The 70701-nt window shown below is 37.1% G+C and overlaps 8 protein-coding genes and 1 pseudogene across 15 annotated transcripts; 5 read left to right on the forward strand and 4 right to left on the reverse strand.

Moving 5' to 3' along the window:
- The first annotated feature begins 5092 nt into the window (after positions 1 to 5092).
- LOC125205224 (serpin-ZX-like) lies at positions 5093 to 7401 on the forward strand. The gene is made up of 2 exons (XM_048104050.1): positions 5093 to 5492; positions 6614 to 7401. Exons 1-2 carry the CDS (start codon positions 5093 to 5095, stop codon positions 7399 to 7401), a joined length of 1188 nt encoding a protein of 395 aa, XP_047960007.1.
- Positions 7402 to 8063: 662 nt separating this feature from the next.
- Positions 8064 to 9565, forward strand: LOC125205225 (annotated as a pseudogene).
- A 2845-nt stretch (positions 9566 to 12410) lies between these two features.
- On the forward strand, positions 12411 to 14378 carry LOC125205067 (serpin-ZX-like). Its single transcript, XM_048103871.1, has 2 exons — positions 12411 to 12823; positions 13444 to 14378. The coding sequence occupies exons 1-2, from the start codon at positions 12428 to 12430 to the stop codon at positions 14242 to 14244; spliced, it is 1197 nt and encodes a 398-aa protein (XP_047959828.1). The 5' UTR covers positions 12411 to 12427; the 3' UTR covers positions 14245 to 14378.
- Positions 14379 to 17972: 3594 nt separating this feature from the next.
- Positions 17973 to 19751, forward strand: LOC125205068 (SKP1-like protein 1A). The gene is made up of 2 exons (XM_048103872.1): positions 17973 to 18395; positions 19363 to 19751. The coding sequence occupies exons 1-2, from the start codon at positions 18060 to 18062 to the stop codon at positions 19534 to 19536; spliced, it is 510 nt and encodes a 169-aa protein (XP_047959829.1). The 5' UTR covers positions 17973 to 18059; the 3' UTR covers positions 19537 to 19751.
- A 710-nt stretch (positions 19752 to 20461) lies between these two features.
- Positions 20462 to 23123, reverse strand: LOC125205069 (protein Abitram-like). 8 transcript variants are annotated; one of them, XM_048103875.1, is made up of 7 exons: positions 22856 to 23117; positions 22663 to 22711; positions 22440 to 22565; positions 22153 to 22243; positions 21320 to 21390; positions 21165 to 21241; positions 20462 to 20808 (listed from the first exon to the last, which is right to left on the reverse strand). In XM_048103875.1, the coding sequence occupies exons 3-7, from the start codon at positions 22517 to 22519 to the stop codon at positions 20699 to 20701; spliced, it is 429 nt and encodes a 142-aa protein (XP_047959832.1). In that variant the 5' UTR covers positions 22520 to 22565; positions 22663 to 22711; positions 22856 to 23117; the 3' UTR covers positions 20462 to 20698. The 8 variants fall into 8 exon arrangements, 4 of the variants coding, with proteins under 4 accessions (XP_047959832.1, XP_047959834.1, XP_047959830.1 ...); XM_048103877.1 differs by having other exon boundaries at positions 22153 to 22231; positions 22856 to 23116; XR_007173706.1 differs by lacking the exons at positions 22153 to 22243; positions 22663 to 22711 and having other exon boundaries at positions 20462 to 20812; positions 20923 to 21241; positions 22856 to 23123.
- Positions 23124 to 23864: 741 nt separating this feature from the next.
- LOC125208052 (peroxidase 64-like) lies at positions 23865 to 25287 on the reverse strand. The gene is made up of 4 exons (XM_048107600.1): positions 25059 to 25287; positions 24797 to 24985; positions 24545 to 24707; positions 23865 to 24422 (listed from the first exon to the last, which is right to left on the reverse strand). The coding sequence occupies exons 1-4, from the start codon at positions 25260 to 25262 to the stop codon at positions 24025 to 24027; spliced, it is 954 nt and encodes a 317-aa protein (XP_047963557.1). The 5' UTR covers positions 25263 to 25287; the 3' UTR covers positions 23865 to 24024.
- Positions 25288 to 35376: 10089 nt separating this feature from the next.
- LOC125205226 (probable LRR receptor-like serine/threonine-protein kinase At3g47570) lies at positions 35377 to 37907 on the reverse strand. The gene is made up of 2 exons (XM_048104051.1): positions 35945 to 37907; positions 35377 to 35795 (listed from the first exon to the last, which is right to left on the reverse strand). The coding sequence occupies exons 1-2, from the start codon at positions 37905 to 37907 to the stop codon at positions 35437 to 35439; spliced, it is 2322 nt and encodes a 773-aa protein (XP_047960008.1). The 3' UTR covers positions 35377 to 35436.
- Positions 37908 to 37935: 28 nt separating this feature from the next.
- LOC125205227 (probable LRR receptor-like serine/threonine-protein kinase At3g47570) lies at positions 37936 to 55068 on the reverse strand. The gene is made up of 5 exons (XM_048104052.1): positions 54303 to 55068; positions 53441 to 53659; positions 53294 to 53365; positions 39355 to 39469; positions 37936 to 37948 (listed from the first exon to the last, which is right to left on the reverse strand). The coding sequence occupies exons 1-5, from the start codon at positions 55066 to 55068 to the stop codon at positions 37945 to 37947; spliced, it is 1176 nt and encodes a 391-aa protein (XP_047960009.1). The 3' UTR covers positions 37936 to 37944.
- Positions 55069 to 65667: 10599 nt separating this feature from the next.
- LOC125208546 (glucan endo-1,3-beta-glucosidase-like) lies at positions 65668 to 68485 on the forward strand. The gene is made up of 3 exons (XM_048108180.1): positions 65668 to 65780; positions 66465 to 67081; positions 67939 to 68485. The coding sequence occupies exons 1-3, from the start codon at positions 65702 to 65704 to the stop codon at positions 68335 to 68337; spliced, it is 1095 nt and encodes a 364-aa protein (XP_047964137.1). The 5' UTR covers positions 65668 to 65701; the 3' UTR covers positions 68338 to 68485.
- The last annotated feature ends 2216 nt before the right edge of the window (positions 68486 to 70701 follow it).

Raw genomic sequence — 70701 nt, forward strand, 5'->3', positions numbered from 1 at the left:
CTTTCTTATGGACTTAGGTGTGGTTACGAATCTGCCCAAGAGCATCACCATTTATTGTGACAATTCTGGTGCTGTGGCAAATTCGAAGGAACCAAGAGCTCACAAAGCGAGCAAACATATTGAGATGAAGTATCATATCATTAAAAATATAGTGCAGAGAGGAGACATACAAGTGGACAAGATTGCGTCAGAGAACAACCTGGCAGATCCTTTTACTAAGGCATTGGCGGTCAAACCGTTCGAGCGCCATGTAGAAGGAATGGGAGTTCGACTCGCTCGAGACCTCAACTCGCTTTCAGTATAAGTGGGAGAATTAGACGTAGTGCACATTTTTTTGTATACTCGAAAGCTGTTTTGAGTATAAGTGGGAGATTGTTAGAGTTTGTATACTAGAAATCACCTTTCGAGTGATTGAATACTGTTAAAACTCTTGTTTTATTTTCCAAATGAATAAACAGATTATTTTTGTCATAATGTTGTTATTTTCCAAATGAATAAACAGATTATTTTTGTCACAACCTAGATAAGCTTAGACTACCTATCGTGAAAGGTTGCAATGTCAGTCCGATTATTTCTAAGCCTTACTGAAATAAGATGACATTGGTGTGGTATAGCACTAAATGGATCTAACAGCGAGACAGTCTTTATTCTATCTACTGAAAGACGAGGTCTCGTAAATTATTTCTCAATCAATGTACGTTAGCATTGAGCATACGGTATTGATTATGCACTACTTTGACTTACCAAATGGTGCGGGTTTTTCGCAACCCAATAAGCCTGGTATATTGGGTAGTGGTGATTAATACCTAGCGGTGCTAGGATTGCTATTATGTTGAATTGTGCGCGAGGTGAGTCTCGTTTGATAACATCCTCAAGAGAAGCTTGAAATAAAGTTTTATTATTCGGAACCTAGCTAGTTGGAGTTTAATTACTCTATGAATAATAAATAAGATTTTCTTGCTGAGTCCTCTCTTGGAATAAATAAGATATTAATTAATTAAGTCCATAGCAGACAATAATTAATTAATGGATGTTTCTATCTTAAGCGCGGGAAATAAATATAAAGTAATGGAAACCCGAAGTACTTATAATTTCGGATTTGGATGGGGAGTGCAGTATTACTTCTGTAGTGGCTGCTCGTAATATTCCAATTTTAAGCTTATATTAAATTGGGTTTAATTTAATTAGTAAAAAGCTAATTGGAGGAGCCCATATCCAAAGCCTTCCATAGATCCCTGTCTGGGCCCAATATGTGACTTATTATAAATAGGAGAATAAAGGAGACAGAAAATACACTTAATTATTTTCTTAAATTTTGGGCCCCCCTACTGCTGTAGTGGTCGAATTTTTCTCTCCTCCGAGGGAAAGGATTTCTGTCTTCTCCATTTAAGTCCTAGTGCACTGGTGAGATCAGCCCACCCTGATATCAGTTCACAGTTCGGGAACCAGTCAGAAGATCCGTGGTTTTGTACTAAAGATCTTCACGTGGAGAAGAAGCTAGCCATCTTCGATTCTTTGGAGAATCATCAAGGTATAATGGCTGAACCTTAGAAAAGCATGTTTTAGGTTTCAATTAATTTAAAGCATGTTATTATTTGAGTTATGAGCATGATATGTGAGATAATTACGCAAATAGAATTTGTCTAAATAATCCGCTAAATAGATCTGAATTATCTGTAATTGATTTATGTGTGCGCTTCCGCTGCCAGTTCCTTCATTTTGTAGCCATTTTCCCCTTCCACCTTCAATATCTCAGTTAGACAACCTTGAAGAGTAGGGAAAACATTGTTTGAGTGTTTGTGCACTAAGTTCATCAAAAGAGCTTTGCACATTCCTCAACAAATCATCCACACCCTTAGTCAATTTGTCATCTTGTATAGACTGGATGGCTCTTAAAAAACCTAAATCCAACACATTACAGTCAGGGGAATTAGCTGGTTGGCAAATGATATGGAATTTGAATCCATCTGTGTTTGCAACTATGTGAAATTCTGCATCATTTTAGTTTATGTGAGGCTTGGCATTGTCTTGTTGAATGAATATCTCCTTACTTATATTCTCTGACTATTTAGCCTTGATTGCTGGTATGATCTGCACATATGTGTGATGTGTTACAATGGGATGGAAAAAATGGAAACAAAAACAGTGTACCTTTTGATTAGCCATTCTCTCATGGATGTCTTGTTCACTGATTGAATGAGCTTTGTCTCTAAGGTGCCTCTTGGTCTGTTCTTGAAACATCTCTTTGTCTAGCTCTTTAGTAGTGATTGGGAAAATAGGACTTCTCTATTTTCTGAAAAGTATGGTCTACACACAGCACACATAACCATCACCTTTGTGATGAACCGCTTTGACTTACATGATATATATGGCTCTTCCTCATCTGACAGCAGGTAGTATCTATTCATACTCTTAGTCATGAAAAATCACTTCTCATCAATGTGCACTACACTGTGCATTGTGTGATATTTGAGCATACCATTGGACACCACTGGTTGAACATGAGTGAGACCCAATTCTATTCTTGCCAATTTGTTTGTGGCAGTAAGTAGTGGCTTCACAGCATTTGCGTGTGGCCTGAGATGATTTGCTTTCTCCATCCTGCCTACTGTACTCTTGGTTAACTCAAGCTTGGCAGCCATCTTACAGATGGTAGATCTTTCAAAGACTAAAAGAGCTCTTACCTTGTTAACATCAAGCTGAATTTCATCTTTGCGCTTGAAGCCTTTAACACGGTCACTTATGTTGACAGGTACTCCACTCTGAATCTGTTTTTTGGCCTCTGCCCCAGTATCTATGCATGTCTTCCTGCTCACTCCAAACTCCTTTGCTGCCTTTTCAATACATCTATATGGTACTTTAACTAAATGGCTCGATTGTAGCAGACTTTGAACTATCAGATTTTTGGTGGTCACTGCTATGATGTGCGAGTCTCTGTCTCCGTATGCAGGCTCCATAGCCCAGTGATGAAAATTTTCTAAGGGCAATTGTTCAAAAACTCTCCTTTAGTTGTGTAGGTAGTCCTTTTATAGATGATGGTAGTTGAAATTTCCCTCCTAAATTATGTTGTACTCCCTCATAAAATTTGATTTAAGTTTTCTGGGATTTGGGATTTCCCTCCAAAATCCAGATTTGTAATGTGATTATACCCCAGTTTTAGTATTTTATGCAGCAGACTATTTATGAAAAATGGAAGCATTACGCGTAGCATTTGGGCAGAATTTGGGAGTATTTTGGGCAGCAGATTTGGGAGTATTTTGGATGATTAAAACATTAATTACAACAAAAAATGGAAGAAATTTTTTAAACTATACTCCAACAATCATAAATTCAATATTTCAACAAAAAAAAGCAGAAAAAATCAAAGTGGGATCCCTTTTCACTACATACCTTCATTTAAATCAAAGTCAAACAACATTTCTTAAAATCCATGTTAGGTCAAATTGTTCCAAATTACTATTTATTAAAGAGTTAAAAAATGGAGAAATAATAAAGTAAGAGTGAGAATAATGTTCGGAATAATTTTCTCTTTATTTTCATAATGTGTTGGCTTGATTGAATAAATTCAATGGCGATTTGCATTTTGCATTTTTCTACTAGGTTTCAACTTTCAAAATTATATACGGCATCTCTCTCATTGATTCGAATTCTATTAATTTGTTGTTATTGAGAGTGTCAAATTATCAACATTCTTGAAAATATAACCTAAATTACCTAATTGTTGTCGTCTACATAGGTGTTGTTCGGTTGAGAACATTAAGTAGTACCGAGGTACAATATGAGATGGGGTAAGATAGGTTTATCTTGAATTAAATTAGTATTAAGTTTTATTTTGTGTTCGGTTAATAAGATTATGTCCAAGATAGATTTAACAAAGTGTTTGTTTGATAATACTATTAAGAACAAGACTAACGTGTATTAATTTTCAGTTAATTTTTATAACTATAAATACATTTCAAATTAATTAATACTCCCTCCGTCTCCGATTAGGAGTCACACTTTTCCATTTCGGTCCGTCCCTAATTAAGAGTCACACTTCATTTTTACCATATATAGTAAGTAGGTTCCACATTCTACTAACTTAATTCACTCACATTTTATTATAAAACTAATATAAAAAAATGGGTCTCACATTCCACTAACTTTTTCAACTAACTTTTTTTATATTTCTTAAAACTCGTGTCCAGTCAAAGTGTGACTCTTAATCGGGGACGGATGGAGTAACTAATAGTAATTGATTACTTATTTAATTCATTCAAATATTAACAATACTTTATTTATTTTTTATAATGTGATAAGTAATCAAGCATTAGTCTCATTTCTCAGTAATAAAATCTCACTAATGAAAAACAATCCCATTATTGTCTTTGAACATCTATAAACTGATTAGAATTTCCCAAAAACCAAGTGTAATAATTACAAATTCTCTAGTAGCTCAATTCTCTCTCCACTAGTATACTACTAATGCGTGCATTTTTTGCATATAATATTAATCAGATTTGTAACTATAAATTACACACACATAAACACGCTGATATAGATAGATACAGTTGGTGATTGGACCGATTCAGTGAAACGATCTTCGTTCTTAGCTCTTCTACCATATTACAATCATTCATCTCTGCTGTCGAAGATACATCACGGCGACGGGCCTAGATAACTTTGTCTCGGGCCGAGTCGTAGACAAAAATAGAACCGAACAGCAGATTAGAGGAGATGAAGATAAAGAAGTCATGGGCTATCTCGCCAACCGAACGGGGCCTAGATTATTACCATATGTGATTCTGTATAATAAAATTAATCCATATATAAATTATTACCTCACAACTATCAATATAAAGTATGTGCATTGGATTTATTCTCAAATTTACCAAATTTGAGTAATTTTTTTCCATAATTCAATTACTATTACACGTATATGATTATTGTTAATTTTTGTAATGAAATTATTTCCTATTTGAAATAGATTTCACCCAAAATTAGGAAAGATACATCAAAACCCTAGCTTTGTATATCATCTATAAATAAAGGCCTAACAGTAATGTTTTTGTAGGTTAAAACAATAAGAATAATTCTCATCCTTCTTGCGGCAATGTCTTCCCTCAACAACTATCCCATGAAAAAAGAAAGCGATAGTTACCTTCGGCTGGCGAAGCACGTGATCGCCGCCGACGGAAAAGGCGAAAACATCATTCTCTCGCCTCTCTCAATCCATATGGTTCTTTCCATGACCGCCGCCGGTTCAAGCGGCTCCACACGCGACCAGCTTCTCACTTATCTCAAATCAGAGCGCGTGGAACACCTTAATTCTTTGTACACGCAGATTGCCGCCACAATTTTGGACGATGGCAGTCATGTCGGTGGGCCCCTCTTGTCCACCAATAATGGCCTCTGGGTCGATCGGAGTCTCACTTTTAAGCCTGCTTTTCGAGATATTGTCCACAATTCATACAAGGCAGCTGCCCAACTTGTTGATTTTCAAAATCAAGTAGGTTTTGCTTAAGCCGCTTGCAGTATGAGGAATTTTAACATATTTTTCTAGATAAATGTCTTCTTGGTTTGTGATCTCCGCAGAATTTTTAAGCTGAGTGGCAATATACTTGAAATTCTTGAGAGTTAATATTATGTTTTGCTGGGGAGTCTTGAAATTCTTGAGAGTTAATATTATGCAATTTTCATGCATGTTTTGTTAGTATAAACATATGGTACGTGGACCACATGTTTGGTATAGGATAGTTACAACACTTTAATTTGAGCATAGGTTGTTTTCTTAGTTTTTTTTTGCTTCCATGGAGGTCTATGGTTTCTGATTGTTACTAGTACAACCTCCGTCCCACAGAGCTTTTCCCGGTTTCATCCGGCACAGATTTTAAGAAATTATTTGACTTTGTATTAGAAAAAGATATGTAGTGGAATAAGGGTCCCACATTTGAAGAGATTGAGGGTGTATTTAATGTTTATTTTTGGAAAGATTCTAATTGGGACAAACTTTGTGTGACGGACGAAAATGGTAAAATGGGACACTCCTTTGTCCCGGCCTAATCGAGACGTTTCTATTTTGGCACATGAATTTAGGTAGTGGTGTTTACTAATTAAATTAATAATAGTAAAGTAAGAGAGAGAGTAAAGTCAAAGTGAGAGAGAGAAAGAAAGAAAAATAAAAGTAAGAGAGAGAGTAAAGTAAGAGAGAGAAAGAAAGAAAAAAAAAGTAAGAGAGAGAATAAAGTAAGAGACAGGAAAAAGTAAGAAAGAGAAATAAAGAATAAAGTAGGAGAGATAAGAGGAAAAAGTATGAGAGAGGAGTGTGTTGATTGTTGTCAGAAAAGGAAACGTCTCACTTAGATTGGGACGTACCAAAAAGGAAAACGTTGCACTTAGGCTGGGACGGAGGGAGTAGAACGAAGGGAGTACGTACTATTTATAGTGAATGTTAAAGTCATAAAAGGTTGAAATATGTTATTATGTCAAGATTTGGGGAAAATGGGTTGTGTTGCATCAGGAATTGATAACGAATGTGTATGGAGAACAATGAGATCGTCTAGTGTCCTTATATATCTTGTCAATGAATTTTGCTAAATATTAAAGCCGTGTATCTTAATATTTTTAAAGCCAGAAGAGACTAGAAAAGAAGTGAATGCATGGTGCGAAAAGGAAACGAAAGGTCTCATCAAAGAAATACTCCCACCAGATTCAGTCACGTTCAACAGCAGACTCATCTTGGCAAACGCAGTCTACTTCAAAGGAAAATGGACTGACACATTCAATGCAAATCTAACAAGAGATGGCAACTTCTACCTCTTAAACGGCAGCTCTGTTCGCGCCCCCTTCATGACCAGCAGGGATATGCAGTTCTTCCTCGCTTTCAAAGGCTTCAAAGTTCTAAGGCTATGTTACCAGCAAGGACGCGACAAGCGCGAATTCTCCATGTACATCTATCTTCCAGATGCCAAAGACGGCCTGCCATCTCTGACCGAGAGAATTTGCTCCGAGCCCGGGTTCATAGACCGCCATCGCCCTTCCTATGCCGTGACTCTTGATAAATTCCGCATACCTAAGTTTAAGATAGGTTTCGAGATTGAGGCTTCAAGCGTTATGAAGGAATTGGGAGTGGTGGATCTTTTCAAGATGGGTGGTCTGACTGAGATGGTGGAGAATGGAGAGGCTCTGATGGTTAACAAACTACAGCATAAGGCGTTTGTGGAGGTGAACGAGGAGGGCACAGAGGCGGCGGCTGTGACAGAAGCACATATAGCGTTGGGGTGCTCGATGTATAGGCCGCCGCCGAAGCGGTTCGTGGCTGACCATCCTTTCCTCTTCACTATAAGAGAGGATATAAGTGGGGTTGTGCTCTTCGTCGGCCAGCTACTTAACCCGCTTGCTAATGCTTCATCTCAAGATTAGGCTCACAAATTATATTAGTACTTTCATTTCAATGTCATTTATTGTTTTTTGAACTATTTTGGTATTGGATATGTTGTAAATCAGTTTTTCCGGTTTTACTAAGTGATGTTTATTGTTTTTTGAATCATTATATTCCTGGAAAGGATCGTGTTATATTGCTAACTTTTTAAGTTGATAACTATGCTAACTCATTAATAAAGTGTATTAAAAATGTTTGACATTAAAATGTCAAGATATAACGTCAACATAATATATTGAAATGTTAACAAAATTATGTGTTAGACATTTTAATATCATAGTGTTCATATTTTTAATACACTGCGTTGATGAGTTAAAAAATTAGCAACTTAAAAAAGTTCGCAATTGATCACACCCCTGGATACGGTACATGATATAATTACCTAGAATTCTCGCAATGATCAATTATAAAGTAGTATGTACAATTGGATTTATGCTCAAATTTACCAAATTGATAGTACTATTAATTTCTTCCATAATTAATTTGTTGTTACGCTTATGGTTTTTTTTAAATTTGTATAATGAAATTATTGCTTATCTGAGACATAAGCCCCTCAAAATTTTAAAAATATAACAAACCTCATCTATAACTAAAGGGATTTCTAGGTTAAGAACATTTCTCTCCTTCTTGGCGGCTGACGACAATGTCTCCTCTCAAAGAAACCGAGAGTTACCTTCGGCTGGCGAAGCGCGTGATTGCGGCCGACGGCCAAGGCAAAAACCTCATTCTCTCCCCTCTCTCAATCCATATGGTGCTTGCCATGACCGCCGCCGGCTCAAGCGGCTCCACACGCAACCAGCTTCTCACTTATCTCAAATCAAAGCGCGTGGAACACCTCAATTCTTTGTACTCGCAGATTGCTGACACAGTTCTCGTCGATGGCAGCCACGCCGGTGGGCCCCTCTTGTCAACCAAGAACGGCCTTTGGGTCGATCAGAGCCTCACTTTCAAGCCTGCATTTCGAGATATTGTCCACAATTCTTATAAGGCTGTTGCCCAACTTGTTGATTTTCAGAATCAGGTATGTTTTTTTCTTTTTTCATCAACAGAATATGCTTCCCTTCTTTTCTTAATATAAATTATACTCTCTCATCCGTCCCCAATATGTGTCCCACTTGACTAGATACGGGGTTCTAAGAAATGTAAAGGAAACTGAATTGAATAAGTTATTGTTACGTGGATCCCACTTTTATATGTATTAGTTTTATAATAATGTGAGAGGGAAATGAGTAACTGGAACATAATAGAGTGAATTAACAAAACTAGTAAAACTGAAGTGAGACAATTAATAGCTACCGAAAGAAATTAGGGTTAGGGATGTGAATTGGTAAGATCACTTAGGGATTTTGCTGAAAATGTTAAAATTTGTATCTTAAAAGACAGAAGAGACTCAAAAAGAAGTGAATGCATGGTGCGAAAAGGAAATAAAAGGCCTCATCAAAGCAATACTAGGGCCAGGTTCAGTCACAGGCGACACTAGATTCATCTTGGCAAATGCAGTCTACTTCAAGGGAAAATGGACTCAAACATTCAATCGAGATCTAACAAGAGATGGCGACTTCCACATGCTAAACGGAACCTCTGTTCGCACCCCCTTCATGACCAGCAGGAAAATGCAATTCGTTCGCGCCTTCGACGGCTTCCAAGTTCTGAAGATGTCTTACCAGCAAGGCAGCGACACGCGCAGATTCTCCATGTACATCAATCTTCCAAGACGGCCTGCCATATCTCACCGAGAGAATCTGCAATGGGCTCGGGTTCATAGACAGCCATCTCCCTTCCAATGCAGTCATTCTTGATGAATTCCGCATACCTAAGTTTAAGATAGGTTCCGAGTTTGAGGCATCTAGCGTTATGGAGAAACTGGGAGTGGTGGATGTTTTCAAAATGGGTGGTCTGACTGAGATGGTGGTGAAGAATGGAGAGGCTTTGGGGGTTAGCAGAATACTGCACAAGGCGTTTGTGGAGGTGAACGAGGAGGGCACGGAGGCCGCGGCTGTGACAGTAGGACGAGTATATGGGTGTGCGAGGCAGCAGAAGCCGAAGCCGATGTTCGTGGCGGACCATCCTTTCCTCTTCACTATAAGAGAGGATACCAGTGGACAGCTGCTCTTCGTCGGCCAGCTGCTCGACCCGTCATCTTAAGATTAGGCTCACAAGTTATCAAGTCAATCTCATCGTATTTACTGTTTATTTCAACCATATGAGTGTTTTGTTCTATGGGTTGCACACGCATTTGAAGATATTGAATAAATTATTTTTATTTATCGTACTCATCCATGATCCAACCTAGCATGGGGTAAATTCTTGAAGTGAACTTGTTTGGGACTCTATGGTAGGAAATGGGCCATTTTTTTTGGTATTTCTGCTTTCGGGAGTTATGCATTTAATATAAAGTCGCAACCTCAGCCCCAAAAAGCTAGGAATTTGCATATCGGTCTTTCAAATTATGATATGCAGTGAATGTGTATGTACTACTACAAGATTATGATTACAGATTGTTTGTTTGTGTGTTCTTTTGAAGTATTTATGAGCACAGATTGTTTGTTTGTTTGTTCTTTTATATTAGGATGGAAGAATAGTATATATGTCACACCCAACTCTTGATGTATATTCTTGTACAAATAAATTTAATTTAAAAGCAAGTAATCCACGCGTCAAATACTTATAGCATTAATATCAGATTAGTTTTAAAACTAATACTCTCTCTATCCTATAAAAATATGAACAATGGATATAATATAGGGATGAAGAAAAAATTGGTAAAGTAAGAAAGGGAATGAGAATGGTGTGGTAAAATAAAAGAGAGGAGGAGAATGGTAGTTAACGTAATGTTAGTGGATAATGGGACCAACATTATTAAATTGATATAACTTTCCAAAAAGAGAATGCACATACTTTTGTGGGACGGAGAGTATATTTATCACTTACATATTTCAAAACATTCTTAATTTGTAGTGGGGATCTTCTCACCCTCTCTATATTACTCCCTCCGTCCCAGATAATTTGGGACACTTTGACCCGGCACGGGTTTTAAGAAATCTAATGGAAAGTGAGTTGAAAAAGTTGGTTGGATGTGGGTCCTACTTTTAAAGTATTAGTTTTATAACAAAATGAAAGTAGGAATGAGTTAGTGGAATATGAGGTCCACTACCAAAAATGGTAAAAGTGAAATATGACAAATTATGTGGGACGACCCAAAATGGAATACTGGGTCGAATTATCTGGGACGGAGGGAGTATACATTTATCTACATACAAAGTGACGAGGAGGTTGCTAAAATGTGTCAGTTGCCGACCTTGATAATGCGTGGAGTTCGTATAATTCACGTCAACCGAAACATAATTGATATCTTAATCCTGAAAAATATTACTCACCCCGTTCAATGTTAATTGAGTTTTTTTTTTTTTGGGAAGTTCCAACATAATTGTGTCATTTCTATTTTTGGCATAATATAATCCTCTCACTTACTTTATTTTCTCTTCATCTCTCTTCCTTTATTCATCATCTCTTAACACGCCATTCTTAAACTCCATGCCAAAAAGAAATGCATCTATTAACAAAGAATTGAGGGAGTAGTTGTTTATATGAACCACAACTCAGTACTATATATAAATTGTACCTTTAATTTTACATCACAAATATCAAATACTCCCTCCGTCTCGTTCAAGATGGCCACATTTCCTTTTTTGTTTGTCCCAATCAAGATGCCCACTTTCCAATTTTGGAAATAACCTCCTCTCTCTTCTCTCCTCATTAAAATATTCAACTACCGTTTTCCTATCTACATTATTCCACCTAACAACACCTCCTAAAGTCTCGTACCACTCAAGAATGTGGTCATCTTGAGTGGAACGGAGGGAGTATAACATTTAACCAACACGGGATGTGATTAAATACAAATATAAATATTGTACAAACCTTATACTATGATCTAGACCGTTAGAAAATGTTAACGGGCGATAAAATAATAGCAAAAAAAAATGTAACACAGTGTCAACGGTTGATCCCTATAGACTACTCCAAATCAAGCCCGCTGCCTCAGCCGTCGCTGCAACAGGCGGCGGTAGCAGGGACTCCTCTGCGGTGGTGCTGCTGCACTTGGTGTTGTCGGCTGATGATGAGTTGTTTTCTTTGGCTGCGGACGGCGGAGTCGAGCTTTGAAAGTCGATGCTCGCGGCCAGTTTGATGGAGCGGTGGGTTTGTGGGTCCGTGCCACGGATGAGAAGTTTGCGTTTGATGTGCGTGTTCCAGTAGTTCTTGATTTCGTTGTCCGTTTTTCCCGGCTATTAGTGAACATATGTGACAGATATTTGAATTTTAAATGTTAGTTACGAAATAGGTGGGCGCTGCCTCTTGTTCCCTACTCATTGTCTGATGTTCTCTCAGGTACCCTTGGGGCTTACTTAGCTCCTGTTGTTTTCTTTCTCTTTGTTAGTTCATGGTGTGTCGTGCTTTGTTGCTTTTTCTTTCTAGCTTTGTTGGTTTGCACTTGTTTTGCTGTTAGAGCATCTCCAACAAAGAAAAGTAAATGAAAGAAGTATATCTTCTATTTATGTGATACCCCTTCAAAATCGAAAAAGGTATAATACCGTATCAAATACCTCTCCCCTTGGAGGCTGATTTTTCATAAAGAAAAATAAATATGATAGTTATAAAACTTTACCTCTCCATTTACCTTTTCCCTTGGAGATGCTCTTAGCTTTGTTGAGTATTTTTCTTCCATTTTTTAATCAGTATACTTCTAATGGTTTTGTGCTTCTATTCAAACTTACTTTATTTATTTTCGTACTTTATTCTTTCTTAATTCAAATACTTTATTCTTCCTTCTACTTTATTTTATTTTCAATTAATCAACTCAACACAATTCTTAAATTAGGAAAATTATAATTCACTAAAAGATTAGGAAATATACGGCAAACCCTAGCTCATCATCTATAAATAGAGACTTATAATAATGTTTCTGGTCAAAAATATTTGTTTTCTTGTTCCTAGCGGCTGCCGACAATGTCTCCTCTCAAGAATTATCCCATGCAGAAAGAAAGCGATAACTACCTTCGGCTGGCGAAGAACGTGATCGCCGACGGAAACAAAGAAAAAAACCTCATTTTCTCCCCTCTCTCAATCCATGTGGTGCTATCCATCACCCTCGCTGGCTCAAGCGGCTCCGCACGCTCTCAGCTTCTCACTTATCTCAAAACAGAGCGCGTGGAGGACCTCAATTTCTTATACTCGCAGATTGCAGCCACAGTGTTCGCCGACGGCAGCCATGTCGGCGGGCCCCTCTTGTCAACCAAAAACGGCCTCTGGGTCCATCGGAGCCTCACTTTCAAGCCTGTTTTCCGAGATATTGTCCATAACTCTTATAAAGCAGCCACCCAACTTGCTGATTTTCAGAATCAGGTTGGTTTATTCTTTTTTTATTGACAGAATTTGCTTCCATTATTTTTTATCATCAGAAATTAAGGTTGTGGCCGATTTGTGATTTTTAATTTCTCAGTTCAGTTGCTTATTTCTTGCTATGGCATTATTTATGCAACAAATTGGTAATTATAAAAAATAGGGAGGTGAAATTGGCCATCAACAAATTTTCTTTGTCCTTCTCTTTGGTTTCTTGAAAATAAATACTATGGTGGTGTTTGATTTTCTAGATAAAATAATGCTACTAAGATGTAATTTATTGAGTTGTGAGATTATTTTAGTTGGATATTTGATGGGATATTTGCAGTACTTTAATTTGAGCATATGTTTTTTTCTTAGTTTTTTTTGCTTCCAAGGATGTCTATGGCTTCTGATTGTTATTTCACCATCTTTGACAAATATTGACTGAGCTTTTTCAATTATTTATAGTGAATGTTAATGGCCTAAAAGGTTGAAAATTTGTTATAGTGTCAAGATTTGGGGAAAATGGATTGATTTGCATCAAGAACTGTGTTAGGAGAATAGTGAAATCGTCTGGTGTTTATATATCTTGTCAATGAATTTTTGTTGAATGTTAAAACTGTATCTTAATATTTTTGAAGCCAGAAGAGGCTCGGAAAGAAGTGAATGCATGGTGCGAAAAGGAAACGAAAGGACTCATCAAAGCAATACTCCCACCAAAATCAGTCACTAAAGACACTAGACTCATCTTCGCAAACGCAGTCTATTTCAAAGGAAAATGGAATCAAATATTCGATGCAAATCTAACAAGAGATGACGACTTCTACCTCTTAGACGGAAGCTCTGTTCGCGCTCCCTTCATGACCAACAGGTATTATCAATGCGTTGAGGCTTTCGATGGCTTCAAAGTTCTGAGGCTATCTTACCAGCAAGGCAGCGACAAGCGCAGATTCTCTCTGTACATCTACCTTCCTGACGCCAAAGACGGCCTGCCATCTCTGACCGAGAGAATCTGCTCTGAGCCCGGGTTCATAGAGAGCCATCTCCCTTACTCTGCGGTGGCTGTTGACGAATTCCGTATACCTAAGTTTAAGATAGGTTTCGAGTTTGAGGCTACCGACGTTATGAAGAAACTGGGAGTGGTGGATATTTTCGACATGCGCGGTCTGATGGAGATGGTGGAGGACGGAGAGGATCTGGCTGTTAACAAAATACGGCACAAGGCGTTTGTGGAGGTGGACGAGGAGGGCACAGTGGCCGTGGCTGTGACAGAAGAAAGCGATGATGATTTGGGGTGCTCAATGTATGAGGATGAGGAGCCGAAGATGAGGTTCGTGGCTGACCATCCTTTCCTCTTCACTATAAGAGAGGACACGAGTGGGGTACTGCTCTTTGTCGGCCGGTTGCTTGACCCGCTTGCTGATTCATCGTTTCAAGATTAGGCTCACAAATTATTACCGTAGATTCTAATTTCCTACTTTTGCTAAGTGATATTTACTCTGTTTTTAAACCAACATGCTCTTGGATAGCTGGATCAATGAGTAATTTTGTCTATGCGTTGCAAGACAATTTTGAACTTTCATATTCAATGCAATAGTCTAAAAATCGTAGATAAATCATACTAATAACAAATTTGATAAAATATACAAATGGTTTTTACAAAATAATCTAATATTCTCTCCGTCCACAAAAAATAGTCTCACTTGTAGATGCAACGAGTTTTTAATATTAAATTGATAAAGTAAGAAAGAGAAAAAAAATGAGTTATGTATGAGAGAGGGAAAAAAGTGAGAGAAAGAGAAAAAGTGGATAAAGTGTGTGAGAAGTTTCCATTTTTGAAATGAGACTACTTTTTGTGGACATTCCAAAAATTGCAAAATAGGACTATTTTCATGGACGATGGGGCATTACTAATAAATAAATCATAAAAACTTCCCATCTGCTCATCAATAAATGGAATGTAATGACAAGTTGATTTATAAAAAATAGTACTTTCCTTTGTCTCCCATTAGAAGTCCCACTTTCTCGATTTTGGCTCGTTCCTGAATAGAGTTCTGATTCATTTTTCTGTAAATGACAATAGGCCTTACATTCCGCTAATTTCATTTTATTCACATTTTATTAGTATAAAATTGACATGTATAAAAATAAGACAAATATTCTACTACTACCTCCGTCCCCCAAATTTTGACACAATTTACCATTTCGGTCCGTCCCTGATAATTTGACACACTTCACTTTTACCATTTTTGGTAGTGGACCTCATATTCCACTAACTCATTCCTACTCACGTTTTATTATAAAAATAATACTTTAAAAGTAGAACCCACATTCCACCAACTTTTTCAACTCACTTTCCATTACATTTCTTAAAACTCGTGTCGGGTCAAAGTGTGTCAAAATTTGGGGGACGGAGGTAATATATTTTTTAAGCAACTTTCCTTTACATTTCTAAAAAGTCATATCAAGAAAAAATGTGACTCTTAATGGTGATTTATATAGTGAGTAATAGAATAGAATGTAAAGTAAAGTTGATTTAACAAAAAATATTGTAAAAATGAGTATGATAAATTCGTGTTGGATGATAGGTAATTAGAATTTTGCACAATCATTTTCATTCCATAAAATTAATTTATTGGTACATTCGAGGATGAGAATAATCACCAAAAGTAAAAACTAAAAAGCAAAGAAAATTAAAGGGTTTTTAGCCTATAAATACATGAACATTGATTTTTTTTTCCCCAAAACTTTAAAATTTGAAGATAAATACATGAACTTTTGATAATTTTGATTTTTCCCCAAAATCTAAAATCAAAAAACATATGGCAAATTAAAGTTTATGTGGCAATTAAAATTATACCAACATATTTATATTAATTAAAAAATAATAAATTTGAAGTTCACATCAGCCATCTTTCACCCTTCTTGCTCTTTTTTGTCGAGCTCTTCGTCAAGGCTCTGCCCGCCGCCGTCGGGATAAAGCCGGAGATGTTCATGTCTCAAGTTCCAACCTGCCGCCTCTCCATCTTTCTACACACTTTTTTTCAATTTTCCCAATTATTCGGGGTCTCCGAAGAACATTGGGGATAGAGGACTAGTCTCCCACCTCCGTGCTCTTATTTAAGAGCACGGATGGTGATGCTCTAATGTATATACGACCCTCTTCTATATTGTTTTCTCTTACTTTACTTTCTCTTCACTTTAACTATCATCTTCATAAAACAACGGCCAAAAAGAAATCAATCACTTGAGTTGGGACAAATAGAGTACATAGACATAAATATTTACTCATTCCATTCCTTATTAATTGATCCATTTTTTCTATTTACAAAGTTGAGTAATAATTAAGGTCATCTTTATTTTTGGCAAAAAATTAATACTCCTACTTCTCTTTTATATTGTTTTTATCTTACTCTATTCTCTTTACATGTATAGTTTTCCCTTTTTCCGCCATTTTTAATCTCATTTTGACTTTACACAGATTTTAAGAAATAATTTAAGTTTGCGAAGAAAAATGAGGAAATGCGTTAGTGGAAAGTAGACCTCATAGAAGGTGAGTATAATGAGTACGCTTGATTATTCGGCCGGATCCGGTTCTAACCGAACCTATTGACCTGTTAACCGGTTTTCAATTTTCATTAATCCTAAAACTGGAATCGGAACAGGAAGCGATCGGTTTCTGGTTTGGAATCGGCCGGTTCCGCACCGGAACCGATGTGTAATTTTAGTCCGAATTTATTTATATTTTTAAATAGTTCAATACAAAAAAAGTAATAATCCAACATCTAGAAATATAACAAATACTCCCTCCATCCCAGATAATTTGTCCCAGTTTTCCATTTCGATCCGTCCAACATAATTTGTCCCATTTCACTTTTACCATTTTGGTAGTGGACCTCATATTCCACTAACTCATTCATACTCACATTTTATTATAAAACTAATATATAAAGGTAGGACCCACATTCCACTAACTTTTTCAACCCACTTTTCATTACAATTCTTAAAACCCGTGCCCGGTCAAAGTGACCCGAATTTATCCGGGACGGAGAGAGTAGTAATACCTAAAAATTCAAATAAATACACAATAAATATAAACGAACAATACAATAATATTCATAATGGATAAAAGTGATGCCAAGTGTAGTAGGTCATACTAGTTTATGTTAGCAATTTTTTAATACAAAAATAGAAGTTCTAAACTTCAACATTTTTTTTAAAAAAAATGAGTTTTAAAATTGAATTACATTTCCAATACTAATTAATCTTTGTTGTGACTTTTTGGTTTACAACGGAACAATTAATAAATTATTCACAAACAGATTAAAACCGTATGTTAAATGAATTGTTACATAAATTTGTTATAAAGTTAAATTTCTATCATATGAAATGATATTGTATTTGTATAAGTTTTTTTGGAAATTAAAAAAAAAAACTTATGATGTCCTACTCATTATAGTTAGTTCATAAAAAATGGATTGAGGAAAATAATTGTAGATTCAAAGTATCATGGTGTAAACATTTTAAATACTTAAGAAAATAAAGCTCGCAAATCTAACACTGCTTAAATATAAAAATCACTCAATGTTTCAAATTATTTTACTTTAATTCAAAATTAATTCAACTAAATTAGATTTATCAGTATATTAAATTATTAAAACAATAAAATTGAATTACAATCCGGTTCCTGATTAGGAACCGGAACCAATTTTATTTAAAAAGTTGGAACCAGTACCATAACCAGAACCGAATTTTCCGGTTCCGTTTCCTCAATTAACCGACCGATTCCGGTTAATTGAGAACCGGAAAACCGTTTAAACATCCCTAAATTATTGAGTAGGTCGTCTTATCTAAAATAAAAAAATTAGACTTTAAATCAAAGACATCCCAAAATTGCAAAAGAGACATTATTTAACAAATGGAGGGATTAATATTTAAAAATCTCTCTTAAGCTTTTTGACAAAAAGAGTCGACTCAATTAACAAAAATAAAGTGAGTATTTATTAATTTCGTTTAAAAATAATTTGAAGATCATTATGAAAAGCCCAATTTATTTAATTTGATTAAATAAATTGCCTTCAACAGTGGATGTGAAAAGCCGAATTTGTTAATTTTTCTTATAAGGAAAATTGGAGCCGGTGAATATAATTAATTTTTGTATAGTATACCACTTTTTAAATCTGATTCCCCAATCATCTATCTCAATCTTCTCTCTCTAGGTCTCCTTGGCTGAAATTCGATATTCAATTTGGAGACGATGTCGTCGTCCGCGGATGAGAACGGAAGCAAGAAGATCACCCTGCGCAGTTCCGACGGCGAGGTGTTTGAGGTGGACGAGTCGGTTGCCCTTGAGTCGCAGACCATCAAGCACATGATCGAGGATGATTGCGCCGACAACGTCATCCCCCTTCCTAACGTCACCGGTAAAATCCTTTCCAAAGTCATCGAATACTGCAAGCGTCACGTCGATGCCGCCGCTTCCGCCACCAATGCCGACGACAAGCTCGCCTCCGCCGTCTCCGATGAGGAGCTCAAGGCCTTTGACGTCGATTTCGTCAAAGTCGATCAAGCCACGCTCTTCGACCTTATTTTGGTATAAATCTCGATTTCTATTTGGTTTTGTGGCCTGGATTTTGTTGTGAGAATAAATCTCGGCTCTATTTGATTTTGTGCCCTTGATTTTGTTGTGAGTTGTGCGTAAGGGTTTCCGGTTTATGTTGCTTGCTCTGTTTTTAATTCCAATAATTGCTGTTTTTAGATCCAGAGAATTGTTTATCACTACTCTATTTTGCCTTCATCTTTCTGTACCCTTCCGTCATTTAGTTGTTTCAGCTGGTTTAGAGGTTTCATATCTGCGAACTCTGCCCCCTTGCCCATAATATTTAAGGTCAGGTTCGGTCTGGAAGATTATATCTCATGATTGAATATGTATGATGTGTATGATCATAATAATGAGTTATAGCCAATCACTCCAACTAAAATAATCTCACAACTTAATCCTAGATGGATAATCATAAGATTATTAGCCATAGCAACCGAAGGACACCTTAGTTGATTGTTACTCGCCAAATTTACATCGTCTACTTGTTTAGGGGTAGTGATTGTAATAATGCACGTGCGTGGTGTGATGCTTTTATTCGAGTGGTTTCAATAATCACTCTGCAAGTTGATATAAATTTTAAGTTCTGTAAAACTGAGTCATGGTACCTTTGTTTTTGCAAAATAACTCACCATAATATGTTTGTGCGGTTATATTTTCTGATTTTCTATCATGATTATGATGCTTAATGACTGAACCATGGAATTTGATACAAGATATGGTTTTTGGAATTGAATCTTGAAGGTTACCTGCAAGTTGAGAATGACTTATTTTGGATAGCTGCTCTTGCAATGTAAAATTGCTAACCATTGATGAGTAATACAATCCTTGAAATTGAATCTTGAAGGTTGGCTGATGAGAGTGACTTCTTCTGATCATTGCATTATAACTTCTTCTGATCATTGCATTATGTGCATTTCATTGTGATTTACACAACTGTTTTTGTATTTGTTCACATCAGGCTGCTAATTACTTGAATATCAAGACCCTTCTGGACCTGACTTGCCAGACAGTGGCCGACATGATCAAGGGAAAAACTCCAGAGGAGATCAGGAAGACATTCAACATCAAGAATGACTTCACAGCAGAGGAAGAAGAGGAAGTCCGGCGAGAGAACCAGTGGGCTTTTGAATAGAGTAAGCGCAGGTAGAATATCTAAAGCTGCCAATAAAAGCTTGATTGGTGCAAAGAGAGGATCCAGTGACTCATTTGAGTCATGATGGTCTGTAAGGTTGCCTCTGCCAGGGCTGCTTTTAGACAATTTTCTTGTTTTTCTAACTTTATTTTGTACGGTTATGCATTTTAACTGAACTCGTCCTATCCATATTATATAAGTTTATTTCTTTCCTATGTTGATAAACTTTTTGAGAATATTTGTAGGCCTGTCAAAATGCAGCTGGATAGAAAATCTCCAAATGCTCTAAACTAAGAGCAACTATCACAGATTGCCTAGTGTCGAACAAAAATTATTTGAGTCCTCTATTCTTGATGCTTATTTTCCGCTTCTCATGTTTGATTTTGTGCAGACAACTTTTATGTTTATTAAGTGAATGTTTGCTCTACTAACAACTGTCGTCCTCACTCGGTCTGAGTGATGTTTGGATCACAATCCAGTCAGTCGCTCATGTCTTGTCAGCGCCACTCGGACTGAGTTAGTTTTAGGTACAAACTTAGTCAGTGAGTTTCTCTTGATCGACAGGCTCGGATTGTGCTCGGAAAATAGGTAAATTAATTTAAGGAGAAATGAAAGGCAGAAAATAGACATTTCTACAAAATGACATCTCACTACACATTCTGATGAATATTTGGCTACGACCTGTGAGTGGTATCAACTAATGCAAGATAAATTTAGAAGTTTGTGATATTATAGCAACTTTGAAGTTCATGGAACAAATTAATATTTCGGATAGTCAAGTCAACATACACTTACCCATCGGAGCAGATCACCTATGGCCTTTCCTATGAGCCATGTAGGCTAAATTTTGATATCTCATCAAACCAGAGTCTTGTATACAATCCTAGTTAAGGAACTGTGATTTTATTCAGTACAAGAAGTCATGTATATATCTGTTTAAGTCCCTTAAACGAGGTAGCATTAGAGTTACAGATAATGTTACAAAGTACAAAATAAATAAATTAGGAAAGAAGGATAATGTTTGATCACTTTTTTTATATCAAGTAATCAGATAGAGTTACAAATTCCATCCACATTTTCAAAAGGCTGACAATGCAGTTTGTTGCAACAACCCCTCATGACTTACATCGAAGGAAGCAAGGATTGGCGAGCATAAATCAACTCACTGCTTCGTTCTCAGCTTCTTATAGCTTTCAAAGTCCAGCAGAGAGGCCTTGGCTTTGAGCCAATCTGCAGGTCTTGGCATCATAATTGCAACATACCCCTCTCCCTCTGGCTACAGTCACAGATGATAGTGTTACTAATGAATGATCATGGATGGACTGAAAAATAAACTGAATTTGGCTAAATACATTTAATGATCTTGGAGATCTAAAGAAGCAATACCCATTATTAAGTATTTTAAGAATCAAGCATGCCTATCTGTTACCATTTCCATTTTCCAATCCTAATGCAGCAAGCAACACAGAACCCCGTTATGTTGTTCAACGTACTGTTTTTTTTTTTGTTCAACTTCTATGGACAATTCAAAAGCTTCTAGGAGATAGGAACCAAGAACTTTAAGAGTGATCACAAAAACAAGCGTAGCTTGAGGGAATGGATAGCCATTGAAGATGACACAAATTCACCTATCATCGTGTTAAGCAATTCCGGTTGCTTGATTAGCCTATCATTCACTTCCAATAGAGGCCCTTTTACACAACATCTGGAAGAGTAAATGAAATGTGAGTTCTGATTAATCAAGAGCAACATGATTTAGAAGTAAGAATAAGACAAATTTAACCTCACTATGTAAGAACCCTCAGCAGTCAACACTTTATATAAAGCCGTGTTGGATTCAAAATGCTGTGCATTCTGAAAAAAAGAACATGATTATAAACTCCAATCTATCAGATATATAATGAAATTCGACCTTCAATTGTGAAATAGCTCTTTTCACTAATAAGTACTACTACTACTCATATATTTCTGCAACACATCCAAGAATGCAAACATTAAAGACTAAAGATATACACTAAAAAAAGGATCTACTTAAACTTCTAGGAACTCTATCAACAATAAAAAAATAAATACCTATTGATCCTTGCATGTAAGAGACATATAAGCTTATTGACAAGCGTAACTTAAATCCTCCTAATTAGCTAGCTTTGTGTATTTACTTTACTAAATACCTACTTCAGATGGACTCTGTGTATTATGTCAAAAACAGAATTTCTTTGACTACAAAAAGCAAAAGAGTTTCCACACACTTTTCAATAGGAGAATTTTCTAACAGATGTGTTGCAACGGTCAGATTTACATCAGGCACAATTAGCAATTGGTTCCGAGTTAGTTATCAGCGGAAGAAAGATTACAATCATTACACTCTCGATCTATAGGAGTTAAATAACACTCATATAGCCCTTTTAGGTATCAAACAGACCCCATCTTGAGATATTGATAAGGTGAATACCCATATATTCAATGGCAGGCATAATGAGTATAAGACCCTCAAAAAACCTCTTTTCACCCTATGAACTTGAAGGTGTATGAAGTTTCATATTGGAATTTTTAAACCGATGGATAGAGACTTCATTTAACTTCAAATTCGAGGCCTATACGTCAAAATAATTTCACCTTTGAAACACTTTGGTAGTGCTCCTGAATTAGAATCCAAAATAATGAATCAGAGCACATGGAGCTGCTGAGCATCAAACTGAAGCAAAATCTAGCACACAATAAGCACAAAATGGATAACTACTTCAAAAACACTTGGCATAAACACATTCACAAAGTTACTATCCCCATTCCACTATATCTTCATATCCAAATTATAAACATGATAAAATTACAAACAATCTATGACTAGAAGCTTGGGCCGAAATATTTGCACAACAACCACGAGAAAACGACAAAGATTCTACCTTTTTGCGCTTTCCAGCGACTTTAATTCCGCTAAGGTCCAATTTCCCAACATTAAAATCGACCGAAACAATCCCCCCATTCTTCTTCAAAGCCACGTGGTGCGGAGCCAAACCAATTACACATAGCTATCAATCAGAATAAACAAAACATATCTATAAGTATGTATATAATACACATTCTACTATGATATGAATGAGCACAAGGCTAATAGAAAGAACAAACCCATTGGCATGACGATGAACATATTGATCATGTCCAGGCTTCATCAAATCTAGAAAACAAAAAGGCTAAATAAAGAGAAAACTAATACAAAACAGCATAACATATCACGGTTTAAGAGTTACGGTGAAACTACTTATTGTGTATTTTCTCCTTTTTGTACAGAAAAACATTGAAATTAGGATTTGGAGCATACCTGGAGCGAAAAAAGTTGTGAAATTGGCTTCAATAGAGGAAGGGGGAACTTGCGGCAATTCGTCCAGATTAGGCAACAAAAGCCGTAGAAATTCTTCATCTTCTTGTTTGGGTTGCTTTTGCTCAATCACACAATTGTCGCTTGTCTGTTTAAAATTTGGGGATTTAGATTTAGATGGGAGCTGCGTTCTGCTGCTCTCATTGCTGTTTGAATTTATCGTTTTGTAATACAAAATCCAAGCCTTAGATTAAATGAATCTGAACTTTGTACATCAAATTTTGAACTTAATTGCTGCTGGACTGAAGTCTGCAACTCAATTTTTATTTAATAATTATTCAATTTTTTTTTTATTAGTCACACATGTCTCGCCGTTGCGCTTTTACCGACGGCACGGACGTGCTCTTTCCTAAGAGCACCATCGTGCCGATGGCAAGAGCACGAGCAACCGACGTGACATGCTCTGGTTGACCACGTTCATTTTTAAAAATCTGAAAAAATCTTAAAAATTTCAAATTTAATAAAAAAAATATTTTCCCATTTCCCAATAAATTATATCCATTTTTTCCACACTTTAAATTTATTTTACTCAAAATTCACGCTTTCATCTATAATACCCTCATTTCAACATAAAAAATCACACTACACCAAATATGGATAAATATATCCGTTTTTTACACGCTTTTAACAATGCAATACAAACATTCACAATTTATTGTTTATGTTTTATTTTTATTTTTAATAATATACTCCCTCCGTCCCACTTAAAATGAAACATTTGGAAATCGGCACGTGATTTTATGTAGTGTTGTTTTGTGAGTTGATGAGGAGAGAGTAAAGTAAGAGAGATGAAAAAGTAGAGATAAAGTTGTTTCCATTTTAGGAAACGTTTCATTTTTAATGAGACAAAAAAAAGAAAAACGTTTCATTTTTAATGGGATAGAGAGAGTAATTCTTAAGAATAAATTATGCACTGTCCGTATTTTTAGGGTAATGGAAATACAATAAAAAATTAATTGAGTTACAAATGCAATATTTTTTTCTACGCCAAAATGAAAACAGAGCTCACAATTTCCCACTCTTATATTCTTCTACCTTTTCCATCTAGCATGAGAAACAACTAAATATTTCCTTGGAAAGACTGTAATAACAAATAACAATCCAATAGCAAATTAATTAACAAATCCACAGTTAAGTCTGATCTCAGTTCCAGCGCCGTTGATGCTGCTCATCTTGATCATAGACTTGGCGAATGCATCAAAGAACTCCTTCTCATAGGTGGCGAATTTCGCGACCATTGCCTTTGTCCTGGAATTAGCAACAAGTGCCTGGTCCGACGAAAATATGCTCTTCCCTTTTAACAGCAACTTGTAATAAACATTGTCAAATGCATTTGGAGTGAAGTCCAGATTGGCCCCTGCATTCTTCACCTTGTTGTGCACGGGGCAAACCCGCCTCAAACTGGCTGCAAACGATGGGTTCATCGATGGATCCACTTCCGTTGCGTTACTGAAGCGGTGAATTCTGTTCTGGAAGGACGAACAATGCGAGAAACCAAGTGTGTGTCCTCCTGTAACAGTGGCAGACCCAGAAAATTTTTAATTCCGAATTTCATATATTGGAAGGAACAAAAAAAATTGTATTATATTTTTTGGAGGGGCTGAGGCCCACCTCAATAACTAGGCCCATTACCTGAGAGTGCAACTAAATCATCCAAAGAGAGGCCTCTTTTTGAGAAGCTTTGTTGCAATTGAGAAATGTTGAAAGTGGGAAATGGTAATTGCAATGTATCATTAGCCTTTGAAACTCTTCCATCTTTCCTCCCTTTAGGGACATCCCATGTTGGACCTCCAGACTTGTGACATGAAAAATTGAGCAAAATTTTAAGAATTATAGAAACTACTATTAAATAAATGAAGAAAAGGATCTTAGTAGAGGAATTACAAGTGCAACAGCATCCCTAGCAGCAACAGCCAAAATGTCAGCACACGAGACAACACCGGGGCACATCTTTTCGAGCTCCTTCTTAGCATTGTCAATCACATAAAAAGCATGTAAGGAAATGTTTGGAGGTCCATCCTTTTCTGCCTTCTTGTTTCCCTTGGACTCCAACAGCACCGAGGCATCGCAACCCTTTTAAAATAAATATATATAACTCACATTAATCTCAAAAATTGCAAGAATTTTAATAAGAAAAAGAAGTTACCCTAATGAAGCAGTCATGGAAGTGCAGTCTGAGTAGAGCTGCTGGAGCTGTTTTGTCTTTGATTATGGCTCTCCTCACAGCCTTGGTGATGGTGGCCTCAGCATTGGGACATGTTTGAAGATAGTAATCAGGAGTTAATGCATTTGAAGACTTGACAATCAAACAAAAAATAATACTTAGTAAATGAACAAGTGTGGCAGGCATGGTTGTGGTGTGTTAATTAGGTTTGTGTGAGTTGATTTGATGAGGAATTAGTGCGTTGTAAGTTGTATTTATAAGATTAACAACATGCTCCTATCCCCACACCATGTTCCTTTTTGGTACGTTTTGTTGAGCTAGTACCACTTTGAGTTGTTGTCTTTAATTATTAAATCCTTTGAAATTTGGTGTAAAAAGTGCTAACAATGAGCACATATGCATATGCTTCCAATTATTATGCTGATTGAATTATGTTTAGCCACAGTACAAATTCTGTAACGGTTTCTATGGAACTAATTGTAAAAGGTGACAAAACAATTATACATATTCAAGTGTAATTAGGTTAGGTGTGAAATATGACTGATTTCAAAACTAACAAAATCTCATAGGGATCGAATCTATTCTATGTATTCCTTTCAACTATCTCGTTTAAAATACCATTTTTGCTTTGTTTTTGTTTTTATAGAAAGCAACTTCACCATACACTATTAACCAAATAATTTAGAGTGAACTATATGAAGGGACATGAACTTACATGGTTGCATATTCCACGGTCGCTCAAAAAAATATACTCATTTCGTCTTATAATAGATGTCACACCTTCCTTTTAGTTTGAACTTACATGGTTGCATATTCCACGGTCGCTCAAAAAAATATACTCATTTCGTCTTATAATAGATGTCACACCTTCCTTTTAGTTTGTCCTACAAAAGATGTCATATTTTTCTTTTTGTAAAAAGTTTTCTGACATAAATATAAATATATTATTTTCTCTCTTCATCTAACACACAAACAACATCTCCTAAAATTGTGTGTCATTCCCCAAATATGTCAATTATTATGGGACGGAGGGAGTAGTATCATGAGTGGTCCCTGAACTTTACACTATATATTTGAGATGCTTTTACACTTTTTTTATTTTCTTTAGACCAAATTGCCCCTCAATCTCGTAAGGGCATTTCAGTTCATATAGTACTCCCTCCGTTCACAAGAATATGCACTCTTTCCTTTATAGTCCATTCCACAAATATGCACTTTTTAAATTTGAAAACAAGTATGACTCATTTTTCATTAATAATACTTTAATTATTTTTTTCTTTCTACTTCTCTATTACTCTACCAATTGTGCATTCAAACTCGTGTTGAACCAAAGTGCATATTTTTATGAAATAGAGGAGTATATTTTTTTTACTTTTTTCTCATCTGACATTAATAATCATCTAACTTCTCTCTCCTCTAAAGTAATAAATGAATGTTAATGTCATATGTGAGAGAGAGTAAAAAAATTATATGAACTGAAATGCCCAAGTGGTTGAGGGGCTATTTGGTCTGAAAAAAAAAATCAACGATATGCAAAAGTATCTTAAATGTGCAATGTGTATGAAACTATCTTGATATTTATTTCTTCCAGAAATTATAATTGTGCAACCCTGAAATTTCAAATCCTTTTTTGTGTAGTTTACTCAATAATTTAATATTAGTAGGAGTAGTTTGTATGTGCATGAGTTCACGTAATTAAAAGTTCAGCTCTAAGTACTCAATTGTACTAACTTGTCTCATGATTTTGGTTGATCCACTTGTCAAAGTTCGAAATAATGATAAAGGTATTTAAAAGAATCCCTTCTAGTGTGATTAATAATACAAACCAGTACAGTTAAACACACTTATAGTGCAAAAAGTACGTAATTTTTGTGCATAAACTACAACAAAATAGTGGTAACAGCTGGAGTTAGTCTAACTGCAATGACAAGAAGAATTAAGTCTCTGGATTTGGGATAAAAATTAGTACCACTAAACTGTAACTACTATATAAGGTATGAGTGGGGAGCAAATAGTTGTTATATCTGACATTCACCATTTTCAAACCAGTGTTAGTTATTATTATCATTCCACCTGCCATATAATTCCACAACAATGACAGAGAAAACTCATTTTGCCCACGGACGAGAGGACTTATTATAACATAATTAAAGTTGGTGGCATGTAATTTTAGTGTAATAGTAATGTGCGTTAGGTATATTCATACCAAATGCAATCAGATTCTTTTTGAGAAAAGAAAAATCAAACTATCTCATGATTCCCATTCCTTCTCATAAATAACTAATATGTGTGTTCGATGTTTTATAAGATAATGAAGGGAAAAAGACAAGGGTAATTACAACAATTTCATTTAGGTCTGCCGGCACTCTAACCACCTTCTACTTTGGACTTTGGAGTGAGCACATTTGGGACCCTACTCATCATGGATTACTTGTAATAATACATAGTAAACATACTTGCTGACAAGGAAAATTCTGGTTGATAGGAGTTGAAACAAATAACTTGTGATGCAAAGCGTATAGAGAAATTGACTGAACGGAGAAGAAATTTAGAGAAACCCTAGTTTCAATGAAAATGATATATTATTATCAAAATTCAACTGCGTCCCAAAATAAAAGCAACGCTATTTATAAGCGTCTAAAAAACCCTAGAAGTTCAAAAGGAAATAAAACAGAAAATTAATAATTAAAAATAAACCCGAAAAAACAGTAAATTGCAGTTTTCGCCCCCTAAACGATGTCAGATGGCCAAATTGCGAATTGCATTTCGCATGTACCGTGCGAATTTCAAATCATTCTGACACCGCAGGTTTTTGCCCGTTTTCTACGTTGAAACTGCATCATACTCCCCCTCTTGAAAAAGACTCGACCTCGAGTCTGCTTCATCTGCCGCTGCCACAACTTCATTCATGTCAACTGCTTCATCCTCACTACCACCTTCATATGGGGATAAATCAGCAACATTGAAGGTAGCTGACACATTGTGCTGACCTGGCAAATCCACCTTATATGCAACGGATATGGAAAGGACCATCTGCCCTTGGCTGTAACTTTCCCCAACGCCCTCCTGGAAAACGCTCATGTCTCAAATGAATCCAAACTAAATCACCCTCCTGAAAAACCACCTTCTTCCGTTGCCTATCAGCTCGCAGCTTATACTTGCCATTCTGCTAGATAAAGCGCTGTCTCACTTGCTCATGCAACTCTCAAATTTGCTTAGCGTGTTCTTCCCCATCGGAGCTAAAGTGTTCAGTGATGGGAATAGGCACCAAGTCCAATGGAGTGATTGGGTTGCGCCCATAAACAATCTGGAACGGACTCCTACCAGTTGTTCGATTCTGCGACTGGTTATACGCGAACTCTGCTTGTGCCAACACCAAGTCCCATTGTCGAGGACTGTCACCAACCTAACTGCGCAACAAATTCCCTAAACTCCTATTGACAACCTCAGTCTGTCCATCCGTCTGCGGGTGATATGCACTACTAAACTGAAGTTTCGACCTCATTCTTCTCCACAAAGTTTGCCAAAAATGACTCACAAACTTTATATCGCGATCAGAAGTAAGAGATTTAGGAATACCATGAAGCTTGACGATCTCTCGAAAGTACAGTTGAGCCACCTAGCTTGCATCAAACGTCTTACTGCAGGGGACAAAATGCGCCATTTTAGAGAATCGATCCACCACAACCATGATCGAGTCTTTCTGTCTCTGTGTGCGGGGCAGTCCCAACACGAAATCCAAGCTAATATCCTCCATGGTGCTGTAGGAACTGGGAGAGGAGTGTATAAACCCGCATTACTGTGACGGGTCTTGGCAACATGACAGGTTCGACACCTCACCACCAATTTAGCCACATCATGCTCCATCCGCGGCCAGTAGAAACTATTAGAAAGCGAGGATACAGTCTTATCCTTCCCAAAATAACCTACAAGGCCCCTTCCATGAGCCTCATCAACAATCGCGGCCCTCAATGAACAAAGTGGGATGCATAATCGGTTTCCCTTGAAAAGGAACTTGTCGTGAATCTGGAACTGTTGAAAACTCCCCTTTGCACACCTTATCCAAATATCACGAAAATCAGGATCTTCACGATATAGATCACTAAAAGTGTCAAATCCCACTACACGTGTCTGCATAGATGACAACAAGGCATGTCGTCGACTCAAAGCATCAGCCACTCGATTCTGCACGCCAGCTTTATGCTTAATCACAAAGTTGAACATTTGTATGAATTCCACCCATTTAGCATGACGAAAATTCAATTTGTGTTGTCTTTGTATGTATTTCAGTGCCTCATGATCAAAATATAACACAAACTCCTTGGACAAGAGGTAATGCTGCCAATGGTCAAGAGTACGAACAATAGCATAAAACTCTTTGTCATAAGTAGAATACCTCTTGCGGGCGTCACACAATTTCTCACTGAAAAAGGCAATCGGCTTCTGATTCTGACTCAATACTCTACCAATCCCAACATTCGAAGCATCACAATGCACCTCAAACACATCATCAAAATTAGGCAAAGTCAAAACAGGGGCTTGGGTTACCTTTAACTTCAAAAACTGGAATACAGCGTCAGCCTCACTGCTTCACATGAACTTCCCGCCCTTCTAACATTCTGTGATCGGACCAATAATGCTGCTGAAATCCCGTATGAAACGGCGATAAAAGGAAGCCAAACCATGGAAACTCCGAATGTCATGGATATTGTTATCAATGAAAATGAAATATTATTATCACAATTCAACTGCGGCCCAAAACAAAAGCAATGCTATTTATAAGCGTCTAAAAAACCCTAGAAGTTCAAAAGGAAATAAAACAGAAAATTAAAATTTAAAAATAAACCTGAAAAAAAATAAATTGCAGTTTTCGCCCCCTAAACGATGTCAGATGGCCAAAATCCATCGTCCATGCAAATGAGTTCGATCCCAAATTGCGTTTCGCATGTACCATGCGAATTTCAAATCATTCTGACACCGCTGGTTTTTGCCCGATTTCTACGTTGAAACTGCATCAACTTGTCTCTGCGATGGTATATAAAATAAATGAAGGAAACATATATAATGCAATGTAACGAATATTGAGAAATAAACACGGATAATCACAAACATAAATGAAATAAATACAAGAAATATTTATCCAATTTAATACGATGTGTATCAATGTCTATAGACGTAATCAAGCTAAGAAATAAATATTGTTATGCATTATATTTCTTATTTTATGTAAGTAGGATTTGGAGGAATTTGAATCATGTGAATCAGTCAAGAATTGATTTGAATCAATTAGGTGCAAGTTTGGTTGAATTAGGTTTCGAGGAATGTATCAGGAAAAGATCAATTATCAGTGTAAACCGTAGGCCTCGGTGAAAGGATAATTTGGCCTTTTCCGAGGATTGTTTCTTTCGCTTGTTTTTTCCAAGTCAATTTATACCCAGTCCAGTTCATATTCAAAGATATTCGCTCATTTCCTTTTACTCCATATCAAATTGGTGCGGTGAATGATTGATTCTACTCGCTCATTAGAAGCACATATAACACGCTATTGCATGTGGAAGGACTGGAGAAGGCAGTGTCAGATATTAATGCCAACTTTGACACACTCAGATAACACGCTATGACATGTGGAAGGATTGGAGAAGGCAGTATCAAAGATTAACGCCAAGTGTGACACCATGAATACCAAGTTCGATGCACTATTATAGGAGATCCGTGATATCAGTGCATCACGTGCCAATACACATCAAAACATGATCATCCCCACACCAAGGGTGATGATTATCGGTACAATCTGATGCCATTAACCCACCCACCGGGTCTCAACATCTTATTGCATTTGCGTAATTTGATGATGTGGATGCATTCGTGTGGCTAGCGAGGGTATGGCAATACTTCATGGTCTACAAAAACGGTCGATGCTAATTGCATGAACCTTGCCCTCATCGCTTTATTTTGACATGCTTTCCCCTCAATCCAGATTCTCTGTCTTAGGTATCCTTCCTTTTCTTGGTATAATTTCACATGAGCTCTTCATTCGCTTTGGCTATGATTCGGCTCGCGATAAGACCTATTATAATGGGTCATTGGCGTATTACAATGATGCATTTGAGTCGCATCTAGCAGCCGTCCAATCTTACCGGCCACCAATTTATGGGTTTCTATTTAGCAAAACTCAAACCACATATTCGCCGGCATTAAACGAACTATCAAAACAGAAAGTCAACGGTTTAATCAAGAAATTCAAAGAAGAATAGATATCATAACTACGATCAAAAGTCAAGGTTCGACATGAATCCAACAAAACCGCAACAAGTCTCAATCTTCTAACTCAAAGGGAAATAAGTTCAAAACGACCCAAATGATACTAAAGTGTTTCAAAAATTCAGCGGAAACGACCAAGAGAAAGTGAAGCTATGTATGAAGACACAACTACACTCGAAGTTCAAAATATCCATCTTATTTAATTAATGTGCTCAACACCCGCCACCGCTCGTCGCCGTTCAACCTGCACATAAGGAAAACACATGCAGTCGTATTTTGAAATACCCAGTGAACTCGTTGCCAAAATATTTTTATAAGTTATGCCACCCTTACCATAGTGAACTCGAGTTTTTACAGTTATCAAAATAAATATCATCGAGTATCACAAAAATATTTTTCATAGACTGGCCAGTCAAACAACTCTCCATTTTTCTCATCATTTTCCACAATCACAACATTTCCATGGTGCGACGAAAGTGTGGCCACACTTTCCGCCCACGAGACCGGCCGACTAGCAAGGACGGCTCCCGATCCCACCGTGTACACTAGCCTGGTAGGGTTTGCGGCCCTACTCAGACCCGAATTCGTTTATACATAGCCATAGCCATATAGCCCAATGGAGCGAACTCTCAAACTGGGCATCAGGCGCACAACATCATCAAAACAATCACAGGCATGGCATAGCAGTTTAAACCACCCTTATCTCTCCACTTTCATAAATTTGCAACATAAAAGAGTTTAAGAATAAAGCCCACCTTGACTGCTTAGATTTCAAGTATGTTTCTCTCTTTTGTTATCCTGCTTCGCAACCGAGGTTTCACCTTTTAATCACATATGCACATATCATGTATCAGTTTCAACATCAACTCCTACATCATGCATGTCTCAACGTTTCCCCTTTTTCCCACCGATCCGGTTTACATTTATCATTCAAAACCAAGACACGTTCATCATATACTTTTATACACTCAACAATCTTAGATCTAACATCAACTTATGTCACACATGAGTGTTATTCACACGTCACATATACACACGCGCACACACGCACGCATACACACACACGCACACACACGCACATGCACCTCCTATATACCATTTATCCCACTTTCACTTAATCTAGATGCATGAGGGTTCAAGAATACCGATTAATCGGTTAGATGAAAAAGATTAATATATATGTACCTTTTCTTGCTAAAACGAACGGTAGAAACAAAGTAGGGACTTGATTCTTCAACGATTCTTGATGCTCAAACTCTAATTCTTCTCAAAAGATGAAGAATTATTGGAGAAAAGTAGAAGAAAATTGAGAGAGAGTGGAGAGAGAGGAGTGGCGTGTGATATGGGGTGGGGGACGATTTTTGGGGGTCTAGGGTTAGGTTTTGCTCCTGTTTATAGGGTTCAATAAAATCTCTAGGTAATTAAATAGAATATTTGGGAAGATTTGATTCTCCTCAATTAAATAAATAAATAAAGATTTAGAGAGATATGGTGGGAGAGATTGGCGTTAATATTGATGAGGAATAAGGGGATTTCGAAATCTTAGGCTATTTAATTAGCCTATGATTTAATTTAGATATTTCACGGAGTATAATAAAATATCACGGAGCAGAATAATAATAATTCTCCCACTAAGAATAGGGAATAGGCGTTAATATTGATTCCTCCATAAGGAATCAATTCCAAATATTTATTAAAATAAGATATGACAAGATCTCCTTGAGATATGGTAAGATTTGCTAGAATATTTATATTTATTCATGGAAGATAATAAATAAGAGATCAAATAATATAATTAAATATTCTCCTCTCCCATAAATAGGAGATTTTCGAAAATCTCCTTATAATAGGCCTGGGGGTCGAAATTTCATGAAGGAAAATAAGAAAAAATCGGACTTTGGATTTAATTTAGGTAATTATCTCAAACAATAATTAAATCCAAGAAAAATAGAATTCCTTCTCCAATAGTAGTAGGGACCGAAAATTTCAAATAAATAAATAATGATCCTATTAAATCTCACTCATCCCTTAGGTAAATAATTCACCACAATATTATCAACAATATTGACTATTTAATTCAATCTCAACTCCAATTCGCAATTAGGTCACAAGGAATCATGCAATAAATCACTCATCATTTAATTCACGACTCCCATGTCATCAATAGTATTAAATAAAAATTTTACGGCTCTAAAATTAGGTTTCAAAATTTCGGGATGTTACAGAAACTGCGAGAAATATCTTGAACCGAAACCGTGAATTAGAACCGTGGTTCGGTGAGGTTCCAAATTTTCTGAATCGAAACCGCGACCGAACCGCCGGTTCTGGATGGTTCCGAACCGCCGGTTAACCGACGGTTTCACTGTTCCGACACAAAACACATGGCGAACCACAACATAGTATTAATTAATTTATTTGAATATTATTAAAAGTTATTTTTAACCTTTACAAAAATCACGTACAATATTCAACGAAAATGAAATTTATTTCTTGTCTTGATGTAATGTTCAGTTTAATTGTTTCAGTTTATTTCATGTCGACATGATGACATACTACTATTTGATTTGTCCTTACATGTGATAAAATTATTCTCAAATAATTTTGAATCTAATAACTAAGCTAGAATTTTAAAATTCACATATAAAAAAAATCTTAGGATTATCATTTTAACAAATTCACACAAAATTCTCCAATATTTATGAAGTAATATTGATTTGATTTCAACCAAAATTAAGAAGGAAACATATCCTACCACAAAAACATACACACGATTTGGTTAGCCAATCAAGATCAATTAAGGTTGTGGATAGTAGGCAACTTAACTTAAATTTGAAAAGTCAAAGTTTAAGTTGAGTTCAAGCCCTTTACAATTTTTTCCTTTTTCCCTCATTTCATTTTTTTTTGTTTACGTTTAGACAGTACGACACTTGTAAATTATATCACATCATAATTTGTTTGTAAATTATATCACGTTGTAATTTGTATATGTAAATTATAAATTTGATATCATTTTACCTTACTCGTCTTACTTAAGTTTAAACTATTCATTTTCTTGTTCTAATTTATTTTATAATTTCAAACTACATGGCCAAAAAAAATAAAGGAAAAAAACCGCGAAACTGAACCTAAATCTCTACGAAGCGTCCAAAAACCGGCGGTTTGGAACCAAAACCGAAACCGTGAAACAGCCTCACGGTTCGGTTCCGGTTCAATATTTCCCAAAACTGGAACCGGCGGTTCCGAACCGAAACCGTCGGTTCATGAACCGTGGGCAGGTCTATGTGCATGTGGCGCATTTTGTGTTAGCTAGCGATCGAGCGAGTCTTGAAGATAGCACATTCGACATTAGACGTGCGAGGAGTGGCCAAATCTAGATTTATGTTTTCATAACAGATGCGGCAATAGACTCTTGGTCGCGACGTGGAACAGCTTGGGCCAACGCAAAATTTTGGCGTGCGACATGGGCCGATCCGTGAGAAACAACCTCGATGTGATGTTTGTGGGGTGGAACGAGCAGATCCGAAGGACCTGGGCTCTCGGTAACAGTGGCTCGAGGGAGATATCGACTACTTTTGCATGGTTGAGGTATCGTTCTTGATAACTTTAATAGATGGCTTAGTAAAGATCTACATCTAGATATTCAAAGTTGTTGCTTTAAATAATTATTGTAATAGACTATTAGGTTGCTTGTAATTGTAATAAGATTTTATTGTAATCTTTGTCGTCGGCTGTTGTACGTACCTGATATTGTTAATTTTCATACTCCCTCCGTTCCTTCATAGTTGAGTAATTTTTCTATTTCGGGAAGTTCCCTAATAGTTGAGTCATTTTCATATATAGTAACTTTTTCCTCTCTCCTACTTTATTCTCTCTACTTTATTCTCTCTTCACTTTATTCTCTCTACCTTTTTCTCTTTCTTACTTTTTTATCTATTTATTTAACACACTCAACATTCATTTCTTAAACTTCGTGCCGAAAAGTTCCGCCTCAACTATGAGGGAACGGAGGGAGTATTATTATAGAGACAAGTGTCCGAAAATATATATGGAAAATATTATATATATACACAGACTTTAAAAAAAAGACACTTTGAGATTACTAACGCCTTATGGTTCCTGCTAAATGTGTGGCTCTTATTTTCTTGAGAGTTGCTGCTGCTTCAATCATGTTTATTCTTTCATGTGGTGAAATGACTAAACATTTCATTGCAACATGAAAAATAGATGACACACATCCCTCTTTTTCATTGAAATGCCTATCTTCTCTAGCTACCAATCCATGATCTGTAACTTCACTTATTGTATTTTCTTGCATTGCTTCGCCAATCCACTCTTTGAAGCTCATATTTCCAATGAATATATCATCCGTGGGCTTCTTCCCGGTCAACATCTCTAAGAGCATTATACCATAACTATACACGTCTCCGTTCGTGGATACCTTTCCTTCCGATCCATACTCTAATTACAAGACATTTCCATTATCAAAATAGTTTTTTCACGAGTTGATACTAGCCCAAAATGAAACATAAAAATAAATCTCAAAGTACATATAAACATCACCTAATATGAAACATAAAATTAAATCTCAAAATACATATAAACATCACCTGGTGCTGCATATCCGACAGTTGCCAATGTTTTAGTCAGAACCTCGGTCTGCCCTTCTTCAAAAAGCTTGGAAATACCAAAATCGCCAACACGAGCAGTCATATCCTTATCAAGCAACACATTGTTCGGCTTTATATCACAATGAACAATGGGGAATGTATAGCCATGATGCAGATACTCCAAGGCCAATGCTACATCAATTGCTATATTCACCCTCTGTAGTAGATCTAGCCAACAATTTTCAGAATGTAGCCAATTCTCCAAACTCCCATTAGGCATGTACTCAAGAATCAAGGCTTTGAAATCAACATTACTACAACAACCAATTATCCCAAGCAAGTTCCTATGTCGGATGTTACTTAGTATCTGGCTCTCCGTCTCAAAACTCTTCATAGATCCTTCTGATTGCATATCAAAGACCTTCACCGCAACATCCAAATCATCAGAAAGCATCGCCTTGAACACTGAACCAAAGCTTCCTCGTCCAAGCAGACTGGTTTGACCGAAAGAATTAGTTCCACGCACAAGCTCTAAGTACGAAACTCTCCTCCAATGATCACCTACTGAAGTATCATCTTTATATGGTATTTTTTTTGGCTTGCATCGCCTAATTACCATAAATGCAAAAGCTACCAATATCAAAGCTGAAAGCACGGGTGGCAAAATATACTTCATCAACTCAGTAACACTCTTCAGTCTTGATTTAGCATGTTGTTTCACACAATTTAGTACCCCAAATCTTGCAACACCACAAAGAGCATAGTTATGAACAAAAGATTCAGCAGTGAAGTTAATGAAACACCCTCTATCTGGAATCTCCCCTTCCAACTTGTTGTAAGATACATCAAGATACATGAGGTCCAGGTTAGCCATATTCTTAGGTATAAAACCAGAAAGATTGTTATGAGATAGATATAACGCGTTCAATGATCTCATATTCTCGAAAGATTGAGGTATAGATCCACCAAACGAGTTATTCGACAAAGATAGGAACTCCAATGAAGTGCACCCTGCAATCAAGCTAGGAATATCACCTGAAAATTGGTTGCAAGACAAGTCTAGCTCATTGATAGCCTTCAAACGACCAATTTGAGATGACAACTCACCATTCAAATAGTTCGAGGACAAGTTGAGACTCGTAAGATCTGTGAGATTCCATAATTCAAGAGGTATGGTGGAATTCAACTTGTTTGAATCCAAATACACCTCCCTTAAGTTTCTAATCCTTCCCAAGCATCCAGGCACAGGACCTGTGAAAAAATTCTCACTCAAGTTCAACAAGTTGAGCATTCTCATTTGGCAAAGACCATGAGGAATGAACCCTTGCAGATGATTCGTACCAAGATTTACTCCTTCAAGTTGCTTCAAGTTTCCTATATGTATTGGAACATCTCCTGTGAGTTGATTTTGGTGAAGATACAAACCATGCAAACTACTTAAGTTTACAATCCCCTGAGGAATAGAACCTTTTATATTACAGTTTGATGCTGCAAAAGTGACAAGATCAGTAGATAAATTCCCAATGGAGGCCGGGAGGATCCCATTCATTTGCGGATTGTCTGATATTTCCAAGTATTGTAACTCGCGACAGTTAGTTAATGAAGAGAGAAATCTTATCACTTGATGGGGAGATTCAGCTCCTGTCAAATTGTTTTCCCAAAGTCGAAGTGCTTCTAAGCGTCTTAAATTACCAAAGTCGGGGATGGAACCCATGAATGAGTTTCTGTTCAATTCTACGACAATAAGCTGAGAAGCATTGGTGATGGAGCTTGGGATTTTACCGCTGAGCTTGTTCAAGTATAGATAAAGCTCTTGGAGATTGGAGAGTGAGAGTCCCATATATGGAGGAAGGTTGCCTGAGAAATTGTTTTGCTGAAGAGATAAGACCTTTAATGATGATATGTTAAATATGGAAGATGGTATGGTTCCATGTAAGAAATCGTTGAAGCAAGCTGCAAACATCTCAAGATTGACCAGGTTACCAAGCTCCTCTGGTAATTCACCTGTCATAGATAGATGGTATTTGATGAAATATCATAACCATTTGTGAAAGTGAAATGATCGATTCATTGTTCATGCATCTATCTATCCGTGTATAGTATGTGAAAAGTCATTTTTATGTTTAACATTGATTCATGCATTGACTAGCTAAAGTTATCTACAAATAGAAATGTATTACTCTCACATCCTAAAAGTGATCGTCACAGTACTTTGTCCTATAAAAGATGTCATGTTTTCATTTTTGGAAAAAATAAATCGTTATTATATCCAATTACATTTTCTCTCCCTCTATTCATTATTACTCCAATTTATTTTGTTTTTTTCTACAATAATATACTCAATTTCTTTTTTCTCTCTACATGACACTATACAACATCCCAAAATATCTCATGTCATCCACCAAGTATATCATCTTATTCAGGGAAAAGGTAGTAGAAAACATCTGACATCAAGCAACATACATAATCAAAATATATTATGTACATTTAAAATAACAAAGTGTCGCAATCCTATTGATATGGATCAGATTGTAATAATTATTTTCGTAGTTATAGACTTATTTAGGTGTTAGTCCAATCATATAGGTCATGGCCCAAGAAAAAGATGGATAAAAGGACAGACTTCATTAAGAGAAAAAAGCGGAAATCACAAGAACCACACGGACCGTGTCGTCTATTGAAAGAACACATGGCCCTTATGGTATGTCGAATTTTGTACATAGAGCTGAACAATGACAATGTGACCCACAATGCCAACCACACAGATTCTATTTCCATCGACGTAACCACCCAGAACTAAGCATACGAACCGTGTGCTTGGTTAAACACACTATATTTGTCTTCATTGGCATCACCCAGCAACAAAAGCCACACAGGTTTCTGTCTCAAATGTGGGTTTCTAGACAATTACTCATATCAGGTATTAGGGTTTGATAAATCATGTTTTTCATACAATGATTTCTTAGTTATTTTTATGCAATATAATTCCTTTCCATGGCTCGTATTTTATTTGTGTTATTATGTGCATGCCCCAACAACACAACATTTGTTAATTATTTTATGTTTCTTTAACTTGATTTACAATCAATACACATATTGAAAATTCTAGGGCTAAAATTGTTGAGGAGATAGTCCATGGGTGGACTAATCGTGTTAGAAGTTAATAAGGTGTGTATTGTGCAACTATGGGGGCAATATGTTAAAAAAGAAGATTCAAGGGTAGTTAGTGTGGAGTGCTCCCAGTTGATTACTCAAAAATACTTTTAAAGATGAAAGGCCTTGGAAGTTGTGTGATCTATTGTGTGATAGAGAATTGAATGCTAGATCAAGAATCTATGATCTCTATTATGGCTTAACAAACTGTCCAAGAAATTGGTCTAGTTGAGAGAATGAAACCAATTGATATCGACCTCCAACTGGCTGGCCACTCGATTATAAAGTCGAGAAGAATTTTGGATGATGTCCCGGTTAATGTAGAAAAGTCCATACCCTCTATGGACTTTATCAATTCGGGTATGTAGAACACTGCCAGGGTCAATGAACAGGAGGTCAAGATGAAAGTGAAGAAGATTGCAACACCAACTTTTTATTGTGATGTTGTACTTGTGTTGTGGACTATTGATTTGAACTTGGTTGTGTACCTTCTTATCTTCTAAAGTGACAGGAGTATCACATTTTGATATAGGAAAAGCAGTGTCTTTTTCGTCCAATTTCTCACGTTAGCGAGAGATAGTAAATCCAATTTTCAAATATATGAAGAATAAATCTATAGGGCCAATTTGCATATTTTTGTTTAAGTGGTTGATGGTTATGGTAATGGTGATACATGAAAGTGATTAAGGAATTGTGACTTAAGCCTTATGGATGAATATTAATATGCATAATCCTACATAAACTCCTAATGAGCCAATTCGGACCTTTCTAAGCCTTATTTTTTTTGGAATATTGGTATGCATAACCAAATTTGAAAGAAATTTTGATTTATGCATTAGATATTATTTTTATGTTGATTAATTATAATAGTTTTCAAAATATAAAATACACGGAGATAATAAGTATTGACGACATAATAAGGATGGTGACATAACAAAGATGGTGTGAGACATGAAAGATGCTATTTGGACATAGATTGATGTGTTGATGTAACTAGATCTTAAGGAGTTGTTTGTGCATGATTCATGTTCTCAAGTCTCGATTTTTATTGGAACTTATGTGCTTATCTTATTCAAGGGCGAGCAAGATTAAATTTTTAGGGATAAATGATGCAAGTAATAATTTTTTACTAGACTTATTTGACTAGTTTAGTCCTATATGTGGTGGCTTGAGAAAAAAAAATAAGAACAGGCCAAGCTTTGATCAAAATAAGGAAAAAAAAGAAGAAAAAAAAAAACCAAAAACCAACACATGGACCGCGTGATCCGCAATCCCTAGCATCGGCATCACCAACCATAACCAAGCACGTGAATCGTGCGCTTTCCAAGCCACGGCGCGGCTGTGTAGTTTGTAATATTACCACACGGCCTGTGTAACATCCCGGATTTTATAACCCTAAATTTTGAGCCCTAGAATTAATTGTTGATGACGTGGCATCGAGAATGCTTTTATTTCATGAGTTGATATGGTTGATTTGAGTTAGGGTTTGTGTGAACGTTTGAAAAGTCAAACCTATTTAATTTAATGGTGTGGCATGTGATACATTAAGTTATGAGACTATGTGGCAATTTAATTGTTTATGGGTGAGTGAGAATATTAGAGAAAATTTCCATAAATACTTGTCACCCTAAATTCTTACAAATTTCGAACCCTAGACCCCTTGGAGAAAGAATTTCTATTTTTTCGGAATTTATCTAATCCTTGGGATATTTATCCAAATTAAATTCCAAGAGCCAATTATTTCCTTGTTTAAAGATGGAAAAATCGAGCCCCTTGTTTTTCTAGTGATTTTCGAAAATCACTATATTTGGGAAGGAAGGAATTGTTTTATTTTATTTGATTCCTTACTTGGTTTCCTTCCATACCTAGAATTTAATTATTCTACAAAATCTTTCCATACTTCAAGAGATCTTGCCTTACTTTATTTTAGTAAATATCCAAAAATCCATGCCTTATTTAAAAGGCATAGAAATCGGCCCCTACCTTGCCTCATGGAGGATTTTCCTTATTTTTATTTTGCTCCATGACATTTTATTCTATATGGAAAAATACCAAAAATAAAACCATGGCTAATTACCTAGCCTAATTTTCGAAAATTAGGAGATATTGCTATCTTCTATTTTTGTTAATTCTTCTTCCCTACTTCACAATATTATTCTATTTAATTATTTAATTGGGAGAATGAGATCTTACCAATTATTCTATTCTTATTACCTAAAGATCTCATTGGACTCTATAAATAAGAACCCAAAACCCCAACCCTAGCCCCCATATTTTCGGCTCCCTCACCCCCATTCACTCTCTCAATTTTTCTTCTACATTACTCCATTAATCCTTCATCCTTTGAGAAGAAATTGAAGTATAATCCAAGAACTTTGAAGAATCAAGACAAATACTTGTTTTCTACCGATTGTTTTTCGCTAAAGAGGTATTTTTGTTTAAGAATTATGTTTGTTCTTTTTCTACCTCTTCTTTTCTTCTTCCAACCGATTAATCGGTCTTCTTGAACCCTCATGCATCTTAGTTGAGTGAAAGAGGGATGAAAAGGGATGTGGAAACGTGTGTATGTGTGTGTGCCGAGTGTGTGTGTGGCGTGAGTGTGTGTGTGCTGTGTGTGTGTGTTGATGTGTTGTGTAGTGTGTGTTTGATAGTTATCTAATCTGATGTGATAAACATGATCTTGATTAATTAGTAATGATAAGATAAATCGTTGGGAAGAGGGAAAAGTAATGAGACATGCATGAGTAAAAGTAGTATTGAACCTAATTTATGATATGTGCCTATGTGATTAAAAGGTGAAACTTTGGTTGCGAAGCCGGATAACGGAAAAGCGAAACTACTTGAAAACTAAGCAATCGAGGTGGGCTTTACTCTAAAAACTCTCTTTTGTTTTATCTAAATGTTGTTGGGAGATATAAGGGTGGTTTAACTGTTATGCCATACCTATGTTTGTTTTAATGTGATATCTGATCTGCTTATATGAATTCGGGTCTGAGTATGGGCCGCAAGCCCTACCAGGCTGTGTACACAATGGGATCGAGAGCCGTCCTTGCTAGTCGGCCGGTCTCGTGGGCGAAAAGTGTGGCCACACTTTCGTCGTACCATGGAATGATTATTAATTTATGAGAAAATGGGAGGTTATTTTGACTGGCCAGTCTATGAAAATATATTTTGTGATACTCGTGATATTCTTTTATAACTGCTTAAAACTCGAGTTCACTTGGTAAGGGTGGCATAACTTATAAAATGTTTTGGCAACGAGCTCACTGAGTATTTCAAAATACTCAGCCATGCATGTGTTTTCCTTATGTGCAGGTTGAATGATGACGAGTGGTGGCGGGTGTTGAGCAGCCTAATTAATTAATACGGATATGTGGAACTCTAAGTGTGGTTGTGTCACCATACATAGCTATACTTTCTCTTGGTCGTTTTCCGCTGAATTTTTGATACTCTTTAGAATGTCTTTTTTGGAATATTTGCATCTTCCTTCGGTTTGAAGCCTTAGTCTTTTCTTGTGATTTTGTCTGGGATACTATGTCGTACTCTTAAGGTTTTTGACCCTCATTTATGATATCTATCTTCCTTTGAACTTCTAGGTTAAGTTGTTGCATTAAATACTCTGATATCTCTTTCATTTCTTTTGGCCAATACTCTTTAAATGAAACCCTAGCCTATGTTTACCGCTTTGGAGTCGGTTTTGGGTAGCAGCCGCCGCATTTATTGTACCCTAGGAGGGCGGGCTGTTACAGTTGGTATCAGAGCCTCAGTTTCTTTCCGCTCTGGACCCAAGAGTCTTTTCGAACTTTAGGTTGTCTTTCTAATCTTTTTGTAAATGAACTAAACGCGAAGGGCTCAACACCGCAACTCGTCTCGTTCAACCGCAAAGAAAGAGGTACTAGATATTTTGTGACTTGTGCTTGAAACTTGATGCTTTTGGAAATATTTTGAATGAAAGCGACGCTTTCTGAATGATGATTTGATTGAACATGAGAATTTGTGAAAAGCATGCTTTATGTGATAAAAATACTATGAACACGAAGCGATGCTTCTTGAATGGTTTGTCGAATGTTACATGAGACTTTGTGAAAACTTGTGAAATGCGAATGTGATCACGTGAGACTATGTTGAAATGCTGCTATGCTTAGACTTGGACTTTTGGAACCTAGCATGTTTGGGACTTAGCATGACTTAGCTATACGATCACAACGCTTGTACCAACATTAGAAACGCGAAAGAACTAGTATAAGGCCGTTAGTGTATGTGGAGATTCAACGAAACGCGAATAGAGAACGCACGAATAGTCGTCTTAAGAACAAGAACCTTGGACGCGACGTTTTGAACCACCATCCTTTGACTCTTATACACTTTCGCAGCACCATTTGAGATCACGCACTATCTATTCTTTTCCACTTTTGTGATGGTGCTGACTTGTTCCTTTTCCCCTTTTGTAGATGGTCCAACCCTATCACGCCCTTATGCGCCACCGTTACGCCAAGAATAGGAACTTTCCGGTAGAACGCTATAGAGAGCTGGAATGGGACGGAGAGCAGTTCCTGCTGAACTTCGTCACCAATTTCTATGGTCATTGGCTGGACGCCTACGCGTACGGAACTACCCATCACGAGGGAATCATGCGACTTATCCATATACTGCCTTCCCCTTGGAGCGAGTGGACCGCTCAAGCCTCAGTATCCTACACTTGGTTTAGCCCTCCCAAATACACGCCTCGAGGAGACTTCGTCGGCCTAATAGCAGTCTTACTTCCGGCCATGTCTGCTACCGTTGATGGACCTCCACTCCACCCGCCAACGCAAAGGTACTCGCCAGGAGCAGCACGACGGATGAAGTATCGCGATGACGAGGAACCGCACGTTGCTCGCGTTCCCCGTAGAAGAACCCCTAGGATGCGCGTTTCGGCCCCTCGAAGGATCATAAGAGAGGCCGGAGAGATGCTTACTTCGATTCCTTCGCCCTGAAGCAACGAGAAGAAGGAAGAGGAGATGGGATCGTTCGAGAGAGGAGAGAGTTCGAGCGCCGAGAGTGTCGGAGAGTCGGGAGAGCCCGAAGAGGACGAGGCCAAAAGTGGCTAAGTGCTCAAGTAGCGATCTTGTTTCCCTTTCCCCACGTTTTGATTTTCTAGGAACTTTGGTTATGTTGTTATTTTCCTTCCGCGATTGAATCGCTCTTTTCCGTTCATTGTACCAAGACCTTTTGGGATCGTTTTTGAAATTTTAATGGGGAATTCGTACCTTTCATTCTATTATATGGCTATGAAGCCGTCTTCACTCTTTTCTGCCCCTATTGCGTGAATATACTTACTCTTTCTAATATCTTCCGAGTGTTTTCCACCTTATGGTGCAACCTTATTATGTTCTCTGTTTTCCTAACAACTGCTACTGTGTGGTCTTTCTTTGGACCCTGCTTGTGTTTGAGTTAAAAATCTTTTCTTCCAAAGTACCCTATCACTACCTTGAAATGTTAAGTAAGTGCGCTAACCGTTCGAGTGTGGTAAATCAGAATGCCGCATAGACGCAACGTGAGGAACGAGGAACCATCTTCCCATGCTTCGGAAGAGCAAAGCGTGACGCAACCAAGACCGCCGTCACCACCACCTCCACCACCGCGAGTAGATAGGGAAGTCGTAAAGCTTTTCCTTGACCAAAAGCCTCCTACCTTCGATGGAATAGGCGAACCTACGATAGCCGAAACTTGGATACGAGCCTTAGAGCACATCTTCCGAACCTTAGTGTGCAACGATGCAGAGAAGATGATCTGCGTGACGCATCAGCTGACTGGATCCGCCGATTTCTGGTGGGACACCAAACTGAAAACCATGCCCCAGGATCGCATAGACGGGATGACTTGGGAGGAGTTCAAGACAGAAGTTTACGATAAGTACGTACCCAAGAGCTACCGCAAGGCGAAAGCAGCTGAGTTTCACAACCTCACCCAAGGACGTCTGTCCGTAACCGAGTATGACCGTGCACTTTGTGACATGACCCGCTATGCGCCGGAACAGACCGATACGGATGAGAAGCTGGCTGATAAGTTTCGTGAGGGCCTTAGGCACGAGATTAGGATGGCACTGGCAGTCCGCGGAACCTTTACGTATGCCGAGGCGCTAGCCCTCGCACTGGATGTAGAGGCAGCAATGCCCAAGGAGAGGAGCGCGGGGAACACTACGCTGGCATTACCCCCGTCACGTCCTAACCATGACAAGAGGAGATGGGAGGAGAGTAGGATCCACCATGACAATAAGCGATACCGTCCCAACAGAGGAGGACAGACTTCGTCCAATCCAAGGAGCGACCCCCGTGCCAGACCACCTCAGTGTAACGTTTGCGCCAAGTACCATTTCGGGTGGTGTAGAGGACCGAACTCGAATAGATGCTTCAACTGTGGAGGAAACGGGCACTTTTCGAGGGAGTGTCTGAGCAAGGGAACCGGACCAAGGCAGAACCATCAGGGTTTCCGTCAGTAGCCGAGAGCGCCACCTACGAGCTCGGGAGCAAATCCGAATCAGCAACTGCGGCTGCAGCAGCCTGTCCGCCCAAGACTTCCAGCCCCAGCTAGAGCGTACGCTATAGAGCAGAAGCAGCCCAAGGTCGAGCAAGGAAAGCCTGAGAGTGGAAACCTAGCAGGTATAGGCGAAATCCTTGACACCCCTATTGTTGTTTTGTTTGATACGGGCGCATCCCATTCTTTCATCTCTGAGTTGTGTGTGCATACCTTAAGCTTACCTAATAGGAAGTCTGAACATAGAATGATGGTGTCCTCACCGGTAGGAGGACTGGTTGAGATCTCTCGTTTTTGCTTGAACGTAGAAATCGTACTAGGAGAACTTAAGTTAGATGCTCACGACCTGCGAGTTATGGCGATGAGAGACGTTGACGTGATCCTAGGAATGGATTGGCTAACTGCGAACTTCGCGACGATTAGTTGTAAGAAACGGCAGATAGCCCTACAAACCCCGGGTATGGAACCCGCCGTGTACCACGGAATCTCGATGAACCGACGAATCGCTGTAGTCTCTGCGTTACAAGCCACCGCCATGTTGAGGAAAGGACGCCCGGCCTACCTTGTCTATCTCCACGGAGAAGAGAAGGAGGAAGCGAGGCTTGAAGACGTTGCTGTCGTACGAGATTTCCCCGATGTCTTTCCCGAGGAGTTACCTGGACCGCCGCCCGATAGGCCATTAGAATTTACGATCGATCTCGAACCTGGAGCCGCACCCATATCGAAGGCGACGTACCGCATGGCACCTAAGGAGTTAGAGGAGTTAAAGATTCAGCTGCAATAGCTCATGGATTTAGGATTCGTTAGGCCCAGTGTTTCGCCATGGGGCGCACCGGTGCTCTTCGTTAAGAAGAAAGATGGGTCAATGAGAATGTGTGTCGACTATAGAGAGTTGAACAAATTGACCCTCAAGAACAAGTACCCTTTGCCGAGGATAGATGACCCATTCGACCAACTCCGAGGAGCCGGAGTGTTCTCTAAGATGGATCTGAAGTCCGGATACCACCAGCTGAAAGTGCGAAAAGAGGATATCCCTAAGACCGCATTCCGTACCAGATATGGTCACTATGAGTTCGTCGTGATGCCGTTCGGTCTGACGAACGCCCCAGCCGTGTTTATGGATTTAATGAACCGCGTTTTCCACCCGTACCTAGATACGTTCGTCTTAGTATTCATAGATGATATCTTAGTCTACTCGAAGGACGAGAAGGAGCACGCGGAACACCTACGGATCGCGCTGGAGACGTTGAGGAAGGAGAAGCTGTACGCCAAATTCAGCAAGTGTGAATTCTGGCTGAAGGAAGTCAACTTTTTAGGACACATCGTGTCAGCAGAGGGAATCCGAGTGGACCCCGCTAAGGTCGATGCGGTACAACAAAGTGGAAGTCGCCATCGACGCAGAACGAGATTCGGAGTTTCCTAGGTTTGGCAGGATACTACCAAAGGTTCATAGAAGGATTCTCCAAGATAGAGACCAATGACCCAGCAGCTCAAGAAAGGAATCAAGGTGAACTGGACGCCGGAATGTGAAGCAAGCTTCCAGCTTTTGAAGGAGAAATTGACCACCGCACCAGTGTTAGTTGTGCCAGAGCTTGGAGTCGATTACGTAGTTTACACCGACGCTTCGAAAGTCGGATTAGGATGCGTGTTGATGCAGAACAACAAAGTGATCGCTTACGCGTCACGACAATTGAAACCGCACGAGTTGAACTACCCTACCCACGACTTAGAGTTAGCCGCGGTAGTGCATGCCCTGAAGATTTGGAGGCACCATCTCTACGGAGTTAGGTGTGAAATCTTTACGGACCATAAGAGTTTAAAGTACTTTTTCGAGCAGAAGGATCTGAACATGCGACAACGGAGATGGCTCGAGCTAGTGAAGGACTACGACTGTGGTATCAATTACCACCCCGGCAAGGCAAACGTAGTAGCAGACGCTTTAAGCCGTAGAGACCAATCGCAACTCGCTGTTTTTCTAACGGGAGAGGAAAGTTTAGTGCGAGAGTTGAGTAAGTTGCGGATAGAAGTAGTTAGAACACCCGATACCGTGAAAGGCCGAATCGCCGCGTTAGTAGTAGAACCCGATCTAAGGACGAGGATCGTTGCAGCTCAAAGGCTAGATGAGAAATTGGAGGAGATTCGAGTCGAAGTAAGGACCGGTGAGTCCGGACAGTTTAGCGAGGTTTCCGATAACGCTCTCACCTTCGAAGGGAGACTGTGCGTGCCAAACCACGAGAGTCTTAGGAACGAGATCATGAGCGAAGCTCACGAAACCCCATACACTGCTCACCCCGGGAGCACGAAGATGTACCAGGATCTGAGAAAGTCCTTTTGGTGGAACGGCATGAAGAGAGATGTCGCAGCTTTCGTGGAACGTTGCTTAGCCTGCCAACAGGTGAAAGCCTTACACCAACGACCGTACGGGAAGCTACAACCGCTGGAGATACCCGAGTGGAAGTGGGAGCACATCGCTATGGATTTCGTGACTGCGTTGCCGAAAACCCTTAAAGGGAACACCGCGATTTGGGTGATCATCGATCGGCTTACCAAGAGTGCGCATTTCATACCAATCCCCGTAACCCATGGATCGGATAGGTTAGCTCGGATCTACATTCAAGAGATCGTGCGACTATATGGAGTCCCAGTGACGATTACGTCTGATCGTGACCCGAAGTTTACCTCAAAATTTTGGATTAGTCTACAACGCGAGCTTGGAACACGCTTAAACTTTAGTACCGCTTTTCACCCCCAGTCCGATGGACAATCCGAGAGGACGATACTAACTCTCGAGGATATGTTAAGAGCCGTGGTGCTCGACCGAGGCGGAAGTTGGGAGACCGCACTCCCATTGATCGAGTTCGCTTACAACAACAGCTTCCAAGCAACGATCGGCATGGCGCCTTACGAAGCACTCTATGGGAGAAAGTGTAGATCTCCGCTCTACTGGGATGAAGTCGGCGAACGAAGAGCGCTTGGACTCGATGCAGTTGAAGAAATGGTCGAAATCGTTCGACGAATCCGCGCGCGAATGAAGGAAGCTCAGGACAGACAAAAGTCGTACGCTGACGTTCGACGGACGGACTTACAGTTCCACGCTGGTGACAAAGTTTTCCTCAAAGTATCCCCGTCGAAAGGGATAGCGCGTTTTGGAGTCAAGGGAAAACTGAAACCACGTTTTATCGGGCCGTACGAAATTCTAGAAGGAGTAGGACCCGTAGCTTATCGATTAGCGCTGCCGCCCAGCCTTGGGAATGTGCACAACGTCTTTCACGTGTCGCAATTGCGAAAGTATGTGTTCGATCCGAAGCATGTGATTCGTTACGAGGATATTGCTGTAAGCCCGGATCTGAGCTACGAGGAGCAACCCCAGTTAGTCTTAGATCGAAAGGTCCAAACCTTGAGGAATAAAACCACTGCCTTCGTGAAAATTCAATGGAGAAACCACGGGCCCGAGGAAGCCACGTGGGAGCGTGAGGATAAGATGATAGAGCTTTACCCGGAACTCTTTCCGTAAAAGGTACCAAATTTCGGGACGAAATTTTTTTTAAGTGTGGTAGGATGTAACATCCCAGATTTTAGAACCCTAAATTTTGAGCCCTAGAATTAATTGTTGATGACGTGGCATCGAGAATGCTTTTATTTCATGAGTTGATATGGTTGATTTGAGTTAGGGTTTGTGTGAACGTTTGAAAAGTCAAACCTATTTAATTTAATGATGTGGCATGTGACACATTAAGTTATGAGACTATGTGGCAATTTAATTGTTTATGGGTGAGTGAGAATATTAGAGAAAATTTCCATAAATACTTGTCACCCTAATTCTTACAATTTTCGAACCCTAGACCCCTTGGAGAAAGAATTTCTATTTTTTCAGAATTTATCTAATCCTTGGGATATTTATCCAAATTAAATTCCAAGAGCCAATTATTTCCTTGTTTAGAGATGTAAAAATCGAGCCCCTTGTTTTTCTAGTGATTTTCGAAAATCACTATATTTGGGAAGGAAGGAATTGTTTTATTTTATTTGATTCCTTACTTGGTTTCCTTCCATACCTTGAATTTTTCACTGAGTATTTCAAAATACTCAGCCATGCATGTGTTTTCCTTATGTGCAGGTTGAATGATGACGAGTGGTGGCGGGTGTTGAGCAGCCTAATTAATTAATACGGATATGTGGAACTCTAAGTGTGGTTGTGTCACCATACATAGCTATACTTTCTCTTGGTCGTTTTTCGCTGAATTTTTAATACTCTTTAGAATGTCTTTTTTGGAATATTTGCATCTTGCCTTCGGTTTGAAGCCTTAGTCTTTTCTTGTGATTTTGTCTGGGATACTATGTCGTACTCTTAAGGTTTTTGACCCTCATTTATGATATCTATCTTCCTTTGAACTTCTAGGTTAAGTTGTTGCATTAAATACTCTGATATCTTTTTCATTTCTTTTGGCCAATACTCTTTAAATGAAACCCTAGCCTATGTTTACCGTTTTGGAGTCGGTTTTGGTTAGCAGCCGCCGCATTTATTGTACCCTAGGAGGGCGGGCTGTTACAGCCTGCCTCCCTGAGGTTTGACTACTAATTGCTACGTACATTTGACTGCTAATTGCTACTATTTCTGATGCATTTTGTTAAGATTAATAATTTCTATAAGTTTAAATATTACTCCCTTTGTCCCTTAGCTGTATCACTTTCACCCAACACAAGTTTTAAGAATTATAGAGAAAAGTGAGTGGAAAAATAAAGTGGAATATGAGTCATCTCCCTCCGTCTCACTCTCTAAATCGAATATTTCATTTTCGACATTTGATTTTATGGAGTGTTGTTTTATGAGTGAAAAAAATAAAGTAAGAGAGAGAGCAAACTGGAGAGTGATGATTTTATTTTTAGACGTGTGTCATTTAGAATGAGACATTTTAAAAAGAAAAATGTGTCACTTAGAGTGAGACGGATGGAGTAATAAAATGTGAGTGAAGTGGATAGTGGAATGTAAGGTCCATTATTTGAAATGATAAAAGTGAAATGAGACAATTGACATTTTAATGGCACACACAATGGAGGATCGGGGAATACTTGATTATTTAGGTCATCCGTATCCCTATCTCTTATTCATCCGCTAACCGTCTCATCCCTTAACTATTCATGGGCCCCCCACTGTACTTTTCAGCCCATCTCTTAACTAAGAGACAACACCTGCATCCCTCCATCTCATAACCATCTCATCCCTTAACTATTCATTCAATTTCATTCTTTATTTTTAATTCCAACAAATTCAATTAATAAAAACACACTTCATTAAACAAAATTAAAATTAAAATTTAAAGGCCTAAAAAATAAAAAAATACATAAATAAAATCCTAAAAAAATTAAAAATACATAATTAAAATACTCTAAATTAAATTATAAAAACTACTCCGTCAGCGAATCATCCCCCGAAGTTGACGGTACACCCAAGTTAGATCGAGACCGAATACCAAGTTGAGCTTTCATATGCTCAATTCCGTCCATATGGGCTTCAAATTGGGAAGGACTCATTTTTGAAGTGTCAACCATCGTGGCGAGCAGGTACATGGACATTAGGGTGTTCGAGCCCGTGCAGGAGCCCGAGCCTGAGCCCGCATGGCTTGATTTGCCTCGGCCCCTCCCCCTCCCTCTCCCCCTCGCTCTAGCCGCCTTCGCCGCCTTGGTCCCTTGCGGCCGACGTCGTGAACCGGAAAAAGACCCCCCCGCATCATCGGTTGGCGTGCCCTCACGTGAGGTGTTGCCTTCGCCGCCATCACTAGACGAGTATTGGCCACGCGCCGTGTGCTTCAGTGCGTTTCGGGCCCACACTGACTGGACACCGCCAGTCCACCTTTCAAGGTGGTGGACTTGCGACCAAACATTGACATGCTTGAAATCTTTACCGACATCGTCTTTAAAGACCCGCAACGCCGCGCTCAGAATGTCGGCTCCGCTTTGGTAATTCGCCTCTTTTGCTCTGTATATCGCGCAAAATATTTTGACATCTTTGTCGCATCGGTCATAATGACCGCGGAGCATCTTCACGTTGCGAGCAAAGGTCTTCTTCGGCCTTCGTGCGTTGTAAACTTCGGCGACTTTCTCCAGAAACACAAGTTGGTTTGTTAATTCCCGACGACAGGATCGTACGAGACGGTGATCCAAGCGTCGTACAGGGCCAACGTCTCCTTTTGGCTGTATGGATGACGGCCGTCATCCCCCACAACCTCATGGTCGCCCTCTTCCTCATCTTCCTCCTGGGTATTGACGTCGATCCTGGCGGAGCCTCCATCTATGGGCCGGTATTCCAAAGTGCGTTCATCCGGAAAATTCTCCGAAATTTGGGATAATCCCGGCAATTGCCCGTACCTCTTGGGGGGAGGGACGATAGTATGCGTCCACATCAAAATGTGGTGTTTGGTACGCCGGCGGAGTCGTCGAGCCTTGGGTGCCCGGCGACGAACCGGGACTACCCAAAACGTTGTACATGCTCGCTCAATCACCAAACGAGTTCAAGTCGAACCCGTCGAAGCCGCGGCCGCGGCCGCGGCCGCCGAAGTTTCCATCGCCGGACATTTTTTCCAAAATTGGAGAGAAAAAAGAGATAAGATATTTGAGAGAAGAATAGATGGGTGTAGTGTTTGTGTGTAGAATGGAGAATGGAAGTGGAAGAGAGTATTTATAGAATAATAAAAGAAAAATAAAAATAAAATAAAAAAAATTTGAAAATTCGACCGTTTGAATTTTCTTTTTTTTTCAAAATTTCAAATTTTGAAAAAAAAATTATGACATCATAATTACGACCCCCACTCACGGGTCGGCGAGTGAGCGTCACGCCTAGCGCCAGCGCGTGGCAAGACAACTCGAGGTCGACCCCTTCCGCGCGCGACGCGCGCCGGGACGTCCTGTCTTGTCCGGACGAGATGCGTTTTGCAACGCGGTCTCGCCGCCGACCCGTCTCGCCGGTGGCGAGCCGCGCCGTGCGGATATTCTTATATATTCTCACTTTTCATACCCAACTCGTTTCACTGGTCAAAATTGATAAGACATGTTAACTTATGATTTGGTGATTTGATCCCTAAATTTAATGTAGTGCACATAGTAATTACGAAATGAAAAAAAAGACAGAAAAACTAAACAAAATCAAGTAAAACGGCCACAGTATTTTTACATGTACAAATATACATTTTATGCAAAAATGGGTATTTAGAGCAATTGACATATAGCGCTTTTGTTTCTTTTTATGCAACTTATACCCAAATCTCAACTACTATAATTCTATAAAAGCAAGTGGTGGTCTTGGTACATTCGTCTGCACCGTGCGGTTTAATCAAACTAGCTAGGAATTAATAAATCCTATTCGTGAAGTAATACCCTCTATCCCAAAAAAACATGAGCCATGGATATGACACGAGAATTAAAACAAAATTGGTAAAGTAAGAGAGATGGAGAGAATAGTATGGTAAAGTAAAAGAGATGAAAAGAATGGTAGTTAAAGTAATGTTAGTGGATAGTGAAGTCTATATTATTAAATTGATATAACTTTCCAAAAAAGTGAATGCACATATTTTTGTGGGATAGACTAAAATGAAAAGTGTACATATTTTTATGGGACGGAGAGAGCATATTATAGTATCAATATATACTTTGCATCTAAAAAAATGTAGCACAATATTTTAAATGCACCTGTGAATCGGTTATAAGCAAGATCCAAAGTTGTCAAGGAAGTTGAGTTTCCAAATTCCTTTGGCACAACACCTGAATTTCCCATCATAAAAAATACTTATAAAAGTCTTATAAAATGTTCAAAAAAATTGTAGGAGTTAGAAATACCTGTCAAGTGGTTATATAGAAGATACATTTCTTGAATTTTAGGGAGGATGTGAAAAGTGACTTTTGATATAGTTCCAGATAAACTATTGTCGCTGAGATCCATCGATTTCATAGACGAAAAGTTGAAGAAAGAATTTGGAATATTTCCAGTTAGGAAAGCACTAGGGATGGATAATGTCTCTAATTGCGAGAGCATTCCTATTTCAGCTGGTATTCCTCCTGAAATTATCACGAAAACAATATTTAAATTTAGGAATATTAGTCTTAAAAATCATAAGCATTGAGTAAATTTGAAAGCGGTCTTAAAAGTCACAAAACTTTATATTGGTAACATTTTTTCATGATGGATTATTTTTCGAAGATATACTAGACATATTTTATCCTCCTAGGCACATACTTATTCAACACCGAATTCAAGAACTAGGGCGTCAAAACGACGTCGTTTCATGTATAATTCAGACTAAACCACATAAGTATGCCGAAAATTTTCTATTTGACCGAGTTGGGAAAATTGCATCTTTTTCAAAAATTTTATACTCCCTTCGTCCCACAATAACTGTCACTCTTTTCCATTTTGATTCGTCCCATAATAATTGTCACACTTCATTTTTGTCATAAATGGTAAGTAGGTCACATATTTTACTAACTCACTTCACTCACATTTTATTATAAAATCAATATAAAAATATGTGAGTCTCATATTCCACCAATTTTTTCAAATTTTTTTTTTTTTTACATTTCTTAAAACTCGTGCCCACAATAAGAGTGACAATTATTGTGGGACGGAGGGAGTAATTTTTAAGGCCATTTTCAAAGTTCGTGGAAAATACTCGAAACAAGCAACAAGAAGAAGAGACCACACCTTCAAAATGGTTCATCCCAAGAGATAAAACCCTAAGCATGCTCAAATTCCCAATTTCAACCGGAATCCTACCGCTGAAACTATTAATTGGCAACCGCAAATCTTGAAGCTCTCTGCACATATATATATTCGCCGGAATCTCCCCACTGAGCTGATTTCCGGTGAGAAACAGAGCTTCCAATTTCCGACTATTACTGCATATATCACTCGGAAGTTTCCCCGATAGCATATTATATCTCATATTAATCTCAATCAGAGATGAACCGTTGAACAGAGACGAAGGTATATCCCCGGAGAAGCTGTTGTTGCTCATCCGCACGTATTGCAGATCGGAAAAGGCTCCGAGCCACGACGGTACTTGTCCGGTGAAGTTGTTGAACCCTAAATTGATCGTCTTCAAACGACGTAGTTTAGAGAGGTGAGAGGGTATGGGGCCGGTGAAGTGGTTGGAGCTGACGTCCAAAGACCGGAGAAACGTTAGGTTTCCGAGATATGGAGGGAGGCTTCCACGTAGGCCGAAGGAGGAGAGGATTAGGGCCGTGACGCGGCGGTGTTTGGCGCCGCACGAGACGCCTCGCCAGCTGCATATGGATATGTTGGTGGACCAGCTCGTGGTCAAGATGGAATTGGGATGTGATGAAGAAATGGTGGTTTTGAGAGAGAGTAGTGTTTGTTGATCGGTTGTGAGATTGAGGGTTTTTCGGCATGAGGTTTGTGTGAAGGTGATTAGGGTTAAAATAGTAAATATCAGGAAATTAGTCTTCATTATAATGTGAGTGTTTACATGAGATGAAATCGAGATATATTTATTTCTAATTGAGATATTTTGAGAGTTTTTGTTTAATTATGTGATTGTGTTTTAGTGTCTATTGTGAGTGGGGAAGCTTGACTTGCTAGTTAATGATGCTTTGTTATGTTGTGGATTAGGTAAATGGCTGTCAAACTAGGAAATAAGATTACCACAAAATTTGATTATGCTCCACTACCACAAAGTTAATCTATGTCCACATTGGCGGAATAAGATATTTTATGCTAAGCTAGCACTCAAAAGACATTTCACATCTTCTTTATAAGGTTCTTTTTTTTAAAAAAAAAAAAAGGGTTATTTGCCTGTAAATACATAAACTTTCACAATTTTATGTTATTTCTCTAAAATTTTAATTTTTGAATGTAAATACATGAAATTTAGAGTTTTCTAATTTTTCCCCAAATTGAAAAATTAAAGCTGATGTGGCAATTTAAAGCTTATGTGGCAATTGTAATTTAAATTTAAATAGTTTAAATAACTAAATATTAAAAAATAAAATCCATGTAATCATTTTGCTTCATCCACCCCAATCCATTTTTGTCATTCTCTTCGTGTTTTGAATCTTGATTTCTCTTCTCTTTTTTAATGGCAACTTTCTCTTCTATCTTTTACCAGAATAGGTTAGAATATTGGTCAAATCAAATTTAACAAAACTTCCACCTTTTTTACTGAAACCTAGCTAATTCCACTAGTACTTCTAGTTTTTGCCCCAAATTCTAATTTTGATTTTGCTGTTAGAATTGATATGGAGTCTCACGATTTGTAGCAGCTTGACCCAATGCTCGTGTGGGATTTGCTGTGGAATGGCATATTGGTTCTACAACTTGGAGGAAGAGAAAGGAGAGAAATAGGAGTAGGTGAAGAAGATGATGACATGGAATTTTAGTTTTAATTTTTTTTAGTTATTTAAATTTTTTAAATAAAAATTGCAATTGCCACATAAATTTTAAATTGCCACATCAGCTTTGATTTTTTGATTTGGGAAAAAATTAGAAAACTCTAAAGTTTATGTATTTACATTCAAAAATTAAAGTTTTGGGAAATAACAAAAAATTATGAAAGTTCATGTATTTACAGCTAAATAACCCTTAAAAAAATAAAACTAAACTTTATTAAAACTTTATCAAATCTTCAAATTAAACTTCTTTATACTCCCTCCGTTTCTTAAAATATCAACTCTTTCATATTTAATCCGTTTCTTAAAAATAGCAACTTTCAAAATTTTCATTTTTGAAAATCTTTACACCCTTATAAAGTGGGTCTCATAATCCACTAACATTAATTTCATTATTTTTTTTTCTCTCTCTTATTTTATCAATTTTTTTTTCTCTCTCTTACTTTACACCCTTATAAAGTGGGCTCCATAATTCACTAACAACAGTTGCATTACTTTTTTCTCTCCAACTTCTCCTACTTTACCAATTTTTTTTTCTCTCTCTTACTTTATCAAATTTTGCATTAATACTTGTGCCATTTCAAATATATCTATTTTTAAGAAACAGAGAGAGTATTAATCTAACAAAAATAAATAAACGAATTAGATAGGACGAAAACTCCGGCACAGGACAAATTCATGATTCTCAAACAAATGTGTTGGCTAAATTCAGACAGCGTGGCTTCATGGGTATGTTTCTCTTTGTCCATATTTAGAGGATGTATGAATGCGTGCTACCTTTGAATTTGATTTCTAGTGTGAGCTATGTTTTTGTTTTGTTGATTCCCTTTTTAGTGCTTGGGGATTTATAGAAAATGTTCTCAGCTTACTTAAGACTTGTAGGGTGTTTTATTTTTCTCTTGTTGATGGTTACTTTGTCAAATCATATTGACTATTTTGTTGGACTCATGATGATACTAATTATTAACTCCGTCTCATAATAGGAGTTGACATTTAATTCGGCAAGAGTTTTAGAAATATAAAAGAAAGTGAGTTGAAAAAGTAATTTTTTTATATCATTGAATACATGGAGTTAAAAAAGTTAGTAGAGTAAGGATTTCACTTTTATTTATTAGTTTCATAATGAATATGAGTGGAATGAGTTAATAGAAAGTGAGATATACTTACTATTTATAGTAAAAGTAAAAATAGACTCTTATTGTGGGATGATCTAAAATGACAAAAGTGGACCCTTATTATAGCACGGAGACAGTAGTATTTATTTATCAAGAAGACAATGAGAATATTTATTCCTTACAATAAAATACAATAAAATATGGTACTATAAGGTTTGATGGGCCTCCTTGTTTTTTTCCTACTGATGCAGTAGAAGACAAGACTTGGAGGCTAAGAAAAAAATATTTTGAGTTTTATTTATTTCCTAGTTAGTAAAATTAGTAGACGGAAAAATATTAATTATTTTTCTTTCTACAAATTAGGTTTTCCTTTTGGATTATTTTCCTTGTAGTTATTTTTGCTTATTATCTTTTTAGTTATTTTCTTTCCATAAGTTTAAGATTTCCCTTTGCCTATATAAAGGCCTCATTGTTTAGGATTTCCCTTTGCTTATTGTTGTCTCTTAAGATCAACAATGAGGCCTTTATATAGGCAAAGGGAAATCCTAAACTTATGGAAAGAAAATAACTAAAAAGATAATAAGCAAAAATAACTATAAGGAAAATAATCCCAAAGGAAAACCTAATTTGTAGAAGGAAAAATAATTAATATTTTTCCGTCTACTAATTTTACTACCTAGGAAATAAATAAAACTCAAAATATTTTTTTCTTAGCCTCCAAGTCTTGTCTTCTACTGCATCATACTCCCCTTCTTGAAAAAGACTCGTCCTCGAGTCTGTCCTCTTTGAAATAGCACCTTAACCCAATTAAAATTTCCCCAACTATAGTCATCATGTCATCCTTCTTGGACAAGCCGTTATTGTTAACTCTATTAAGCCCAAAATCTATTCCATCCTCAAAAGTGGGCATAACACCATCAAAATCCATATAGTCATCCTGATCATTAATTTCAGCTCCCAAGCAACTAGTGTCGGTATCTTTCAGCTTTGAGCAATTTACCATGCGGAGGAAAACATTCTTAAAAGGAAACTCTTCACAACCCTTTTCATTTTCAACAAAGAGCTACTAACGTTGATTTTAGGCGGCTCTATTTTAGGATCCACAACACCAGTTCCAGTCAAGCTCTTATTCATATGTGGAGAAAAACTCACCGAATTTGCACCACGAACATTGGAGTCCTCAGAGATATTAGAGCGGAAATTCCCCGAAGCTTTAGTTTCCGGCGAAGGACAATCCGACACGTCCACTCTACTGCCGCAATTTGCAAAAGTTCCTTTATACGATCCGTCTGATTCTGATGGAATATTGAGATACCCGGAAATCTGATGAGACTCCAATTGCGATAACCTGGAATCGAGAACTCCGGAGCCATCGGAGCTGTGATCGCCGGAACCGCGACGCACTTCTGGACAATTTGTTTTGCAAACAATATTCAATTGGTTGGCATCCGATTGAAATTGCGGGATATTCGCTCTGTATCCAAACTCTTGAAACTGGATAGGGAGGAGGTCGTCGACCTCTCTGGTGGATGGAATGCAGAGATCGTCGAAGGAGAAATCCAAATCGAAATCATCAACAACATTCCCAAACATGAATCCTAGGAGGCGGTTTCCCCCTTCAACCTCGTCGTATACGGGCTTATCATACACCGGCATCGACAATATATCCTCTTCGTATACAGGTTTATCATATACCGGTATCGAAAATATATCTTCGTCGTATACGGGCTCATCATACACCGGCATCGACAATATATATCCTTTTCGTATACGGGCTTAGACTGGCCACCGTAGACATCATTGAATAACGAATCATCCACTGAACGACGCTCCAACGCATTAGATCTCATCGGGTTGGATTTCCCCCGACGCTTCTCCATTCACGCCAATCGTCATTGTAGGTCTCGAACCTGTTGTCGCAGATCACCGTTCTTGATGTCGCGCTGGAGGTCTCGAACCTATTGTCTCAGATGATTGTTCTCAATGTCGCGCATATCACGCTATCGTGCAGCCTCTTCGTTTGGGAGATCTCCACGTCTCCCACCACGACCGCCACTACGAGCATCGCCACGTCTACCGCCATATCTACGTTCAGCCATTGATAATCAACATGGATCGTGATACCAAATGATGCAAAATGAACGGAGAAATCTATGAGAATGATAAACTGATAGATAAAAAGAACTCAACTAAGTTGAGAACTTTGGAGTATAAAAATTCAATATCAAATTATTATTTCAAAGTCTGTCTTTTAAGATCAACAATGAGGCATTTATATATGCAAAGGAAAATCCTAAACTTATGGAAAGAAAATAACTAAAAAGATAATTACCAAAAATAACTACAAGGAAAATAATCCAAAAGGAAAACCTAATTTGTAGAAGGAAAAGTAATTAATATTTTTCCGTCTACTAATTTTACTAGCTAGGAAATAAGTAAAACTCAAAATATTTTTTTCTTAGCCTCCAAATCTTGTCTTCTACTGCATCACAATGGGAAATCCTAAACTTTTGGAAAGAAAATAACTAAAAAGATAATAAGCAAAAATAACTACAAGGAAAATAATCCAAAAGAAAAGCTTCTGTCTACTAATTTTACTAACTAGGAAATAAATAAAACTCAAAATATTTTTTTCTTAGCCTCCAAGTCTTGTCTTCTAGTTAGAAAAAAATATTTTGAGTTTTATTTATTTCCTAGTTAGTAAAATTAGTAGACGGAAAAATATTAATTATTTTTCTTTTTACAAATTAGGTTTTTCTTTTGGATTATTTTTATTTTTATTTATTATTTTGTTATTAGCCTCCAAGTCTTGTCTTCTGCTGCATCCCCTACTCCCTTTTTTTTCCTACTTTTTGATGTTTTGGTGTTTGGAGGACATCTTTAGGCAACAAGATAAACACTCTATGTAGAAACCTTGTATTTATCGCTATCTATAAAGTTGTGGGCATTAACTAAAAAAATAATTTGCGCGCATGATAATAGTATCGACAATGTACATATTATATTGCACAAGACTAGTAATAGTCTAATCAACTTGTGTTAATTGCATTTGCCACTACTTATTGAAGTTAGCCAATCATATATTTCCTCTCTCAAATTGCAAAGGAAAATGCTTGCTATATCAAAATATTTAAATAAGTACTAAGGAACTTTTGAAAATTATTGTTTCCACGCATTATAAATCTGATAAATAATATCATGACATTGAATGGTGTATCAGTTTCATATCGACGACAGATTTTAGCTTATTAAAAATGAACTATGAATTGACATTTAATTGATAACGAGGAACATCACACAATATTTATTTTTTTTTAAAAATGACGTGTCATTAATAATTACTCCCTCCGTCCCACAAAAGATGTCACACTTTCCTTTTTAGTTTGTCCCACAAAAAATATCACATTTCATTTTTTAGAAAAAATTCTCTCTCACATTAATATAAATAGTACTAGTTTCTCTTTCTACTAACACACAAAATAAAACCTCCTAAAATCTCATGTCGTTCCATAAGTGTGATATCTTTTATGGGATGGAGGGAGTAGTATTTTTTCTGTCACATTATCGTTCATCTTCATCTCCACCTCACTCTCCCTATTCTCTTTCTATCTCTTCAGCATAGTTTTCCATAGTCAGTATCAAATCGCAACCAGCCCAGAAAAGCCACTTATTAAAACAAAATCAAAAGTACTGTAACTAATATTAGGCAATAATAACCTAAAAATTTATCACAGTTAATTATATTTACCTAGTGATATAATGGACAGTGATAAAATGCAAACTCTAAATATTGTACAAACTCCAAATTATGATCTGGACCGTCAGAAAATGTCAACAGATGATAAAAAATAGCATCAGGAAATGTCAACACAGGATCAACCGTTGACACTCTGTTGCATTTTTTGTTGCTATATTTTGTCATTTGTTGTCATCTTTTAACGGTCCATATCATAATTTGAAGCTTGTACAATATTTAAAGTTTGCATTTGATTACATCCCGTGAATTAATTGTGCCATTGTGGAATGAAATAAGGACTTATATCAACAGCTTGTCAAGAAAGGCTTGTTTTGTCTTATAAGGAAACAACGAGTTTATTGTCCGAAAATTATTCGCAACTTACATTCAATTGTATCTCCATGCAATTTTCAAAACATTTTTGTAATTTTTATAATGTTCACATTTTTCTCGACGTAGTAGTCCCTCCGTCCCAAGGAAGATGACCCCCTCCTTGGATGGTGCGTGAATTTATGCAATTTTATTTTGTGTGTGAAATGGAGAGAGTAAAGTAAGAGAAAGGGAATAAAGTAGAGAGAAATGTATTTCCATTTTTAGTAATCAGTCATCTTAGTTGGGAAAAATCAAAAAAGAAAGTGGACCATCTTCAATATGACGGAGGAAATATATATGAATGATGTATCGCCGCTGACAATTGTTCATGTTACATGCTATCATGTGTGTGTAAATTAAATATTTTAAAAGTTGTATTGAGTTTAAAAATATTTTAAAGGTTACGTTGTCTTGTAAAATCCGTTCCATAAAAATAAAGATTTTCTCTATTTCGGTCCGTTCCATAAAAGTAGTTCATTTCTATATTTGGTACTTTCTTTCTCTCTAATAGGATATGTCTCATTCCCTACTTACATACTCTACTCGTTTGATACAAAAGATGGGATATGAGAAAATATGTAAAACAAGATAAGAAATACGGGCTTCATGTCAAGATATGCAAAGATATGATTTTTTTCCGTTGTTTGATAAAAAAGAAATTATCTAAATTTGTATTGTATATTAAATAATATGGCTTAACTTGACAAATTGGTGAAATGCATAAACAAGGTTAATGTTATAATTTTGGTAAGATTAGATAGGGCCCTGGTCTTATATTGGGCTTTGAAGCTTAACTATGATATCAAACAATTAAAAATGTCCATATATAATTCTCTATTTTAGTATTACTGACTTATCAAACAAGTAGTAACTTTTTTCTTTCTATATCTCCTTCTTACTTGAATATTGCATTAAAATTTAAACGGAGGAGTATATTCTATATGGCTTCAAAACCTGGCATTTGTATCATATGTTTCGATACCATTCTCAAATTCTCATCTCTTCCCATTACACCAACCTTTAATAATGGATCACTTATAAAAATATAATGCATTATGTATCTTCTTGTAACAGGTCTTCACAGTTGGCCAATTTTTATTTTATTTTAACATAGTGTTGGAAAATTATCACCATTAAGTCCATCAACTTCAACATTTTGGGGTAAGGGAAAGCATAACGGCAAAATATATTTTTCAATTAATAATTTAATAAAATATTGACTTTATGATCTCTAATCTCGAAAAATTGTTACTCCCATGTTTTACATAATTTTTGCGGTAGTCGACCTTCTTTTCTTGTAAATTAATTATATTTAAATGTTATGTTGAATTTGAAAATAGGTAAAACTGATCAAAACCTTTTATTTTTATGTATATTTCGACAATATTTTGACATTTTCATCTTTTCTATCACACCCACCTTTGATAAACTACTTTTAATAATGTTGATTCAGTATTAGTGGAGCACGCGTACATGCAAAAAATATTATATGGGTTTAAATATATTAAAATAAAATGTTACTAGTAGTACTATGTAGCTTCTTGGAACATATCTTTACAGTAGGCCATTTTTTTAACTTAGTGTTGGAAAAATATAACCACCAAATCCATGAACTTCAACATTTAGTGGTTGACACAAAAGTAAATAAAGACAATCCACTAAACGGGTTCCAAACTTAGTAGACGAGTCATTATAAAGGAAATTCAAAATAATAATCTACAAAATTTATTTTGTACTATTGACATTGCAAAAAGAAGTACTAGAAAGTTTGACACAAGACTTATGTGTATAATTTAATTACATTAAAAAACACTTAAGAATCAATATATGATTACATGTAATACACAACTTAAATTATACTCCCTCCGTCCCACATTTGTAGTACTACCTCTGTCCCTGAAAATTTGATACAGTTTACTATTTTGTCCGTCCCTGAAAATTTGATACACTTCACTTTTACCATTTTTGGTAGTGGACCCCATATTCCACTAACTCATTCTTACTCACATTTTATTATAAAACTAATACTTTAAAAGTAGGACCCACATCCCACCAACTTTTTCAACTCACTTTCCATTACATTTCTTAAAACCCGTGTCGGGTCAAAGTATAGCAAATTTTGGGGGACGGAGGTAGTAACATTTAATTATGGCACGGGTATTAAAGAATTAGTGGAGTGTGTAATTAATGAAGTGAGAGGTGAAGTGTGTAATTAATGAAATGAGATGATAGAGTGAGATGATAAAGTGTGTAATAAATGAAGTGAGTTGATTGAAGGTGGGTCCCTCTTTGACTTTTTGGTTTTTTATTTTTGTTTTGATTTATTTAAATATAGATAATGGCATTTGGGGGTAATTTTAGTGAATAATAGGGTAAAATTTTATGTGCAAATATGGTAAATTCTAAATGTTACTCCAAATGTGGGACGGATTTTTATGGTAATGTTACTACAAATCTGGGACGGAGGGAGTATAATAATTAATTCAAAAATTTCAAGTTAGAATTCGGAAGTTATTCAATTTCTTTTATGTCTTTTAAGGTATCTAAAGATACAAAATGAGTAAACCTCACACTTATGTCTTTTGTAGTATTATTATTACTTGGCAAGTATTAATTTAAATTTTTTTGTTGATTTTTAGTCAATTTCATAACTATTGAAACTGAGATATAAAAATAATTTTACAATTTTTTGCAATTAAACCAAAATGATCAAAATCACCACTAATGTGACAAAATCCAATATGCCATGACAACAATCACACAATTTCAAATAAATGAACGTTGTTTTAATCAATACAGAGATTTCTAAGCTTTGATTAGGCCGGAAATCTTTGTCAATAGAAAGATAAAGAGGATTGGAACCTCGTAAATTTTAGTTTAAATTATTTTGGAAGATTTGTGATTAAATTAGAATTAACCGGACATGAATGAGTGTTCTCAGCTTTGTTTAGCCGAAAATCTTCGTTGTGAATATCAGAATTAATTGGCCTAAGTTTGTTGATTTTTGTGGCAATTATCTAATTTTAAAATTGTACACTAAGTTATGACCAAGGGAATTTTAGGTTGGAAATGGCATGTAATTCGTGGAAGGCCGGCTCAAAGGAAGCTGCATCAAGCTTCCTTAGGGTTTGGTTCGTCATGCAGGGGCGACTCATGACAAAGGACAGGCTGCTCAAATTTGGCTCTTCTGAAATTGAAGATGATCGATACACTTTCTACAAGGAGGAATCGGAGACCTTAGAACACATTTTCTTCAGCTGCAGAGTTTCTAGTAGCCTTTGGTACTATTGTTGGAATAGGTGGAATTTATCATTTTGCTTACCCAAAGAACCAATAGCATACTTCCTTTCTTGGTTGGGCGCTCCTTTCCGCAAGTTTGACATAAAGTTGTGGATCTCCTTATTCTACGTGATATCATGGTCGATTTGGTTTATTCAGAATAAAATGATTTTTCAAGACTTTGAACCAAATTGGGACTTCGAGAAGAAAATGTTAATTATGAGCCTTCACTCTCGTGGATTAGGAGTTGGTGCCCCAAGGTTTGCACTCTCACTCGATTCATCAACAGAAGATTTGAGAAATATCAGAGGTTGGAATGGAGATTAAAGGTAGCAGGTATGTTGTTTGGTAAAGCTCGGGGTTGGACTTTTCTTTTTCTCCTCATGTGGTTGGCTGCGTCTAGGGGATGTAGATGCTTGGTTACTCGGTGTTTGTCTGTGATTTATAGGCTTTGTTAGTTGTTTTTCTGCTGTTTTTGCTAGCTTTTATTTCTTCTTTTTTGTTGGATCTCTGCTCACCTGCTATGATTTTAGCCTTTCTAAATAAAAAAAAAGTTGCATCAAGCTAGTGAAGATGTCTTGAATTTCTTGTGAATGTGGAAAATTGTTATCTTTATGGAGAATAGAATTCATGAAGACTTGTTAGAGAGAATTTATTTTAGTACAATAGATTACTTATATAACATGTTAACTTTAAGAATGATGTGATTATATCTGAATCCATATTTTCTCATACAAGTCAATACAATGTTAGGTTCCGTGTTTTCTTCATTTTGACCCGAGAATTGAATTAAAGTTGTGGATTTCCTATTGTAAAATTGGAAAATTAGAAATTATAATTCAAATTCAGTTTCACAGCAGAATTGAAATTCGAGTCTCCAGTTCCATTCCTATGGTCTGAATTCCACATTTTCGGAGCCAACACAATTCCATGATCTTTTATCATTTTCATTCTATTCCTCCACTTTGTAGTTATTAATTTTTCATAACGTTAATATTATATCAATATACTGTGCAAGTTGAAAGATTATATTAGCAAGAAAATGTTGACGGCAAACAAAGATAATATGATTGGCAAATTTATTAGCACTGTATTTAGCACCCAAATTAACCTCTATAAATAGTGAAGTGGCTATAAGGATATAATTAACTTAGCTTGCACAATTCTATCTTATTTTAGAGCTCTCCTTTCTCCATGGCTACTAAATCAAATCACTTCTTCTTTGCATTTCTCATCTTCGGGCTGCTTGTAACTATCTCTCTAGATTTCACAGGTGAACTTGCATCTCATTTCCTTCGTTCCATCTTTATATGTGTATTCTTATGCATATATATACATACAAATGTACCGAAACATTACGATTAATATAGAATCGATCGGCTACATATATAGTTTTTTTTTTTTGTATTTTAATTTATTCCATGTTGATTTAATTAAATTGTTAACAACGATTCATTATATAGTTATACTACCTACGTCAATGAAAAATAGTCTTGTTTTTGTATTTTGGGCCAATCACCAAATTTAGTTTCTAACTATTTATAGCAAGGTTTTCCTCCAATGAAATACGACTCATTTTCAAATAATAATACTTCAACAAATAATTTTTCTATCTCACTTATTTTTAATATCAAAGCTCGTATCATTGGCAGCAAGACTATATTTTATGAACGAAGATAATAATAAATTTTTTTATATTTAATTTTAAATTTGTGTTCCCTCAGTTTCACCATAGTTGAGTCATTTTTACATTTTGGGAAATTCCTTTAAAGTTGATTCATTTCCCTATATAAAAATAATTAACTCTCTTTTCATTTTCTACTAGTTTTCTCTTTGTTAATTTATTCGTTTTTCTACTTTATTCTCTTTACTTTTTATTCTTTCATAATTTTCTCTCTCTAACGCAATAAACATACTTCATGCCGAAAATAAACGTCTTAACTATGGCATAATGCAGTTGCCGAGATCGGAGTTTGCTTTGGAAGAAACGGCAACAACCTCCTCCCGCCGGCGCAAGTGGTGAGCCTCTACAAGCGCCACAACATCAAAAAAATGCGCACCTACGACCCGGACAACGCCATCCTCGACGCCCTCCGCGGCTCGGGCATCGAGCTCACCGTCGCCATCACCAACCAATTCATCCAGCGCCTCGCCGACGACGCCAACGACGCCAACGCCTGGGTCCGCGACCACGTCCTCAACTACCCCGACGTCAATCTCAGGTCCATCTCCGTCGGCAACGAGGTCAGCCCCGCCGACCCCGCCACGTCACGCTACGCGCGCTTCGTCCTCCCCGCGATGCGCAACGTCTACAGAGCCATCTTCCGCGCCCGACGCGACGGCCAGGTCAAGGTCACCACCACCGTCGGCATGAGCACCCTCAGCAACTCGTTTCCGCCCGAGGACGGCGTGTTCCGTGATGACGTGGCGCCGTGGCTGAGGCCGATTTTGTCGTTCATGATGAACACCGGCGCGCCTTTCATGGTGAATGCGTATCCTTACTTCGCATATGTCAATAGTAACGGGCAGATCGATCTCGGATACGCGCTGTTGGAGCCGGGTCATGGGATATGGGTAAGAGACGTGTTAAAATCTCTTAAATCTTGTCGCATATCAACTTAGTGAGGTGTCCATTTCTAATATGTTATCATACTGAAGTCCATAAATGATCTCTTCCTCTTATCTCTTTTGTCTACTTCACGATAATGGATCTCTTATATCTTGTTTTGTCTACCCCACGTGTGGAAGTCCAATGTTCATTCTAGCCCCCACTTCGATGATGGATCTGATCTCTTATCTCTTGTCTTGTCTACCCCGCGTGTGGAAGTCCGATGTTCATTCTGATCCACACATGTAGAAGCGTGTTAAACACTCTTAAATCTTACCCACGTGAGCAGTCTATGATAAAAAGGTCTTGGCTCAAATTTTAATAAGGATTTTTAATAAATTACTCTCTATGTCCCACAGAAATAGGCTGAATTTCCTTTTTCGTTCGTTCCCATAGTTCATATCCATTTTTAGAAATCTTTTCTCATTCTCTTTTACTTTACCATCCACTACATTATTTCACCTACTTTTTCTCATTATTTCTTACTTTATCAATCACACGTTAAAACTCGTGTCATCCTCAATTAACATGTTTCTAAGGGATGGATGGAGTGTCAGATACCATTGTTGCCTCAGACGTGCAAAGTTTTTATTTGAATGAAATGTTAAACTATTCGTGTCATATTTTTTAAAACTCACGTGATGAAATCATAATTTTATCCGTTATCAAACAAAATTTCAAATAATTTTTCACCTACTTGATCCGTGCGGACCCCTGCCAAAATTATGTCTCATGTCTTACACTAGCTAGAGGATCAAGTAACCCTAATTAAATAGAATTTACGAACACATCGACCTCACTAGAGATTTTTTTTTTTTTCCAGATAAACGGAGTCTATTATGCTAATATTTACTATGCGATGGTCGATGCTGTCTATGCGGCGATTGACAGGATGGTCAATCCTTCGCTACATACAACTGGTGGTATGCATAACCGTACATCCGAAAAGAAGGCGGGCGGTAGGCGCGGGCCGAAAGTAGTGGTGACGGAGAGCGGACATCCCTCAAGCGGTGGCAAAGCGGCAAACTTGGTTAATGCAAAAACTTTTAATGAGAATTTGCTTGGTGTTGTGAATAATGGGACACCGAGACATTCTGGGCCTATAGAGACCTACATATTTGCTCTGTTTGATGAAAATTTGAAGATCGGGCCTGACACAGAGAGGAATTTTGGGCTTTTTTATCCAAATGGGCAGTCCAAATATGACATGAATTTCAACTAGTTTTTGTTTTATATAGAGACAGTGTCTTCCTATCAATGTGCTGATCCAACGAGGTAGTTAGTCATCTGAAAGTAAGTCATGTATTGTAATATATGTAATTCGATCGAAGGAAAATACTACATAAAATAAATAAATAAATAAATGTTAGAAAATGTTATTTAATTCAAAAATATAAAGTTATTACTACAACTTATCTATATTTCTCTCCCCTAATTCAGTTATTATAGCTTATATTATTCCTATACTTTAATACGGTGTTGAGGATAATTTACTGAGAATGGTTAATATCATCAATTAGGAACATGCATAAATAGAAATTACGCACTTATAAAGAAATCAATTTCGTGAATAAGAGATGAACGGATAACTGATAAAACCATGATTTTGATTGTCCTATTGAAGGTTTAGAATACATAATCAATCGTCTTAATATATACTCCCTCTGTCCCACGTTACTTGAGTCATTTCTTTTTTGCACTCGTTTTGAAAAAATAATAATAAATAGTTAAAGTGGAGAGAAAGAAAAGTAAGAGAGAGAATAATGTAGAGAAGAGTCTTAACTATAGTATTATCTTTTTTACTTTATTTTTTCTCTACTCTAACTATTTATTATTATTTTTTCAAAGCGAGTGCGAAAAAGAAGTGACTCAAGTAACGTGGGACGGAGGGAGTAGTATTGTAATAGTTAATCGAACTAGCTAGAATAGGTGATTTCAAATATCTTATAATTCCCGCTTTTGCATGTTCCATATCCACGTTTTAATTGTTTTTAACTTAATTATTCTTAGTAAACAAACCTTTCATTGTTTTCAAAATAATGTTTGAAGATCGTGTTGCAATAGTGCACGTGGATACGTACTAACTATTACAGCCTCCGTCCCTGAAAATTTGTCTCATTTTTCCATTTTCATCCGTCCCCAAAAATTTGTCTCATTTCACCTTTTACCATTTTTAGTAGTGAACCTCATATTTCACTAATTCATTCCTACTCACATTTTATTATAAAACTAATAAATAAAAGTAGGACTCATAATCCACTAACTTTTTCGACCCACTTTTCATTACATTTCTTAAAACTCGTGTCGGATCAAAGTGAGACTGTAATACCCACTACACGACTGATGAACGATCAATTTAAGAATAGACAAATCTGATACCCAAGACATTCTCATATACATTTAAGATTCATTCAAAAATTCTTAATGATTACGGAAATATTATAATTTTTTCACATACTATTACCAAAATAGTAAATAATAAAAGTATTATTTTATAATAAAATATGAGCGAAAGGTTAATTTTATTACCAAAAATAATACTAAATAATAAGAGTATTAATTTAAGAACAGATGAGAAAAAAATTGGTGCTAATTAATAAGGCATAGACGAGTATTTGCAATGGAAAATGGTTTCTATCATAAACACCTTTTATGTACATAACTGATCACCTTCCGATAAGGCTTGCTTCCAAGTAGGCAACAACTAACAAGACATAAATCCAAATTTATTTCAATAAAATTTTCACAAACATTTTCGTTTTAATTGCAATGTTTACATTTTTGTTGCGACATACATTCTTTGATGTATTATACTACTACTTCCTCCATCCTATAATAAGAGCTACATTTTGTCGTTTCAGTCCATCCAATAATAATAAGAGTTACTACTTTTACATTTCTTAAAATTCGTGCTCGCAGACGGAGAGAATACATGTCACCGCGTGTTGTAAATTCAATATTTTTAAATGTTGTGTTTGAATTTGAAAATAGGTAAAATTTTCTTGTATATGGATTCAAAACCTTTCATTTCTATCGAATGTTTCGACACTATTTTGAAAGTTTCATATTTTTCTATTGCACCCACTATTATTATTTTTTAGTAATGTTAATTCATTATTAGATGGAGATCATAGAGCACGCGTAAATGTAAAAAGTACTCCCTCCTTGGTTTATCATTTTTGGGTGTCCCATTTTAAGAGTCTCGATTAAAATATTCTGTAAATAGTATTAGGCCCCACATTCCACTAACCATTTCCACTCACATTTTATTATAAAACTAATATATACAATTATAACCCACGTTCCACTATCTTTTTTCACCAACTTTTCGTTATATTTCTTAAAACACGAACCGAACTCAACTAAGACTTCTAAAGTGAGACGGAGAGAATATTATATAATAAAATAAATGGTGTATGTATTTTCTTGGAACATGTCTTCACAATAGGCCATTTGTTTAACGTAGTGTTGGAAAATCTTCACAATAGGCCATTACTTAGTGTTGGAAAATATCACCACCGAATCCATCAACTTCAACATTTGGTGGTTGACAAAAAGTAAATAGAGACAATCCACTAAACGGGTT

The sequence above is a fragment of the Salvia hispanica genome, chromosome 2, assembly GCF_023119035.1.
Source record: "Salvia hispanica cultivar TCC Black 2014 chromosome 2, UniMelb_Shisp_WGS_1.0, whole genome shotgun sequence".
NCBI classification, from domain to species: domain Eukaryota; kingdom Viridiplantae; phylum Streptophyta; class Magnoliopsida; order Lamiales; family Lamiaceae; genus Salvia; species Salvia hispanica.

Coding starts and splice junctions, on each gene's coding strand:
- LOC125205226 (XM_048104051.1), bottom strand. CDS start 37,907: ATGTTTGCAGCTTGCTTCAACGATTTCTTACATGGAACCATACCATCT. Junction 35,796..35,944: donor TGTCGGATATGCAGCACCAG/GTGATGTTTATA, acceptor TCTTGTAATTAG/AGTATGGATCGGAAGGAAAG.
- LOC125205067 (XM_048103871.1), top strand. CDS start 12,428: ATGTCTCCTCTCAAGAATTATCCCATGCAGAAAGAAAGCGATAACTAC. Junction 12,824..13,443: donor TTGCTGATTTTCAGAATCAG/GTTGGTTTATTC, acceptor ATATTTTTGAAG/CCAGAAGAGGCTCGGAAAGA.
- LOC125205224 (XM_048104050.1), top strand. CDS start 5,093: ATGTCTTCCCTCAACAACTATCCCATGAAAAAAGAAAGCGATAGTTAC. Junction 5,493..6,613: donor TGATTTTCAAAATCAAGTAG/GTTTTGCTTAAG, acceptor TTTTAAAGCCAG/AAGAGACTAGAAAAGAAGTG.
- LOC125208546 (XM_048108180.1), top strand. CDS start 65,702: ATGGCTACTAAATCAAATCACTTCTTCTTTGCATTTCTCATCTTCGGG. Junction 65,781..66,464: donor TATCTCTCTAGATTTCACAG/GTGAACTTGCAT, acceptor GGCATAATGCAG/TTGCCGAGATCGGAGTTTGC. Junction 67,082..67,938: donor AGCCGGGTCATGGGATATGG/GTAAGAGACGTG, acceptor TTTTTTTTCCAG/ATAAACGGAGTCTATTATGC.
- LOC125208052 (XM_048107600.1), bottom strand. CDS start 25,262: ATGCCTGCCACACTTGTTCATTTACTAAGTATTATTTTTTGTTTGATT. Junction 24,986..25,058: donor TCCATGACTGCTTCATTAGG/GTAACTTCTTTT, acceptor TTATTTTAAAAG/GGTTGCGATGCCTCGGTGCT. Junction 24,423..24,544: donor TGATTTAGTTGCACTCTCAG/GTAATGGGCCTA, acceptor CCACTGTTACAG/GAGGACACACACTTGGTTTC.
- LOC125205068 (XM_048103872.1), top strand. CDS start 18,060: ATGTCGTCGTCCGCGGATGAGAACGGAAGCAAGAAGATCACCCTGCGC. Junction 18,396..19,362: donor CGCTCTTCGACCTTATTTTG/GTATAAATCTCG, acceptor TGTTCACATCAG/GCTGCTAATTACTTGAATAT.
- LOC125205227 (XM_048104052.1), bottom strand. CDS start 55,068: ATGAAGACTAATTTCCTGATATTTACTATTTTAACCCTAATCACCTTC. Junction 53,660..54,302: donor TGGGATGAACCATTTTGAAG/GTGTGGTCTCTT, acceptor TGATAATTTCAG/GAGGAATACCAGCTGAAATA. Junction 39,470..53,293: donor TGCTTATAACCGATTCACAG/GTGCATTTAAAA, acceptor TGACCCTGGCAG/TGTTCTACATACCCGAATTG.
- LOC125205069 (XM_048103873.1), bottom strand. CDS start 22,954: ATGAAGAATTTCTACGGCTTTTGTTGCCTAATCTGGACGAATTGCCGC. Junction 22,566..22,855: donor CACAACTTTTTTCGCTCCAG/GTATGCTCCAAA, acceptor TCTGATTGATAG/CTATGTGTAATTGGTTTGGC. Junction 21,391..22,439: donor TCGCTGGAAAGCGCAAAAAG/GTAGAATCTTTG, acceptor TCTTTTTTTCAG/AATGCACAGCATTTTGAATC.